The sequence below is a fragment of the Tachyglossus aculeatus genome, unplaced genomic scaffold, assembly GCF_015852505.1.
Source record: "Tachyglossus aculeatus isolate mTacAcu1 unplaced genomic scaffold, mTacAcu1.pri scaffold_1_arrow_ctg1, whole genome shotgun sequence".
NCBI lineage: Eukaryota > Metazoa > Chordata > Mammalia > Monotremata > Tachyglossidae > Tachyglossus > Tachyglossus aculeatus.
The window spans coordinates 3,304,830-3,376,918 of NW_024044915.1; the positions used below are offsets into that span (position 1 = coordinate 3,304,830).

Genomic DNA, 72,089 nt, shown 5'->3' on the forward strand with positions numbered 1-72,089 from the left:
TTTCAGGCCACAGGAATGACATTCTGGGTTTCAGGGATTTTGAGCTGACCCTGAGCCCTGGGAAATATCCACAGGTTGTGTTTCTACAGTCGTTCTGGGGATGGACCTTTGACTGCCCACTTGTAGAAGAACAGGAAAGATTGCCAGTGCCAGGGCTCTGTAATGAAAATGGTACTTTGGAGAGCCGGCCCATGGCCTTCTGGGACATGAATCTGTCTTTTCAGAGTTACAGTGTGTGCAGTGCTGTGTATGCAATAGCTCATGCCCTCCACCAGTAATTCTTGGCCAGGAAGGAGATGGAGATGCTGGGGGATGGATAAAGTCAATTTCCTCATCCATGGCAGGTAATGCTTCCCTTCTTCCCTGACTTCCAGCTCCCTAAGGAGGCTACTGTCAGCCAGTAGCCATTGGCAATATGAACCCATGTACTCTAGGTCTTGAGTGTCTTTTACTTAGGTCCTGGCTGGTCTGGCCATCACTGGGTCAGAGGATCATTTACTGAGGTGCCATAGATGTTTAGAGATACTAAAATCCACCTCTTTACAGGAATCAGTTCCTGAACACACCAGGTAACACCTACCTTGTCTTTAAAGATCTACAGCTGGTCTGTCCAGTCCCCTCAGCTCCTTTGGCTCAGGTTATCACGGGAACATCAAGGTGTGAGCAGATGGTGATGGGCTGGAATCCAATCACTGGTGTTAATCTCTCCCTCCAGCTCAACTCGCTCTTATAGAACACTCGATTCCACACCAAGGCTGCTGACTAGGTCGATTTGGATGGCCTCCACAGGGTAATGAGTAGAATTGAAATCTTGAATGTTCATATTTTACAGAATGGCACCAGAGCCCATGTCAGAGTGGGACAATTTGTCCCCCTGGCTTCAGATGGAAAATATTTCAACATCAGGAAGGCACAGATAACGTGGGACCAGCTATTTTCTTAGTTTATGTAGTAGTAGTCCTAGTAGTAGTAATATGATTAGCAGTAGTAGGAATAGTAATAGTAGTACTATTGATAGTGGGAAGAAGAGGAGGTGGCTGTGGGGAGGCAGGAAGGAGTATTTATTGAGGATCCACTTGGTGCAATGCACTGTATTAGAAAATTGGGAAGTACAGAAGCATGAAGAGACAGGTTTTCTGCCCACAAGGAACTTAGAGTCTATCAAGGAGGTAAAGATCAATTCCATTGTCTGTCGGGACACAAAAAGGAAATGATTCTTTCCTGGCAGCATCCCTGGGCTTTGGTTCCCACTGATGGTTGCACACAAACAGAAATAACCAACTCCAGCAGAAAAAACAACAACAACAAGAATCAGTTTGTTGAATGTTGTATATTGAATGTTAATGGTTTTGCAGACTCAGATTCTCTTTATCATTGCATTTGCTTTTTCACTCTATTATTAGCCTTCTTCTGAAGATGAAAGTTACCATGATAACTCAGTCTACATATGTACTCATGCCTCAGTCACCTAGAGGATAGAGGTCGGGGTGTTTTTGTGGTAGCACAATATCTGTCAACAAATAAGAAAGGGCAAGGTGATTGAGTGTTTTATAGCCTATGGTAAGGAATTTATGTTTGATGCATAGGTGGATAGGTAACCACTGGAGGTTCTTGATTTGGGGAAACATGGGCTGAAGGTGTTTGTATAAAAATGATCCGGGCAGCAGAATGAAGTATGGACTGGAGTGGGGAGCGATAGGAGCCAGAAGGGTCAGGAAGGAGGCTGGTAGTGTAATCAAGGTGGGATAGGATAAGTGTTTGGATTAACATGATAGCAGTATGGATAGAGAGGAAAGAGCAGATTTTAGCGATGTTGTGAAGGTTGAACTGAACAGAGTTAGTGATAGATTGAATAGGTATGCTGAATGAGAGTGATGAGCCAAGGATAACCCCAGGGTATGGGTTTGTGACACAGGAAAGATGGTGGTGCTGTCTAGAGTGATAGGAAAGTTAAGGGGGAGCACAGGGTTTGGGTGGAAGATAAGGAGATCTGTTTTGTGCATGTTAAGTTTGAAATGACAATGAGACATCCACGTAGTGATATCTTAAATGCAGGAGCAACTGAAAGACTACAGATAGGGAGAGAGATGAGGGCTGTAGATGTAAATTGGGGAATCATCTGCATAGAGGTGGTAGTTGAAGTCAGAAGTCATGGGAATGAATGAATTATCCAAGGGAGTGGGTGTAGATGGAGAATAGAAGGGGATTCAGAACTGAGTTTTGAGTGGCCCTCACAGTTAGCGGTTGGGATGCAGAGGAGGAGCCTGCAAAAGAGACTGAGAGTGAGCAGGCAGAGCGATAGGAAGAGGACCAGGAGAGTTGAGTGTCAGTGAAGCCAAGGTTGGATAATGGTTCCAGGAGATGGGGGTAATCGACACTGTGGAAGGCAGACAAGAGGTCAGGTAGGATTAGGATACAGTAGAAGCCATTGGATTTGGGAAGAAGGAGATCATTTATGAACTTTGAGAGGCTGATTTCTGAGTAGCAGAGGGAACAGAAGCCAGACTGGAAGGGGTCAAGTAGGGAATTGGAGAAGAGGAATTTGAGACAGTGGGGAATTGGAGAAGAGGAATTTGAGACAGTGGGTATAGATAACTAACTTGAGGTGTTTGGAGAGGAATTGTAGGTGGGAGATGGAGTGATAACTGGAGGGAACTGTGGGAAAAAGGAAGGGTTTATTCAGGATAAGGGCGACATGAGTATGTTCGAAATCAGTAGGGAAGAAAGCATTGGAGCACAAATAGTTGAAGGTGGCTGTTAGGGAGAGAAGATGGGAGAGGGAAAATGCTTTGATAAGGTGTGAAGAGTTAGGGTCTGATGTGCAGGTAGATGGAATGGATTTTAAGAGAGGGCAGGAAATCTCTAGAGATACTGCTGGGAAAGATAGGACTGTGACTATAGGATAGGATTTGAGAAGCAACTTCGCTTAGTGGGAAGAGCATGGGTTTGAGAGTCAGAGTTCATGGGTTCTAATCCCAACGCTGCTACATGTCAGCTTTGTGACTTTGGGCAAGTCACTTCACTTCCCTGTGCCTTAGTTACCTCATCTGTAAAACGGGGATTAAGACTGTGAGCCCCACCTGATTACCTTATATCTACACCAGAGTTTAGAACAGTATTTGGCACATACTAAGTGCTTAACAAATACCATTATCATCATTTTTATTATTATAGGAGTGTTGAAGAAGGAGCAGGGGAAGGGAGAGAGTGAAAAGGAGCAGGGGAGATTTTAGGTAGATCATGCCTGATAGTTTCAATTTTCTCAATAAAGTAGGTAGCCAGGTCATTAGGGGCAAGAGATATGGAGGTGGGGGGGGGGGCAAGCGTCTGGAGAAGAGAATTAAATATCTGAAACAACTGGTAAGGGGTATGGGGATGGGCATCAATAAGGATGGACTAAGAATTTTGATGGACAGAGAACAGTGCAGACTTAAAGCACTCAAGGAGAAACTTGAAGTGAACAAAATTGGCCTGTTACCTAGATTTCTGCCAGCGGCGCTCTGTGGCTCGTGCACAGGAGTGAAGGAGGCAGACTGTGCAAGTGATTCAGGTCTGTGGGTTAGTGGTATAAGATCAGCGAAGGAATAGGGCAGCATGTGCGTGCAGTAGAGCGGGTGGTTGTGGGTGCCAATTTGGTCATCAAGGGAAGATAGTTTGAGTATTCATTCATTCATTCGTGCAATCGTAGTTATTGAGAGCTTACTATGTGCACAGCACTGTACTAAGCCCTTGGAAAGTACAGTTCGGCAACAGATAGAGACAATCCCTACCCAACAATGGGCATACATTCTAGAAGAGGGGGAGACAGCCAACAAAACCAAACTAGTAGAAAGGCATCAATAGCATCAAAATAAATACATACTTGAGGAAGTTGGATGGGTCAAAATATCGGCGGTTTCTGTCGGGGAATAGGACAGGTTTGTCGGGAGGAGGGGTGTAGGAGAGAAGGCAGGTGAGGACGTTGTGGTCAGATAGGAGGATTTCCGAGTTGGTGGTGACAGAGATTGTACAGAGGCTGGAAATGATGAGATGAAGTGTGTGTCCAAGTTTGTGTGTGTGTGTGTGTGTGCGTGCGCACGCGCGTGTGCCTGTGTGTGCGTGTGTGTGTGTGCATGTGTGTATGTGTGTGTGTGTGTGTGTTCTGTTGGTTCCATCTTTACAGCATCGTTAGAAGCCACCATTTCCTCTACATCCAAAATGATATCTTGTTAATCCAAGCACTTATCCTATCCCACCTTGATTACTGTACCAGTCTCCTTGCTGATCTCCCTGCCTCCTGTCTTTTCCCACTCCAGACCATATTTCACTCTGTTGCCCGGATCATTTTTATACAAATACCCTCAGTCCATATCTCCCCACTCCTCAAGAACCTCCAGTGGTTCTCAATCCCATCTATCTCACTGCAGACCATTCAACCACATCCTTCCTCTAGCCTAGAATGCTCTCCCTCCTCAAATCCAACAGACAATTACTCTCCACCTGTTCAGAGTCTTATTGAAAGCACATCTCCTCCATGAGGACTTCCCTAATTAAGCCCTCCTTTCCTCTTCTCTCACTCTCTTCTGTTTCCCCCGACTTGCCCCCTTTATTCATCCCCCCACAGCCCTACAACATATATGTACATATTTTTAATGTAATTAACATACTTTCATTAATGTCTGTCTCCCCCTCTAGACTGTAATCTCATTGTGTGCAGGGAATGAATCTGTTCATTGTTGCATTTTGCTCTCCCTAGAGCTAAATAGCATACAGTAAGTGCTCAATAAATACAACTGAATCAATTAAGGAATGAATGAATGGTGAGTGGGTGATCTGGGGTGGAGCACAAGATCAGTGGACCTGAGGAGTGATAGACAGTGGCCAGAGGAAGGGTCATCATGAACATCTATTTGGGTAGTGAAGTCCCTAAAGACCAATACAAGGATGGAAAAAGAGGGAAGGAATGTGAGGAATGGATCAAAATGGGTCAAAAAGTTGGAGTTGGGGTCTCATGGGGTGGAGACTACTGTGGCTAGTATCTGGAGTAGGTGTTACTATCAAGTACCATCTAATGGGAGAGATAGACATTTAAATAAATTACAGAGTGAGGAAGGAAAAATGTAAGAAGATGTACCTACCATATTTGAAGAAGAGCCTGTTTCTGCACTGTAGGAGACAGAATGATAACTGTTACCCAAATAGATTTACAGATAAAAGTGTAGAACCATTCAAAGATATCCCTGAAAGACAAGCACAACCATGGTCTCGGCCTACCCTGAAGTGATAGGCATGGAGGCAGGAGAATCCAGTTAATTTGATATTTTGGGGGATGAATGAGTGACAGTATTTGATTTGGGTTGGTTCTGTTCTCTTCCTACTCTGTGTACCCCATCTCCTCCTACCTGGTAAAGTTTCATGCCTTTCAATGTCCATCCCAGGAACTGTACACCTGGGCTGGGAGGGGGAGTTATTGAATGATATGCAAGATTTTCATTCTGACCCAGGAGGCCCAAGGGTTGTGGAAAATGATGAAAGAATGATCTCATATCTGTCCATGATTGGAATTGACTGTCTCGTGCCTCTTTGTAAGGAGTGTAGTATTGCCCTGAGATCACCATAGGCTTTCTTCTCTTCCCACATTCCCCTGAGTCTTACAAAGGAAAGCTGAATCCCTCTTTCCTGTCCTTGATGAGATCCTTTGCACCCTGTGCGGTGAGAGCTGTGGGCCGGTATTCAGGAAAATATCTCGGGAAGAAAAAGCTGTCTGCTGCTATGACTGTGTCTCCTATTCTTAAGGAGAGATCACCAATCATGCAGGTAGTTGTCTGCAGCGACGGGTTTTCCTGGTGAAAGAGCAGTGGCAAAATCAAAGCTTTCTGGGAGGCCTTTCTGAGAACAAGAAAGCAATTGGGAATAGGAGTTAACACTTTAGGAGGCCTAGAATGTGAAATACTTCCACAATCAACTAAGCACTGTGTCCTCAATCGCCATCAGTTCCCCCGCCCTGCTGCCCGGGTTACACATGTCTTTCAACTCCATTGCTTTCTCCTTACCAGTATTTCTTTTGGTGTCTGTAGTCCCAGCTGGACTGGAAACTACTTGAGGGAAGGGGCCATGTCTAGTGATTCAATTGTATTTTCCCAAGTGCTTGGTAGAGAGTTTAGCACAGAGTAAGCATTCAGTGAATACCGCTCTTTGATTGATTGGCTGATTATTTGCTTGATAATGGCATGATGACTGATCAGAAACTTTCACCCTTGTCACATAAAGCAGCCATCCTGTGCATCCAACTTGGGATTCAGTGTCTGACAGAGGCATCAGGATGTTTGGAGGTTGTGTGTGCATTAGTTGCCCTCCTGGACACCCATCCTCCTATTCGCCCTCTTGTCATGATGGTTGTTGGATTGTGGGGCAAAATTTCTGGTTCTACCTGGTCCACTCATTGCAATTTGGGAAACTTCAAACTCCTCTTTCAGCCTTTGATTCTCTAGATTAAGCAGAACCCATCATTCAGATTGTCCTCTTCATGAAGCTCCTCCCCCAACCTGATCATCCTTGTTGCCCCTCCCTTTTCCCCTTTCCACCTCTGTTATGAACTTCTCACATTCAGCAACTGAAACTACCCACCTTATCCTAGGCATGGTGTGAAATCTCATTTATTCCGTTCAGATGTGGATCAATGTATACAGTGTCCTGAAGATCAATATCTGAATTATCGAAGAGATCAGTGTAACCTAAAAATAGTGACCTTCCTGTCCTATGACAAACCTTTGGGAATGGCTCTGGTGTTCATAGCTCTTGGTTTATCATTCCTAACTGCTCTGGATTTGGGGATATTTATACACCACCGGGACACACTCATAGTGAAAGCTAATAACTGCACTCTCAGTCCCACCCTCCTCATAGCCCTGCTTCTGTGCTTCCTGACCTCCTTGACCTTCATTGGCGGTCCTGGCCTGGTGACTTGTGTCTTGCGACAAATAATCATTTGAGTTGTCTTTTCTGTGGCTATTTCTTCTGTGTTGGCAAAGACCATCACTGTGGTCTTGGCCTTCAGGGCCACCATGCCAGGAAGCAGAATGATGATGATGGCATTTGTTAAGCACTTACTATGTGCCAGGCACTGTTCTAAGCGCTGGGGTAGATACAAGGTAATCAGGTTTTCCCACGTGGGACTCACCTTCTTAGTCCCCATTTTACAGATGAGGTAACTGAGGCACAGAGCAGTTAAGTGATTTGCCCAAAGTCACATGGCTCATCAGCAGAATGAGGACTTGGCTGGGACTCCAGGGCACCCAGTTCCATCGTCCTCATCTGCTCCCTCGTTCACGTGGGTATCCTGGCTGGGAACCTCCCCTCTGTTCCCAGACGTGGACATGGTATCTGAGCCTGGTCTCATCAGTGTCCAGTAAAATGAGGGCTCAACATTTCCCTTGTACTGTGTCCTTTGCTATATGGGGTTCCTGGCTCTCGTCAGCCTTATTGTGGAGTTCCTGGCCAGGAGGCAACCCGACAGCTTCAACGAGGCCAGGTTCTTCACGTTCAGCATGCTGGTGTTCTGAAGCGTCTGGGTCCCCTTCCTGCACACCTATCTGATTACCAAGGGCAAGACCATGGTGGTAGCTGAGATCTCCATCCTAGCTTCCAGTGCTAGGCTTCTGGGCTGTACCTTTGGACCCAAGGTCTACATCATTCTGCTGAGGCCGGACAGGAACACCAAATGACAGCTACTGGAGTGACGGGAGAATCATGAAATGGGATAATAGAAGTTGAGATCACCAGGGCCATTTTCAGGGGATAATGTACCCTGAGATGAGAGTCCAAATATTGGAAACTTCCCACAGACACGTGATGCAATATACCTCACCCCAGGATGCTCTTTCATCATATTGTGATTTCCAGCATCAGCTCCCAGATCTATAATGTGCCACCCTTCCCTTCATCTCTCAACCTCTCTTTCATAGATGGTCATGACGGCCTGAGTTAAGCTGAGCCAAGCGCCAATTTCTGTCCCCAGGAGAAGGTCGAAGATAGCAGCTCCGAAAGGCAGAGGGAGATCTGCCCTCTTTCTCCAGGAGAATCCTCGATGAGTCGGATTGGGAACAGCAATTCTGAATCAGGCCCTACCCTTTGCCTCTGATCCTGTCCTTTCAGGCTCTGCCCTTTTCCCATTTCTTTACTCAGTAACAATAAAAATGATTCTGGTTCAAATCTCCTTCCCCTACATTTACTGAAAGCAGTGGGGAAGAAGCCATTGGAGAGCAAACCGCTCAAGATGGCAGTCAGGAAGGGAAAAATGTAGGGGAAAGTGTTTCAATAAGGTGCAAAGGATGGGGTGGGAGGCGTAGGTAGAGGGATGGATTTTGAGAGAAAGCAGGACATCTCTTTACATACTGCTGGGAAGGAAGGAAGAGTTGAAGAAGGGACAAGAACTGGAGAGGAGCAGGGGAGATTTTAGGGAGATCACTGCCGATAGTTTCAATTTTCTCAATAAAGAAAGAAGCCAGGTCATTAAGGGCAAGGCATGTGGGAGGTGAGGGAGCAGGAACAACTGGTGAGGAAAATGAGTATGGGTGTCAATAAAGATAGAGAAATAATTTTGCAAGGCAGAGGAGAGGGCAGAGTTAAAGCATGAACTGGATCCAGGGCAAAAATTCAGGCAAATGATCCAGGCAGCAGAGTGAAGTATGGAATGGAATAGGGATAGGCAAGAGTCAGGAAGGGCAGCAATTAGGCCGGCATAGGAATTAAGGTGGGATAGGATTACTGCGGGAATCACCACAGATACCTGTGGTAGAAGTTTGGGTGGAGATGAAAGGGAGGATTTTACCGATGCTGTGAAGGTTGAGTAACGGGATTTAGTGACTAATCGAAGATGTGCGTTGAATGAGAGAGATGAGTCGAGGACAATATCAAGGTTATGGGTTAGAGAGACAGGAAGGATGGTGGTGTTGTCTACAAGTGATGGGAAAATCAGGGGAGGACAGCTTTTGAGCGGGAAGATGAAGAGTTCTGTTTTGGACAGGATACGTGTGAAGCGCTGTGGGGACATCCAAGTAGAGATGTCCTGGAGGCAAGTGGAAATGTGAGACTACAGAGAAGGAGAGAGATTGGGGCTGGAGATGTAGACTTGGGGATCATCTGGATAGCCGTGGAAGTTGAAGGTTTGGGAGAAAATGATTCACCCAAGGGAGTGGGTGTAGATGGAAAATAGAAGGGGACACAGAATTGAACCTTGAAGAATGCCCACCAGTTAGGGAGTGGGAGGTAGAGGAGGAGCCTAAGATAGAGACTGAGAAGGAGTGACCAGGGAGATACGAGGAGAACCAGTAGAGGACAGTGTCAGTAAAGACAAGGTTGGATAATATTTCCAGGCAAAGCAGGTGCTTGACAGTGTCAAAGGTGGATGCGAGGTCGAGGAGGAATAAGGATGAAATAGAGGCTGTGGGATATAGCAAGAAGGAGATCGTTTGTGACATTTGAGAGAGTAGTTTCTTGGGTGTGAATGGGACAGAAGCCAGATATAGGGGTTCAAAGAAAGATTTGGAGAAGAAGAACTTGAGAGAAAAGATGTAGACAACTCACTCTAGGAGTTTGGAGAGGAATGGTAGGCGGCAGATGGGGTTACAATGGGAGAGCATCGTGGGGCCAAGGGAGGGTTTTTTGGGATAGGAAATACATGAGCATGTTTGAAAGCAGTGTGGAAAAAGTCATTGGAAAGCTACCAATTGAAGATCGCGGTCAGGGAGGGAAGAAGGAGGTGGTAAGTGCGTTGATAATTGCAAAGGAATGGAGTTGGATGTGTAGTTGGAGGGCGTTGAATTTGAGAGAATTCAGGCGACCTCTTCTTGAGATACTTCTGGGAGATATGGGAGTGTTGAAGAAGGGGCAGGAGGAAGGGGGGAATGGAGAGGAGCAGGTAAGATTTTAGGGAGATCACACCTGATAGTCTAAATTTTCTCGGTGAAGAAAGAGGCCAGGTCACTGGGGACAAGAGATGGGGGAGGAGGAGGTACATGGGTTTTAAAAAAGAAGAATGAATCAGTCAATAATTCCAACAATCCATGGTATTTATTGAGAACTTGAGGTGTAGAGGCCTGGACTAAACCCCTGGAGATTACAATAGAATAGAATTGTTAGATCTGCTCCCTGACCACAAGGGGTTTACTGTGTAGAAGGGGAGACAAACCGTAAAATAAATTATACATAGTGGAGGCAACAGAGGATAAGGATATGGACTTTTTTGATGGCATTTATTAAGCACTTACTATGTGGCAAGCACTGTTCTAAGCACTGGGGAGGCTACAAGATGATCTGGTTGTCCCACGGGGGGCTCACAGTCTTCATCCTCATTTAACAAATGAGGTAACTGAGGCCCAGAGAAGTGGAATGACTTGTCCAAAGACACACAGCCGCTTAGTGGAGGAGCGGGGATTAGAACCCATTACCTCTGACTCCAAAGCCCGCGCTCCTTCCACTGAGTAACGCTGCTTCTCCTAAAGAAATCTTCTCCTAAAGATTTAAGAGCAGAAGAGCTTCGGGTGAGATGAATATCTAAGGGCTTAAGGAGTGAAGACCCAAGTGAATAGCTGATGTAGAAAGTAGGGTGAATAAGAAAGGGAAATGGGGTTGATGCTTCCTTCCTCCCTGAGAGTTCTGTCACACTGGGAAGTGTCTCCACCTTCCCACTCTGAGACGTTGATCCCCATTGTTCCCTCCCCCATCTGCTTCCCCAGGTTTGATTGAACTACAGCCCACTGTGGTCTCCCACACAACCAGTAGGTGATGGCAGATGACTCTGTGGGAGTCCCACCTGGAGGAGGAAAGAGTCCAGTAGTCCATGGGACATACACTCCAATGATCCATAGGAGCACCCAGGCCTGACCTCTGATTCCGATTGGCCAGTGAATCTCTTCGGGATATCTCTGACAGGATTTCTCTCTCCTTAGGTCCTGCCATTGTAAGAAAATTGGGGTAGAGAAAAATGTTAAGCAATAAACACAGCAGCCCTGAACTAATGTCCCAGGGCTCATTTCCTCTTCAACCACTCCCGGATGTTCCTGTCAGGCTGCGTCAGGATGACATAGCATTTTGGGATGAAGATGCAGCCAAGAAGACCCGCACTGGAGGCCAGAATGGAGAAGATCTCTGTGGTCACTGTGGCCTTCCCCTTGGTGCCCTGGTATGCCGGGAGGAAGGAGGCCCAGATGCTGCAGAACACCAGAATGCCAAACGTGATGAACCTGGCTTCATTGAAGCTGTCGGGCAGCCTCCTGGCCAGGAAAGCCACAGTGAAGCTCACCAGGGCCAGAAAGCCCAGGTAGCCCAGGACACAGTAGAAGGCAATCACAGAGCCCTCGTTACACTCTATGATAATGAGTCTGGGCTCAGAGCGTGTGTTCATCTCCGGGAATGGGGGAGCGGTGCCCAACCAGATCACACAGATGGTCACCTGGACCAGGGAACAGGACAGGACTATTGAGATGGAGGCTCTGGGCCCCGCCCACTTTCTGACTCTGCTACCCAAGCTCGTGGCCCTGAAGGCCATAATCACGGTGACAGTCTTGGCCAAAATGGAGGAGATGGATACAGTGAACACGACGCCAAAAGCCGTTTGGCGGAGGAGGCAGGAGGCTGTGGTGGGTAGGCCAATGAAGGTCAGTGCACAGAAGAAGCAAAGTTTGAGGGAGATGAGGAGGGTGTAGCTGAGATTGAGGTTATTGGCTCGGACTATGGGGGTGTCTCGGTGCTTAATGAAGACCCCGAAAACCAGGGCTGTGAGGAGACAGAAGGAGAGGGTCATGCAGACCAGGATCAGCCCCAACTGTTCTTTGGGGGACAAGAAAGTCACCACTTTGTGAAGGCAGCCATCTCTCATAATGTTTAAATACTGATCTTCAGGACACTTCACACATTGCTCTGCGTCTGAATGGAAAGAATCATTCAATCAATCAATCAGTCAGTCAATCAGCACTTACTGTGTGCAGAATGCTGTACTAAGTGCTTGGAGGAGTACATGCAACAGATTGGGTAGACACGTTCCTTGCCCAGAAGGAGTTCACAGTATAAAAAGAGAGACAGACTGTAATATAAATAAATTAACAAATGATGGATATGCATGTAAGTGAGCTGGGGCTGCGTGTTGGGTGAATATCGAGTACCTTAAAGGAGGGAGGAAAGTGTCTCCTCCCTCTACAGCACATATTTACCTCCACCTAGGTCAGGGTCACAGCCCAGGCTGGGATTTTTGCCTCCTCATTAAACCTGACCCATCTGGTCTAACACTCTCTCCCAAGCACCCCCGCCCAGTGCCGAGTTTGTGCTTTCCATCCTTGCAGTCACCCCAGCCCATGGGCAAGGAAGCTGCTGAATAAAACTCCTGGACAGCCATGGCTGCAGTCAGGCATGTCCATCTCTGGCCTACCCCTTGGACTTTCCCATCAACTGACTCTGGGTCCCCATGCCCTCATCTATCACCATTTGCCTAGTGCCCCGCAGACTCTGGGTCATGTGAGGATCTGGGTCTCTGCACATATCTACCTGTCTGGTTGGAAATCTCTCCCTCTGGGCACCTGACACAAAAATAGCAGCAGGCAGCCGCCCCTTGCTGGGCGCGCTTCCTGAATCCTGGTCCACAGCTCCTTCTGCACTGCGAATGTGGAGCCTGAATTTTCAAGAAAGAGGATAGTGACAGTGAGAGTGGAGCTCGACAGTTCTATGCCTACCTGGGTGATCCTGGAGCCTTCAACCCCGAGGCATCCCCACCACCTCCCATAAAGGTCTGAGCCCCAACAAAGGATGAGCTACAAGTGCCCCCGTCGTGCACCTCCCCCGTTTTCCTTCTCCCTGCTAAGAGTCAAGGGTTTCAGCGGGTCGGGGCACCAGGTCCCACTTCTGATTCATTCATTCATTCATTCATTCAATCAATCAATCGTACTTATTGAGTGCTTACTGTGTGCAGAGCATTGTACTAAGCGCTTGTGAAATACAAGTTTGCAACATATAGAAATGGCCCCTACCCAACAACGGGCTCGCAGTCTAGAAGGGGGAGACAGACAATAAAACAAAACATGTGGACAGGTGTCAAGTCGTCAGAACAAATACAATTAAAGCTAAATGCACATCATTAACAAAATAAGTAGAATAGTAAATTTGGACAAATAAAATAAATAGATTCATTAAGCTATACAAACATATATGCAGGTGTTGTGGGCTGGAGAAGGAGGTAGGGCGGGAGGAATGGGGAGGAGGAGAGGAAAAAGGAGGATCAGCCTGGGAAGGCTTCTTGGAGGAGGTGAGCTCTCAGTAGCGCTTTGAAGGGAGAAAGAGAGCTAGCTTGGCGGATGTCTGGAGCGAGGGCATTGCAGACCAGGGGGAGGACATGGGCCCGGGGTCGACGGCAGGACAGGTGAGAACGAGGTATCGTGAGGGGGTTAGTGGCAGAGGAGTGGAGTGTGCAGGCTGGGCTGTGGAAGGAAAAAAGGGATGTGAAGTAGGAGGGGCGAGGTGATGGAGAGCCTTAAAGCCGAGAATGAGGAGTTTTTGCTTGATGCGTAGGTTGACAGGAAGCCACTGGAGATTTTTGAGGAGGGGAGTTACATGCCCAGAGCTTTTCTGCACATAGATGATTTGGGCAGCAGTGTGAAGTATAGACTGAAGTGGGGTGAGGTAGGAGGATGGGAGATCACAGAGGGGGCAGATGAAGTAATCCAGTAGGGATAAGATGAGAGATTGAACCAGCAAGGTAGAGATTTGGATGGAAAGGAACGGGAAGATCTTGGCGATGTTGCAGAGGTGAGACCGGCAGGTTTTGGTGATGGATTGGCTGTGCGGGGTGAACGAGAGTGTGGAGTCGAGGATGAGACCAAAATTGCGGGCTTATGAGACAGGAAGGTTGGTAGTGCCGTCTACAGTGAGGTGAAAGTCAGGGAGAGGACAGCGTTTGGGAGGGAAGATAAGGAGTTCAGTCTTGGATATATTGAGTTTTAGATGGTGGGCAGACATCCGGATGGGGATCTCCTGAAAGCAGGAGGAGACACGAGCCTGAAGGGAGAGAGAGAGAGAGAGCTGGGGCAGAGATGAAGCCGTGGGATAGAATAAGTTCACCAAGGGAGTGAGTGTAGATACAGAACAGAAGAGGACCAAGAACTGGCCCTTGAGGAACCCCTAGAGTAAGGGGATGGGAGGGGGAGGAGGAGCCCACAAAGGAGACTGAGAATGAATGGCCAGAGAGATAATAGGAGAACTAGGAGAGGACAGAGTCTGTGAAGCCAAGGTTGGATAGCATGTTTAGAAGAAGGGGGTGGTCCACAGTGTCGAAAGCAGCTGAGAGGTCGAGGAGGATTAGGATAGAGTAGGAGCCATTGGATTTGGCAATGAGGAGGTCATTTGTGACTTTTGAGAGGGCAGTATCAGTGGAATGTAGTGGGCAGAAGCCAGATTGGAAGAGGTCAAGAAGAGAGTTGGCATTGAGGAATTCGAGGCAGGGGTGTAGACGACTCTTTCTAGGAGTTTGGAAAGGAATGGTAAGAGGGAGATAGGGAGATAACTAGAAGGGGATGCTGGGTCAAGAGAGGGTTTTTTTAGGATTGGAAATACGTGGTCATGTTTGAAGGCAGAGGGGAAGGAGTGAGTGGAGAGTGAGCAGCAGTTGCAGATGGAAGTTAAGAACGGGAGGAGGGAAGGGGCGAGAGATTTCATAAGATGAGAGGGAATGGGGTCTGAAGCACAGGTGGATAGAGTAGCACTTGAGAGGAGGGAGGAGATCTCATCTGAAGATACTGCTGGGAAGGATGGGAGAGGAGCGGAGAGGGTTGAGAGCGGGGGATTGGAGAATGGTGAGGAGTGACTATGTGAAGCTCAGACCTGATGGAGTTAATTTTAATAATGAAGTAGGAGGCCAGATCGCTGGGGGTGAGGGATGGAGGAAGGGGAGGAACAGGGGGCCTGAGAAGGGAGTTAAATGTACGGAAGAGCTGACAAGGATGATGGGCGTGGGTGTCAATAAGGGAGGAGAAATGGATTTGCCTGGCAGAAGAGGAGGAAGAGTTAAGGCAGGAAAGGATAAACTTGAAGTGAACAAGGTTGGCTTGGTGTTCAGACTTTCGCCAGCGGCGTTCAGCAGCTCGAGCATAAGAGCAAAGGAGGTGGACAGTGGCAGGGATCCAAAGTTGTGGGTTAGTGGTAAGAGAACGGCGAACGGAAAGGGGAGCGAGCAAGTTGAGTTGAGTAGAGAGGGTAGAGTTGATAGAAGTCATCTGGTCATCAAGATTCTGATCTGTGGTGGGGGTCCACCTGTGCGGACCCCGTGGTCAAGAGTGATGCTCAGGCATCCCTTCCTTCTCCCACCTTGGCTGACTGCAGAGAGGTGTCTTCAACTCTCGAACCTTGAATTCATAACTGCATCAAGAAAGATGTGTCTGAGAAACTGTGCTGGGAAGGTCCAAGGTTCTGAATAGATGAATGTGAAAACATTTTCATTTTTCTGTGGCCCATCTTGGGACTGACCTTGCAGTCCCTGAGTTCTCCCTGGGAAAATAGCTCTCTGCCTCCCACTGTGTCCACATCCCTTCCTGCGCTTTGAGATCCCCAGTTTGCCAAACTGTGTTGTCATGACCACCAATACGCGGTCTCACTGTAAAATTGTGGGGATCACATTCCCCAGGTGACACTGTGGCCAGGGTGACTGATCCATCACCAGCTTCAGCCCAAGCAGGTGATCAGAGAGAATCCATGCCAGGTCAGGGCTCTCTCCACATGAACCTCACACAGAATAAAACAATCCCTACTGAGTTAGGCCTAAGAGATGGCCGAGCAGAGCCACCTGTAACTGTCACAGCACCGCTGGGATAACCGAGCCCCAGCTCCCATCAGGATCTATCCACAGCAGGATGCAGGGATCTAAACGGCAGCCAAGCTCCATCAGCCTCCCCCTTGCTGGATTATGTCACTTTATATCCAGGACCCCCTGGCACTGAGGGCAGGGAGCAATCTTGGCATTAGGCTGGCATCATATGGCATTATATGACAGGTAGAGGAGGAAGCACACCACCTTGGCTAATAATTGAACCCCTTCACCTAGGGATTGGGAAAATTGATAGGATCTCCTAGTCATCCCTGTTTCAGTCCTTGATTTAGTGCTTAATTGCCCCAGATGTGTCTGTGTGCAGTTCATTCATTCATTCAATCATATTTATTGAGCATTTACTGTGTGCAGAGCACTGTACTAAGCGCTTGGGAAGTACACGTCAGCAACATATAGAGATGGTCCTTACCCAAGAACAGCCTCACAGTCTAGAAAGGGGAGACAAACAACAAACCAAAACATGTAAACAGGTGTCAAAAGTGTCAGAATAAATAGAATTATAACTATATGCAGATCATTAACAACAAAATGAATAGAGTAGTAAATATGTGCAAGTAAAATAAAGTCATATATCTGTACAAATATATACAAGTGCTGTGGGGAGGGGAAGAAGGTAGGGTGGGGGGATGGAGAGGAGGAGAGGAAAAGGGGGGATTAGCCTGGGAAGGCCTCCTGGAGGAGGTGAGCTCTCAGTAGGACTTTGAAGGGAGGAAAAAAGCTAGTTTGGCTGATGTGTGGAGGAAGGTCATTCCAGGGGAAGGATGTTGGCTGGGGGTCGATGGCAGGACAGGCGAGAACGAGGCACAGTGAAGAGGTTAGCGGCAGAGGAGCGGAGGGTTCAGGCTGGGCTGTGGAAGAAGAGAAGGGAGGTGAGGTAGTAGGGGACGAGGTGGTAGAGAGCCTTGAAGCCGAGAGTGAGGAGCTTTTGTTTGTTTTGTAGGTTGATAGGCAACCACTGGAGATTTTTGAGGAGGGGACGGATATGCCCGAGTTAACCCGGGCAGCAGACAGAAGCATAGACTGAAGTGAGGAGAGACAGGAGGATAGGAGGTCAGCGAGGAGGCTGATGCAGTGATCCAATCGGGATAGGATGAGAGATTGAACCAGCAAGGTGGCAGTTTGGATGGAGAGGAAAGGGTGGATCTTGGCGATGTTGTGGAGGTGAGACAGACAGGGTTTGGTGATGGATTGGATGTGTGGGGTGAATGAGAGAGTGGAGTCGAGGATGACACCAAGGTTGCGGGCTTGTGAGATGGGAAGACTGGTAGTGCCTTCTACAGTGATGGGAAAGTCAGGGAGAGAACAAGATTTGTGAGGGAAGATAAGGAGTTCAGTTCTGGACATATTGAGTTTTAGAAGGTGGGCAGACATCTAGATGAAGATGTCCTGAACGCAGAAGGAGAAACTAGCCTGGAGGGAGGGAGAGAGAGCAGGGGCAGAGATGTAGATTTGGGTGTCATCAGTGTAGAGATGATCGTTGAAGCCGTGGAAGCGATTGAGTTCACCAAGGGAGTGAGTGTAGACCGAGAACAGAAGGGTAACTTGAACTGAACCTTGAGGCACCCCAACAGTAACAGGATAGGAGGGGGAGGAGGAATCCACAAAAGAGCCTGAGAATGAACGGCCGGAGAGATAAGAGGAGAACTAAGAGATAACGGAGTCTGTGAAGCCAAGGTTGGATAGCTTGTTGAGGAGAAGGGGGTGGTCCAGTGTCGAAGGAAGCTGAGAGGTCGTGAAGGATTAGGATAGAGTAGGAGCCATTGGATTTGGCAAGAAGGAGGTCATTGGTGATCTCTGAGAGGGCGGTTTCGGTGGAGTATAGGGTATCGAAGCAAGATTGGAGGGGCTCTAGGAGGGAGTTGGAGCTGAGTTCCCTCTACATCTCATAGTTTCAGATCATGCACCCCTTGAGGACCAAACTCAGTGTCTCATTGCAATATAAGTACTTTTTCCCAGCACTGGGTATTCAACCATTCATTTAATCGTATTTATTGAGCACTAACTGTGTGTAGAACTTTAAACTGAGCACTTGGAAACGTACAATATAACAATGAACAGACACATTCCCTGACCACAGCGAGTTTACAGTCTACAGGCTAGTTCCAGTGCTGCGCACCCAGTAAGTGCTCCATCAATACAATCACAACTAGAAGCCTGGGACTACAACTTCAGGACATCCGGGCATTCCCATTGGCTGCTTACCTGAGAGGCTCCCGCAGGCCACATGATCATTGCCTCATCGATGATGACGTCTTGGTTGGGGGGTGCCTGGGGGTCCACCCCCCCGACTTTCACCAACTCACCATTTCCATTGGGAAAAATCACAAAGTTCAGAAGGTCAAATTTTGCAGCAGATCTGCAGTTCTCATCCAGAATCACCAGTTCCCCAGCAGGGTTGTCAAACTGACCCTTTCTCAGAAACTCATGGAGCTGAAAATGGATAAAAGGAAATTCTAGAGACTTCTGACCCCGTGGGAGGTGAGATCAGCTGCAGTGGGGCTTTGGGGGGTCAGTTTGTTTGTTTGCATCACAATTAGAACCCATGACATTCGGACTCCCAGGCCCAGGCTCTATCCACTGCGCTATGCTGCTTCTCCAAGTGGCTTAACTTCCATGGGTCATTCAATACCTTTCTTCCTCCCCGTTGAACTGTGGGCCCCATTTGGGACAAGGCCTGCGTCTGACTTGACTGTCCCTTATCTATCCCAGTGTTTAACACAGTGCTGGCGCCTAGTAAGCACTTAGCAAATACCATCACAAATATTACTATCATTATTATCATGACTTCCCAGGAAAACTGCCACAGGGAGGCAAAAGGGGAGACCTGGAATCTGGGAGCAATCGTCCCACTGGGAGGGAATTTCTTCTTCCCCACCTTTGGCGCTGCTGACTGCTCTGCTTTTCTAGATCCCCCACTCTTCCCCCGGCCTCAATCATTCAGCCCAGGAATCGGGAAAGTCTCTCTCTCTCTCTCTGTGTCTGTCTGTGTGTCTTTCTGTGTGTCTGCCATTCTGTGTGTCTGTGTGTCTGTCTGTCTGTCTGTCTGTCTGTCTGTCTGTCTGTCTGTCTCTCTCTCTCTCTCTCTCTCTCTCTCTCTCTCTCTTTCTCTCTATTTCCCGGCATGAAATGGAGGGCATGGAAGGGAACCCAGGGGCGGCAAACCTCCTCATGGGAATATTTTCCATCTCATCCATGCATAGACAAATAGGAGGGAAGGGAGGGATATGTCTGCCTAACAGTGGAGAGAAGCCTCTGCCTAGGTCCAGCGACAATGCCGACCTCTTTCATTCAGCAGTTTGTGGCAATCAGTAATTGGGAACTCTGCGCAGGAGAGAGGAGGGCAGATGGCGATGATCACGATGATGAGGATGGTGACCCATGAAGCTGTATTCTGTGACCACCTCCCCAGCCTCGGTATCCCCAGTGGGATAATGTTAGTTATTCCAATTGATATGAGTTGTCCTTCAGGTTTGAAGAAGGCAGCACTGATGATCCAATCTGGGGAGCACAGTGCCATCCAAAAATGCTGTCCCTTGTCATGCTGTTACGTTTAAAGCTTTCAGTGTCTAGCACTGTGTTCTCTTCAACCTGCAAACAATCAACCACTTCTTAAGTAAGTATTGGGATCGATAATATTTGTGATTTACCAATTCTTCATTATGGGCAGGGAACATGTCTACCACCTCTGTTGTATGGTAAACATCCAAGCACTTAATACAGTGTGTGGCACACAATAAGCACTCATTAAGTACCACTGAAGGATTGACTGATTTATATCTTCCTTTTTTGCCAGAATGTGTGAGTCTGGGACAGCTGATACCCCAGTGACTATGATTTAAACAGACCAATTTCCACTGGTTGAACTTTAGTTACAGTTTAACCAGATGCCCAGGAAGGACCTCTTGCATTAATCAATCAATCAATCAATCAATCAATCGTATTTATTGAGCGCTTACTGCATGCAGATCACTGTACTAAGGTCTTGGGAAGTACAAGTTGGCAACATGTAAAGACAGTCCCTACCCAACAGTGGGCTCACAGTCTAGAAGGGGGAGACAGAGAATAAAACCAAAACTGCATTAGTGCAGTGTTCCTCCTCTCTTACCCTCAATTGTATTTCAGTGAATTAATTTCTAGGACTCGGTCTCTGTACCCAGTCCTGTATATACTAGACTATAACGGATGAGCCTTCTCACGAAGGTGTAAGTTTCGACCAGGCCCTATACCTGCACTTCAGCAGGACCTTCCTCTTGTGACCTCTAGACTAAAAACTCCTTGTGGACAAGAAATATGTCTACCAACTTTGTTGTAATGTACTCCCCTGAATGATTAGGACTACTGTCTGCACACAGTAAGCTCTCAATACACACCAATGATTAACTGACTGATTTTGCAGCCCCCTGGTCCAGCGGGGGAACATTACCTGCCACAGATGAGGAACCAGACAATCCTTGTTTCCCCGAGATTCCAGCTCTGAGCAGGACAGGAGAAACTCCTGGAGTCCCTGTGTGACAGCATACATGGCATTGTACACACTGTAACTCAGGGCAGACATCGTCAGGGAAAAATGGTGCACAGGCAACAACTCCAAGGAAGCGTTTTCTGAGCATTTTCTTCCACCCAGTTCAGGAAATGAAAAGGAACAGTCAAAGGCAGACTTCCAGAACTCCTTCAAGACAATGATTTCTGGATATTTTTCTGGTCTAACTGTCCGTAAAAAATCCCTGAAATGGGGAACTTCTTTAACAAGGTTTGCCATTGTGAAAGTTCCATGAAAGTTGTAGTTTGTTACTTTCTTAATGCTCAAAGTCCCAGTGAAAGGTGGTGATCAAAACCATCTTGGACAGTCCAGATCTCTCTATCACATATCTCAGAAGGCTTAGGGGCTCTGCATCACCATAGGCAGCCATCACTGTGGCTGATGTAGCCGTGACCCTATAGTAGGCTTTCCAGGCTAAATAGATGTGGAAGTTCTCACTGGGGATCTTTATGGTAAAGGCTACACAGACACCATTCCTGACCATCTCCCCAGTCACATCTGAGAGGAATCTCTCTCCTATCATATCATCTGACACCACCAGCCCAACCCAGGTCCAGCCAAAGTGTACCATTAAACGGACCATCCCCCGAGGTAGAGAGGAGATCCTGGGGGCCACCTGATAGAGAGATGGAAATTGGGTCTTGTCGCTTAGGACCGGATTGAATGGGCCATAGGTGATCTGGGTAGAGAACAAAAGAGCTGATTGGGATGGGTGAGGATATTGGTAAATCCATCAGAAGTGTTTACTTAACTCCTTCTTTGGGAAGAGCACTGATCTTCCCAGAAGGAGTTAAGCAAACTCTTATCCTTCCCAGACTGAGCCCCCTTTTTCCTCTCCTTCTCCCCAACCTCCCTGCCCTACCTCCTTCCCCTCCCCACAGCATTTGTATATATTTGTACAGATTTATTACTCTATTTATTTTACTTGTACTTATTTTCTATTCTATGGATTTTGTGAATGATGTTAATATCACTTTGACACGTGTCTACATGCTTTGTTTTGTTGTCTGTCTCCCCCTTCTAGACTGTGAGCCTGTTGTTGGGTTGGGACTGTCTCTATATGTTGCCGACTTGTACTTCCCAAGCGCTTAGTACAGTGTTGTCTACACAGTAAGCACTTAAATACAATTGAATCAATGATCATATCATTTGGGAAATGATTAAAAGGGCAAAAAACACAATACCTATCTTCAAAGAGATTTTCACCAATCAGTCATATTTATTGAGCAATTACTTCATGCAGAGCACTGTACTCAGTTCCTGAAAGAGTACAATATAACAGGGATGGCAAGCATGTTCTGTACCCACAGTGGGCTAACAGACTAGATCAAGAGATGGATGTTAAATTATATTATGGATATGTACATAAGTATTTTGGGGATGAGGGCTGGGGTGAACCAAAGGTGCAGAGCCAACCAGAAAGGCTAGGGAGTAGGGGAAATGAGGGTCTGATCAGGGAAGGTTTCTTCGAAGAGTCGTGACATTAGAAAGTTTATGTGGATAAGGAAAGTGATCATTTTTCAGACAGGAAGGAGGAGAGAGTTATGGGCCAGAGGCAGGACATAAGCAAGAGGCCAGCAGCAAGATAGATGAGATCAATGAACAACGATTAGGTTGGCATTAGAGGATGGACGGTATGGTCTCGGTTGTAGTAGGAAATCAGCAAGGAAGTAGAGGCAGTAGGTGCAGACAACTCACTTATAGAGTTTGGAAAGGAATGTTAGGAGGAGATGAAGCTATAACCAGAGGGAGATGAAGGGTAAAGGGGGGTTATTTTCAGGAGAGGGAATATATGAGCACGTTTACGAGCAGTAGGTAAGAAGCCATTGGATAATGAACAGGTGAAGATGGTGGTCAACAAGGAAAAAAAGGAGAGGTCATGTGCTGCAACAAGATCCAAAGAAAAAGAGTCAGAAGAACAGGTAGAAGGGGTAGATTTTGAGAGGAAGCAGGCGATCACCTCGTGGGACACTTCAGGGAAAGATGAGAGGTTCAAAAAAGGAGTGGGAGAGAGTGGGACTGGACAGGAACAGGGAGGATTTTAGGGCGATTATGCTTAATTATTTCAATTTTATCCACAAAGTACATAGCCAGGAGAGGGAATAAAGATCGTTGGGATTTGAGGAGGGACTTAAATGTCTGAAACACCTGGCAAAGACAATGGGCATAGGGGCCAATCAATATGGAGCAGGATGGCTGTCTGGCAGGGGAAAGGGCAAGATAGAGCGGGAAAAGATGCATTTGACATAAACTAGGTCGGCCTGATATATGGATTTCTGCCAGCACCGTTCCATGGCATGTCCACAGGACCAAGGAAGAGTGCTACGGAGGTAATCCAGTGCTTTGGGTTAGTGGTAAGATAATGGTGAAGAGATCGAGGAGCAAGTGAGTTGAGACCAGTAGAGAGGAGGTGTTGAAGGTGTCAATTTGTGCAACAGCGTAGGTAGTTTGGGTATGGAGACCAAGTGGGACACTATGACTTGAGAATATTGGTGTGGATTAATAGATTGACCGTCTCTATGGGGGAACACCTCAGATGACGAAGTTGGGTTGGGAGGATAGAAGTCAGATGAGGAGCTTTCAGTTGAATACATTGTGGTCTAGTGGAAAGAGCACGAGGCTGGAAGACAGAATCCCTGGGTTCTAATGCCAGCCCAAGTCTCCTTGGCAAGTCACTTCACTTCTCTGGGCCTTGGTTCTCACTGGGTATTCAAAAAACATATTCTCCCTACTACTACTACTACGAGCTTCATGTGGGACCTAATCATCATTAACATCTACAGCACTTAGTACAAGGTTTCGCCTATAGTAAGGACCTAAAAATAGCACAATTGTTAGTAATTTTCATCATAAAGAAATTTCAGAGTTGGTGACAGTAGAGTTGGTGAGGGTCAATAGCGAGGATGAGATCGAGTGTGTCCAAGCTGTTAAGTGGGTAAGATGGGATGGAGCAGGAGGTCAAGGAGTGAAGGAGTGAGAGGGAACCGTCAGCAGAAGGGTTATCGGGAACATACACATGGATATTGAAATCCCCAAGGATAAAGGGAAGCTTTCTCATGATGGAACAGGGTTTTCATAGACTGCATTTGGCTAACAGGAGAGATTAAAGCATAATTATCTACAGATAAGCAGTTCGATGAGGAGACTGATATAAGAGCATTCCTAGAAAATCTCATGCCAGGAATGAGGGTCTTTGTAACAGGGAGAAGAGTGGTGTTACCAGTCCTGATATGAAACTTAGGCAGAGGAATGGATACGGGAGGGAAACTGAATAATTCAGTTTCATTCTTATGAAACTGAGGCTTCAGAGAGACATCCCTGTGCAGATCCGTGGAAGTCAAGTGGAAATGTTAGATTGACAGAGGATGTGGGAACTTAATGCTATGAGACTGATTGGAGAGTTACTGCTTGGCCTGGGTAGCTGAAGCCATGGGAGTGGAGAAGCTCTCCAAAAGTAGTGAGTGCAAAGTGAGCAGAAAAGGGGAGAAAGAACAGAGTTTTCACTCTGCTTCCCGCATTATCTTTGTACAGAAATGCTGTGGCCATGTCACTCTCCTACTCAAAAATCTCCAGTGGTTGCCTGTCAATCTACGAAGCAAGCAAAAACTCCTCACTCTCGGCTTCAAGGCTCTCCATCGCCTCGCCCCCTCCTATCTCACCTCTCTTCTCTCCTTCTACAGCCCAGACCGCACCCTCCGCTCCTCTGCCTCTCAGCTCCTCACTGTGCCTCGCTCTTACCTGTCCCACCGTCGCCCCCCAGCCCACGTTATCTCCCTGGCCTGGAATGTCCTCCCTCCCCACATTCGCCAAGCTAGCTCCCTTCCTCCCTTCAAGGCCCTACTGAGAGCTCATCTCCTCCAGGAGGCATTCCCAGACTGAGCCCCCTCTCCCCCTCCTCCACCTCGCCATCCCCCCTGCCTTACCTCCTTCCCCTCCCCACAGCACCTGTATATATGTATATATGTTTGTACGTATTTATTACTCTATTTATTTATTTATTTTATTTACACATATTTATTCTATTAATTTTATTTTGTTAATATGTTTTGTTTTGTTCTCTGTCTCCCCTTTCTAGACTGTGAGCCCACTGTTGGGTAGGTACTATCTCTATATGTTGCCGACTTGTACTTCCCAAGCGCTTGATACAGTGCTCTGCACACAGTAAGTACTCAATAAGTACGATTGAATGAATGAATGAATGAATTATTTGAAGAGGAGCAGAAATGGTCTCCCAGGCCCAGGATCCTTCCACTAGGCTAGGTTGCTCCATACTGTTCTTGAGATAGTCTGCTCCAGTTTCTTTGAATGTATTCTGGGTACGGGATTTAAACGAAGATGGTAATTATTTGAGCTTGAGCAATGTGAATCTATCTTAGACTATGAGCCCTACTTTGGATAGGGACTGTGACTGATCTGATTATCTTGAATCTACCTCAGTGCTTAGCACAATGCTAAGGTAACTAGTTCTTTGATATGGGCAGCAAGGGTCACTACTTTTTCTGTTCAATTGTGATCTCTCACACACTTAGTACAGTGTTCTGGGCATACTAAATGCTCAATCAACTACATTGATTGGTTAACAAATGTAAAGTTTTAAATTATATTTATCATGTCTAAGAGGATGGGCTCTGAACTAGCACATTTCCTAGAGCTGTTATCCTTTGAAGGGGAAGGCAAGCTGAATCATACCTGTTCCAGGCAGTTTTCCCTAATTAATCTCTCATCTCCGCACTTACTGATGCTTCCAAACTTCTGGGCTGCCTATGCATTTCAGTCCTCATGCCCTAAGCACTTATTCTCCTATAACATCCCTCTAGCCTTCATGTACATATTTTTAAACTGAGTTGTTTCTTCCTAACTGTAATTGATTCCAGTGTCTGTTTTATAAAAATCTTGAGGACAGGGATGACATAACGCTTACTACAGAACTCTGCAAGGAGTGAGTGCTCAATAAATGTTATTGTTTGATTGATGTTTTCTTGGTTTAGTCTGTGTTTTAGCTTTGTGAAACATCTTAGGTTTTGTGTAGAATTGCTTGGAACCCAGTCAATTCACAAGCAGCATTCCTTTGTGGACAGCGTACGGGCTTGGGAATCAGAAAGACGTGGGTTCTAATCACGGATTTGTCACTTAGTAATAACATTAATAATAATAACTTTGGTACTTTGTAGGGCTTGTGGTGTGCAGTGCACTCAACTGGGAGCTGGGGGAGATACAGGTTAACCAGGTTAGACACAGTCCTTGTCCTACATGGGGCTCACACTCTTAATCCCCATTTTGGAGGTGAAGTTCTTGAGACTCAGAGAAGTTGGGTGGCTTGCCCAAGGTCACACAGTGGACACGTGGTAGAGAAGCAGCGTGGGTCAGTGGAAAGAGCACGGGCTTTGGAGTCAGAGGTCAAGGGTTCAAATCCTGCCTCTGCCACTTGTCAGCTGTGTGATTTTGGGCAAGTCACTTAACTTCTCTGTGCCTCAGTTCCCTCATCTGTAAAATGGGGATTAAGACTGTGAGCCCCACGTGGGACAACCTGATCACCTTGTATCCCCCCAGCGCTTAGAACAGTACTTTGCACATAGTAAGCACTTAACAAATACCACCATTTTTATCATTATGTTGTGGGGCCTGGATTAGAACGCAGGTACTTCTGACTCCCAAGCCCTTGATATATCTACTAGGCCATGTTGCTTCTCTCCAGCCTCCCTCCACTGCACCCCTCCAGCCCATCCTCCACCCCACAGTACTTATCTACATATCTTTAAAGTAAATGATATAAATCAGTTATTTGTATTAGTGCCTGTCTCTGTCTCCAGAGTGTATGCTCTTTGTGGACAAGGAAGCTGCATGTCAATTCTGTTATATTGTACTCCCCGAAATGCTTACGACTGTGCTGTACACACAGTTCGTGCTCAATAAATACCACTGATTGTTGCCATTATGAAAATATAATTGATAGAGCACCTGCTGCTGGAGAAATTCTTGGACACCAAGGAGAAGGACAGGGTAGGAAAAAGAGCCCAACTTTATCCCCTTTTCAGCTCCCTGCCTGTGGTCTACCAAGACCAGAGAGATACAGTAGAGGAGAGCAGCTGTGGACGAGCCCTGTGTCAGATGTTACTCATTTTTTATAGTATTTGTTAAAGGTTTACTATGTGTCAAGCACTGTTCTGAGAACTGGCATATATATGAGTTAATCAGGGTCAGATATAGTCCCTGGCCTACATGGGGCTTACAGTCTAAGATGGAGGGAGGAGGATCTATCCTTACATTAGAAATGAGAAAATTAAAACACAGAGAAATGAGGTGACTTGCCCAAGATCACACAACAGACAAGTGGTAGAGCCAGGATTAGAAAACAGGTCCTCAATTCCCTGGATTGTGCCCTTTTCTGTGATGCCCCTATTTCCTAGAGGCATCACTGGTGAACCCAACTCATTTCTGTAGTAATTGACTATATGGCCCTTTTCCACTTCAGTAGGGTTTTGGACTCTGTGGTGTAGCATGGTGGGCTCCGTGAAGAGTAGACCAGTGGGCTGGAATCTGCTCAAATCTGGGGCAGTGGATGGGGAAGAGAATGACAGGGATCAAGGTCTCTGGTATGTAAAGGTAGAGACCTTTCCTAGTGGCACAGAACTCTTAAAAAAGAGAAAGGAGGCATCAACCCTCATTTCCCTTATCTATTTATCCTACTTTCTGCATCAACTATGCACTTGAGTCTGCATTCCTATGGTCCTTTGATATTCACCCCACACAAAGCCCCTGTGCACTTAAGTCCATATCCTTATCCTCTTCAACCTCCCCTTTGTGTAATTTATTTTAATGTCTCTCTCCCCTTCTACAAAGTAAACTCCTTGTGTTTAGAGATAGTATCTATCAATTCTTTTGTACTGTAATGACCAACATGTTTAGTGCAGGGCTCGGAACACCTCAAGTGTTCAATAAATACCATGGGCTGTTGGAAATATGGACCTATCCATCTTTTTTTCAACCTCTTTCTCCCTGTCTCCCCCATTTCTTATCCCTAACGACCTGGCCTCCTTCTTTATTGAGAAAATTAAAACCAACAGACGTGATCTCCTTTAATCACCCTTGCTCTTCTTCATTCCATCTGTTCTTCTGATCCTTCATCAAATCTCCCAACTTTCCCAGCTATATCTGCCGTCTATCAAAATTCACCCTCTCCGTTTGCACACCCAAAGCCATTCTTTCACAATTTATCAATGCATTTTCCTCTACTCTTCTTCCCTCCCTGACCACCATTCTCAACCGTTTGCTAGCCAATGGCTTTCCCCCGACTGCTTTCAAGCATGCTTATGCATTCCCTATCCTAAAAAATATCCCTTGACCCTCGACTCCCTCCAGTTATCATCTCATTTCCCTCCTACCATTCCTTTCCAAATTCCTTGAGTGTGTTATCCACACCTGTTGTCTCAAGTTCCTCTTCTCCAAATCTCTCCTTGACCACCTTCAATCTGGCTTCCATCCAGTTCATGACACAGAAACCATCCCTTCAGAAGTCACAAATGATGTCCTTCTTGCCAAATCCAACAGCCTCCAATCCATCCTAATCCTCCTTGACCACTCAGCTGCCTTCAACACTGCCGACCACCACCTTCTCCTGGAAACATTATCCAATCTAGACTTCATCGACACTGTCCTTGACTAATTATCCTCCTGTCTCTTTGAACACTGACTCTCAGTTTCTTTCATAGATTCCTCCTTTGTCTCCCATTCCCTAACACTGAGAGTCCCTCAAGGTTCAGTTCTGAGTCTGCTTCTATTCTCCATCTATGCCCACTCCCTTGGAGAACTCATTTTCTTCCAAGGCTTCAACTACCACCTACTACCTAGGTGAATGATTCCCAAATCTACATTTCCAGCTCTGAACTCTCTCCCTCTCTGCAGCCTCACATTTCCTTTTGCCTTCAGAACATCTCTACTTGACGATCTCTGCCACCATCTCAAACTTAACATGTCCACAATAGAACTCCTCACCTTCTCACCCAAACCCTATCCTCTCCTGATTTCACTATCACTTATAGACAACAGCATCATCTTTCCTGTATAACAAGCCCTTAGCCTGGGCATTATCCTTGACTTATATCTCTCATTCAACTCACAGGTTCAATAAATCACTTAATCTTGTGATCATTATCACAATGATCAATAAATGAATGATCAATAAATCATTCAGTCAGTAGGTCATATTGATTGAGCACTTTCTGTGTGCAGAGCACTGTACTAAAAACTTGGGAGAGTACAATATAATAGTATAACTGACACATTTGGTGACCACAACAGGGAGCTAACAGTCTAGAGGGGGACACAGAGATTAACATAAAAAAGTGAAATTGCTGATTATGTACATAACTGCAGTGGGGCTGGGATGAGGGGATGACTCAAGAGAGCTACTCAGGGAGATGTGGAAGGACGTGTGAGAACTGAAAATGGTCAGGGAAGGCCTCTGGGAGGAGATGTGCCTTCAGTAAGGATTTGGAGGAAGGGAGAGTAATTGTTGGATGTGAAGAGGGAGGGCATCCCAAGCCAGGAGCTGGACATGGGCAAGAGGTCGCTGGCAAGACAGTTGAGATCTACATACAAGGAGAAGGTTGGCATTACAGGAGTAAAGGGTGCAGGGTGGGTTATAGGAAAAGAGGAGTGAGGTGAAGTAGGAGGGAACAAGGTGATTGAGTGGATTAAAGTCGATGGTAAGGGGTTTCTTTTTTATGCGGAGGTGGATGGGCAACCACTGGAAATTCTTGAGGAGTGGGGAAACATGTCCTGAGCATTTCTGTAGAAAAATGAACCAGGCAGCAGAGTGAAATGTGGATTGGAGTGAGGAGAAACAGGAAGCTGGGAGGTCAGCAAGGAGGCTGATAGCGTTATCTAAGCAGAATATACAAGTGTTTGAATTAATTTGGTAGCAATTTGGATGGAGAGGAAAGGGTGGATTTTAGCACTGTCATGATTGTACAAACAACAAGATTTAGTAATGGGAATGTGCAACCAACAAGATTTAGTGATGAATTGAATATATAGCCTGACAGAGCAGAAAGTCAAAGATAACACCAAGATTGAGGTTCAACCTTCACAGAATTGCTAAAATCCTCCCTTTTCTCTTTGCCTTCCTGATCCCTTGCCCCTCAGGTCCTGGTCACCTACTTTATTGAGAAAATTGAGTTTATCAGATATGATCTCCCTAACAACTCCTCTGCTTCTCGCCTGGTCCTGGTGCTTCTTGAACTTTCTCACCCTTCCAAGCAGAATGTAAAGAGGAGATCTCTTGTATTCTCTCAAAATCCACCCCCTCCACCTGTGCATCTGACCCCATCCCTTTGCACCATATCAAAACATTTGCTGCCACTTTCTTCTCTCCCTGACTCATCTTCAACTATGCTCTCCAATGGCTTCTCCCCTACTGATTTCAAGTACACTCATGCCTCCCTTATCCTTCTTCTCTTGATCCCACGGCTCCATCCAAGGCTTAGCAATTAATCAATCAACCAGTCAATCAAATTTATTGAACACTTACTGTGTGCAGAGCAGTGATCTGAGCACTTGGGAGAAATGCAATACTTCAGAATTGGTAGACACATTCCCTGCTCAATGAGCTTACAGTCTTCGGGGGAGATACACATTAATATACATAAATGAATAAATTGTGGATATAGACATAGGTGCTGTCATAAGTGCTGACATTTCCTTCTGCCTTCAGGATATCTCCATTCAACCTTAACAGATCCAAAACAGAACTCCTTAACTTTCCACCCAAACCCTGTCCTTCCTTGACTTTCCCATTACTATAGACACCAGCACTATTCCTGTCTCACATGCTGTTAAGCTTAGTGTTATACTTGACTCCTCTTTCTCATTCAACCCACATTGTCAACCTTCACGATACTGCTAAAATCTGGCTTTTCCTTTCTATCAAATCTGCTAGCAAGATAATCCTATCCTTCCTTAATTACTCTATCAGCTTTCTTGCTCACCTCCCTGCCTTGTGGCTTCCCCAACTCCAGACTATACTGCCTGGATCATTTTTCTACACAAACGAGAACACCCAGTGGTTGCTAATCCACCTCTGCATCAAACAGAAACATCTTTCTATTGTCTTTGAAGCCCTCAATCAGATTATCCCCTCTTACCATACTTAACTGATTTCCTACAATAGCCCAACCCTCACACTTCACTCCTGTGGTGTCATCTTGCTTGCTGTAGCTCAGTACCATCTCTCTTACCACCTACCCATGGCTCAAGCCCTCCCATTGACTTGGAGCTCCATAAACAACAGACCACCACACTCCCCAAATCTTCTCCAAGGGGCCTACCCAAATTACATCCTCTTTTCCCCTACTCCCTCTCACTCCAAATCACCTACGCATTTCAGTTAATACCGTTTAAGAAGTTTATATTTACTCCAACCTCCCCCGCTCTGCACGTATGTACATTTCCATAATATATTTATTTGAATTAACGGCTGTCTTCTCATCTAGACTGTGAGCTCATGTGGCCTGGGAATGTGTCTACCAAATCTGTTTTATTGTATACTCTCAAGTGCTTCATATGGTACTCTGCAAACAGCAAGTGCTCAATAAATGCCATTGATTGATTGCTTGTTTTATTGAAAATCTCAGTCCTTCCCTCCCATTTCCCATCCTGTCCTCTCTGTTCTCTGTTCTTCAGGCCTCATTCATTTTCCTCCAGATTTTCCCCTATGCCTCATCCACCAGGACTCTCCCTCGGAGAACTCATTTTCTCCCGTGGCTTCAACTCCCGCCTCCGTGTGAATGATTCCCTAATCTAAAACTCCAGCCCTGATCTCTCTCCCTCTCTGTTCCCTCGCATTTCCTTTTGCCTTCAGAACGTCTCTATTTGAATGTCCCCTCCTACACCTCAAACTTAAGATGTCAAGGGAGGATTTTGGTGTTTGACCAAAGAGGGGTTGCCTACATCTACCCTGTTCTGGTAGTGGTACCAGCTTCCTGTCCTGAAGGATCAGTAATGGAGCCACTCTGGGTGGTCGGGCTCTTCCTCATGAGTGACCAATCTGGACTTTCAATCCACTAGCCTCAGGAAGCAGCACTGACATTCATGCAGATCCATTCATTCATTCAATCATATTTATTTAGCACTTACTGTGCTTTCCCTGTACTAAGCTCTAGGAAAGTACAATTTGGCAACAGATAGAGACAATCTCTACCCAACAAACGGCTCACAGTCTAGAAGGGGGAGACAGACAACAAAACAAAACAAGTAGACAGGCGTCAAAACCATCGAAGTATTAATGGTACTAGACTATCAAAAAGAGTTTCAAATCCTGTTAAACCTCCTAAAAGTCCCTTTTATAATCGTTTTAGCTCACAGGCAGTACTAAGGAATAAACACAGCTTGAAAATGCATCACCACCAAAATGAACATGAAAGGTAGGATGAATACTGTTTTACCAAAATTGTGAAAATATACATATGTTAAGTTGGAGCTGGTTTTATCCCTATTCATTTACAACCAAGGCCAAGAAAAAATGGAAACACTTAAAAGGTCACTGAAAATTCAAGCAAGCAGACGGTATTACTTCACCACACTGCACGCCCATTGTCTAAGTAAAATAAGACTTCCCTTTAAGCTAATGAGGTGCCTTAGGGGAAGGAGTTGGGCCAGGTCTACTTTCTCTAGATTTTAAGGGTGGAGTTAAATGGGTTAGCGATTGCCTTTAGAGGTTGACAACAGAAAGCAACTGTTAAACCAATTTTTTTGTGGTATTTATTAAGGGTTTACAGTGTGCCCGGCACTGTGCTATATGAGCAGTGGTAGACACAGATAATCAAGTTGGACACCGTCCCTGTCCACCATAGGGCCCACGGTCTAAATCTCCCTTCTACAAATGAGGTGACTGAGTCACAGAGAAGGTTAAGGGACTTTCCCAGAGTCACACAGAAGACAAGTGGTAGAGTAGTCAGGATTAGAACTCAGGTCCTCCAACTCACAGGCCTGTATTCTTATCACTGTGCAACACTGCTTTCCAAAACTGATTTTTTTTATTTAAAAAACAAAAAAACTAAAAACCTGAATTATGTTAAAATTCAAATATGCCCCCTACCCAGCTAAAAGCCCCTTCATCCCACACCTGGTCCTACCAGCTAAGAACTGAACTCCAAAGCCCAGACTTCGACAACCGTGACCTCACCCGGATTCCTCCTTTGTCTCCCCGATTTGCCCCCGGGGAGGTTGTCACGTTGCCTACCCAAAGCGTCCTCTGGCTGACCAAGTGGGCAGTGGGCAGAGGGCAGCACTAGAGGCGGGGCCTGCTGCTCTTCCTCTCAGCCCTCTGCCCTCGGCTGCTTCCCACCCTCCATAGCCTCCCAACACTCTCCCCTCACCCTCTCCTTTCTGCCCCCAGCCCCCCAACTCCCCCCTCTTCGCCCTCCCCCCAGTATCTGCCCACACCCCCCTCTCTCTCAGCCCCTGTCAACCACTCAGGCCCCAGACACTGCCGGACACGGTCACTCTCCGTCCTCTCCCCCTCTCCCCATGCAATTCCACCGACTCTCCATCACCTGCCCACCCATGCCCGCCCCCTCTGACACCCCCGATCACCCACACCCAGACCCTACCAAGCCCCTTCCTCTGCCTTTTCCCAAGATCCTGCCATCCACCTGGATCCCAGACCCTGCTGACTCCCTTTCTCTGCTGCTACCCCAGACTCTGCTGACTCCCTACCCCCCGTCCTCTGCCACTCCCCCAGTCCCCAGTCCCAGCCCACCCCTCTCCTCTGCCGCCCCCACCAGCCCCCAGCCCCAGCCGCTCCCCCTGCCTTGCAGACCCTGTTTCATGCTGAATCCATGCTGCCTGGGACTCTCATTCTGTCTCCTAAGACTCCAGCTGGGGAACAGAGGAGCCCCAGCCCGGCTCACCAGCCTTGAGCCAGAGGCAGGAGAGGAGATGGAGGCTCAACCCCTCCTCCTCCAGGGCCATGAGCCCAGAGGCTGAGCTGGGCTAGACGGGAACTCTCCTGGAGCCCACCTACAGGGAGGAGGACGTGAGGAGCAGGTTTTGACCCTTGTTTTTGTCCCACCTCCCCATTAGACTTTGAGCTAGGGAGCCCCTCTCCCTCCAGTTCTGTGCATCTGCTCAGCTCAGGAACTTTCCACTGTCCCCACTAGATCCTGCCCTGAATGGAAAATTGCCCAAGAACCTTGGAGTCATATGCCCAGAGCAGCTGCTCCACTGCACTGGGGATCATCCTGTCCTAGCCTGGAATTTTCTCCATGACAACCAGGGAGGTGACAGTAGCAATCTCTTCAGAAGTCCAGCTTGGAGGAGGCAAGAGCCAAGGAGGCCATGGGAAAAACACCTCAGTGATCCATGAGACCAGCCAGTCCTGACTCTGATTCAGGTTGGCCATTGAATCCCTGCTGGGTGTCCCTGACAGGATTTTTTTAAAGGCATTTATTAAGCGCTTACTGTGTGCAAAGCACTGTTCTAAGCACTGGGAAGGTTACAAGGTGATCAGGGTGTCCCATGGGGGGCTCACAATCTTAATCCCCATTTTACAGATGAGGTAACTGAGGCACAGAGAAGTTAAGTGCCTTGCCCAAAGTCACACAGCTGACAATTGGTGGAGCCAGGATTTGAACCCATGACCTCTGACTCCAAAGCCCATGCTCTTTCCACTGAGCCATGCTGCTTCTCTTTTCTGTTTTCTGTTTTCTTTAGCCCTGCTACTGTAGTAATATTGGGGTTGAGGAAAAATGTTAGGAAACAGACTTGAACTAGTGTCCTGGGGGTCATTTCCTCTTCAACTATTCCCGGGTGCTCCTGGTGGGCTGCGGCAGGATCATGTAGCATCTGGGGATGGAGATGCAGCTGATACAGTAGCTGGGATGGAGAAGATCTCTGTGGCCACCATTGCTTTCTGCTTGGTGCTCTGGTACAAGGAGAGGAAGGAGGCCCAGATGCTGCAGAACACCAGCAGGACAAACATGATGAAATTAGCCTTGTCGAAGCTGTCCAGGAGCCTCCTGCCCAGGAAACCCAAGGTGAAACTCACCAAGGCCAGACTGCCCAGGCAGCCCTGGACCCAGTAGAATGCAGTCACAGAGCCCTTGTTACACTCAACGATGATGAGTCCTAGCTCAGAGTGAATGTCCACATCTGGAAAGCAGGGAACAGTACCCACAAAGATTGAGTAAATTATCGCCTAGATCAGGGACCAGACCAGATCTTTAAATGGGGCTAAAAAATTCTTCCAGAATTGCATCTTTCTGGCTACCCCAGTTTCCCGAGTAGTAGTCCTCGCTGGGAATCCCAGTCTGAGAAAAGTGGTTTCAGGCCTGGAGGAGCTCTGGAGGACACTACAGAAAGACAGACTCTCATCATCTTTGTCCCCAAAGCCAGGCCAACTCCCTGTCCCCTTGCCCCTCCAATCAATCAATGCTATCTTCCGAATGCATCCTTTTTGCAGTACAGTGTTCTAGGCCCTTGGGAGTGAACAATACAGTTGGTAGACATTCTTCCTGCCCACAGGAAACTCACAGTCTAGTGGGGGAATCAGACAAGAAAATCAGTTACAGACAGGAGAGGCAACAGAGTACAAGGATATGTACATTAGGGCTCTGGTGTGGAGTGACTATCAAAGTGCTGGACAGAATGCACGCTAGTACATAAGAGATGCAGAAGGGAGAACTAGAGTGGGGAGGTGAGTGGTTAGTCAATGAAGGTTTCCTGCAGGTGATATGATTTTGGTAGAGCCTTGTAGATGGATTGAGTTTTTGACTCTGATATGAAGGAAGAGAGAATTTCCTTGCCAGAGAAAGGATGTGAGCAAAGGGTCAACCGCAAATAAGATGGAGTACAGTGAATAGGTTCCTGTGAGAGGAGCAAAGTTGTACGGACTGGGTTGCAGTGGGATATGAAAAGGGATAAGCAGGATGAGCGAGGGAGATAGCTGATTAAATGCTTTAAAGCTGATGTCCAGGAGTTCCTGTTTGGTGTGGAGAAGAATGGGAGACCCCTGGAGTTTCTCTGTTGACGGCACTACCATCCTTCCCGTCTCACAAGCCCGCAACCTTGGTGTCATCCTCGACTCCGCTCTCTCATTCACCCCTCACATCCAAGCCGTCACCAAAACCTGCCGGTCTCAGCTCCGCAACATTGCCAAGATCCGCCCTTTCCTCTCCATCCAAACTGCTACCCTGCTCATTCAAGCTCTCATCCTATCCCGTCTGGACTACTGCACCAGCCTTCTCTCTGATCTCCCATCCTCGTGTCTCTCTCCACTTCAATCCATACTTCATGCTGCTGCCCGGATTATCTTTGTCCAGAAACGCTCTGGGCATATTACTCCCCTCCTCAAAAATCTCCAGTGGCTACCAATCAACCTGCGCATCAGGCAGAAACTCCTCACCCTGGGCTTCAAGGCTCTCCATCACCTCGCCCCCTCCTACCTCACCTCCCTTCTCTCCTTCTACTGCCCAGCCCGCAACCTCCACTCCTCCACCGCTAATCTCCTCACTGTACCTCGTTCTCACCTCTCCCGCCGTCGACCCCCGGCCCACGTCATCTCCCGGGCCTGGAATGCCCTCCCTCTGCCCATCCGCCAAGCTAGCTCTCTTCCTCCCTTCAAGGCCCTGCTGAGAGCTCACCTCCTCCAGGAGGCCTTCCCAGACTGAGCCCCTTCCTTCCTCTCCCCCTCGTCCCGCTCTCCATCCCCCCATCTTACCTCCTTCCCTTCCCCACAGCACCTGTATATATGTTTGTACATATTAATTACTCTATTTATTTATTTATTTTACTTGTACATAGCTATTCTATTTATTTTATTTTGTTAGTATGTTTGGTTTTGTTCCCTGTCTCCCCCTTTTAGACTGTGAGCCCACTGTTGGGTAGGGACTGTCTCTATATGCTGCCAATTTGTACTTCCCAAGCGCTTAGTACAGTGCTCTGCACATAGTAAGCGCTCAATAAATACGATCGATGATGATGATGATCTTGTCTACGTCGCTCCTGACCCCTCACCCACATCCTGTCACTGGCCCAGAATTCTGTACTCCTTCATATTTGTCAGATGATCACTCTCTCCACCTTCAAAGCCTTTCTAAAACCACATCCCTTCCAAGGAGCCTTCCCCGAATAAGCCTTCCTGTCCCCTACACCCTCTGCCTTTTGCAACTCCCTTCTGATTAGCTCTGTACCCTTCATTCATCCCACCCTCCCAACAGCACTTATATAAATAGCCATAATTTATTTCAGTGTCTGTCTCTTCCTATGTTAACTCACTGTGGGCAGGAAACATGCTTACTAGCCCTGTTTTATTTTACTCTTCCAGTGATCTTCACACAGTAAATCCTCAATAAATTGTACTAATTGACTAAAACCTCTTTTAGGGTAGGTATTGCTGCTTTTTGCCTTTATTTTATCTTTTCCCTGGTGGTATGAACAGGGTGCTTTCCATAGCAGGAGCTAAGGAAATACTTTTGATGGATTTGCTGCATTCTCACACCTCCCACTTAGTTCTATTGTTCTGTATCCAGATAACCTATGGCCCATTTGACCCGATCCTGAGTGACAAGGTACAGTTTCCATGTCTCTATCAGGTGTTCCCCAGGATCTCCTCTCTGCCTCGAGGGATGGTCCGGTTAATGGTGCATTTCAGCTGGACCTCGGTGGGGTTCGTGGTGTCAGGTGATATGAGAGGAGAGAGATTCCTCTTGCGTGTGACCAGGGAGATGGTCAGGAACATTGTTTGTGCAGCTTTTACCAAGAAGATCCCTAGTGGAAAGTTCAACTTATATTCAGCCTGGGGAATCTGCTCCAGTGTCATGGCTACATCAGCTTCAGTAATGGCTGCCTATGTGGATGCAGAGTCCCTGAACTTTATGAGATTTGTCATAGAGATTTTTGGACTGTCCAAGATAGTATTGGTCACCATCTTTCACTGGGACGTTACTTTGAGCACGATGTATGAAACAAACAGATATGATTTTCATGGGACTTTGACTCTGGTGAACCTTGCTAAAGAGGTTCCTGGTTTCAGAGATTTTTTACAGACAGTTAAACCAGCAAAATATCCAGAAGCCAATATCTTGAAGGAATTCTGGGAGTCTGTCTTTGACTGTTCCTTTTCATTGCCTGAACTGTGTGGAAGAAAATGCTCAGAAAATGCTTCTTTGGAGATGCTGCCTATGCACATTTTTTCTCTGACAATATCTGCCCTGAGTTACAGTTTGTACAATGCCATATACGCCATGGCCCAGGGGCTCCAGGACTTTTTCCTATCCAGCTCAGACCTGGAATCTCTGGAAAATGGGGACTACCTGGTACCTCATCCATTGCAGGTAATATTCTCCCACTGCCATAGAGAGCAGCATAATCTATCAATTGACCAGTGGTGTTTATAAAGAGCTTACTTTGTTCATAGCATAGTCCTGAGCATTTAGGAGAGTACATTACAACAAAGTTGGTCTAAACATTCCCCGTGCACAAGGAGCTTTCAGTCTAGAGATCACAAGAGGAAGGCCCTTCCGAAGTTAAGAAGTTTAGGGCCTTGTCGAAACTTACTCCTTCAGAGAAACCTCATCCTTTAACCTCTGACATATACAGGACTGGGTTCAGAGACCAAGTCCTAGAAATCCATGCACTGAAATAAAATCGCAGGTAGGAGAATGGAGAAACACTGCCTTAATGCAAGAAATCCCTCCTGGGCATCTGGTTAAACTGTAGCTAAGGGTTGGACAATAAAAATTGGTTTCTTTTAATTATAATCAGTGGTGTTTCAACTGGCCCAGCCAGACACATCCTTGCAAAAACGGAAGGTCTAAATCAATCAATCAATTAAACACTGAATGCTTTCTGTGTGCTGAGCACTGTATTAAGTTCTTGGGCATGTACAGCATAACAGAGTTGGTAGATACATTATCTGTCTATTTATATAACTACAAGTCTATTTATTTTGTATTGATGCAATTGATGCCAGTCTACTTGTTTCGGTTTGTTTTGTCGTCTGTCTCCCCCTTCTACACTGTGAGCCCGTTGTTGGGTAGGGATTGCCTCTATTTGTTGCTGAATTTTACTTTCCAAGCGTTAGTACAGTGTTCTGCACACAATAATCAATCAATCAATCAGTCAATCAATCGTATTTACTGAGCGATTACTGTGTGCAGAGCACTGTACTAAGCGCTTGGGAAGTACAAGCTGACAACATATAGAGACAGTCCCTACCCAACAGTGGGCTCACAGTCTAGAAGGGGGAGACAGAGAACAAAACCAACCATACTAACAAAATAAAATAAATAGAATAGATAGGTACAAGTAAAATATATAAATAAATAAATAGAGTAATAAATATGTACAAACATATATACATATATACAGGTGCTGTGGGGAAGGGAAGGAGGTAAGATGCAGGGGGTGGAGAGGGGGAGGGGGAGAGGAAGGAAGGGGCTCAGTCTGGGAAGGCCTCCTGGAGGAGATGAGCTCACAATAGGGCCTTGAAGGGAGGAAGAGAGCTATCTTGGCGGATGGGCAGAGGGAGGGCATTCCAGGCCCGGGAGAGGACGTGGTCCGGGGGTCGATGGCGGGGCAGGAGGGCTGAGTAGGTGCGAATGAGGTTGTCGTTAATGTAACTTGGTGATAACAAGGGCCTTTTTCCCGGGGTGGGTGGGGGGGATAGTCAGTCAGGACCGGACCGGGAAGGGGGATTGGGGGGCACTATAAGGAAGGTCGCTTAAGTGGGAGGGGGGTGGAAGCAGGGGGCGTCTATGGAGGCGCTCGGAGGAGAGGAGCCTTCCGGGAGCATCGGGGGCCACGCGGTGTGATGGTGGGTGGGCGGACCTCTCGGGAACGGAGTCCCGGGCGTCTATGGGGGCGATCTGAGGAGAGGATCATTCCGGGAGCAGGGGAGGCCACGGTGTGATGGCGGGTAGGCGGGCCTCTCGGGAACGGAGTCCCGGGCGTCTATGGCGGCGCGCTCTGAGGAGAGGATCCTTCCTCTGAGGAGGAAGGATCTGAAGTAGAGGCGGTAATGGGGCGAGTGTGGGCGTCCCCGGGGCTCCGTGCGGTAGCGGGCCGGGGCCGGGGCCCTGGCGGGTCGCGGGGGAGGGGCCCGCTACAGGCCACAAAAACGCACCAGCCGCTCTTGCATCGCCGACGGCCCCCGCCCGTGGCCCCGCCCCCTCCTCTAAATACAATGCAATTGTATTTATTGTATTTATTGTAAGTGTTCAATAAATACAATTGATTGAATAAATAACTTGAATAAAGAACTTGAATAGAGAACTTCAAATTCACAAATATTATTGATGCAAATACTGATTTAGGGTGTGGTTTATCCATTTCGGGGAAAAGAAAACACAGTTCTAGGAGCTGTGAACGTTAAACTTAAGAACATGACACGGGAGAGCCTTTTTGGCTGGGACCATGCATCTGAGATTGGACTTTTCAGCCACCCATGCGCTCAGATGGTGACTATCACCATGAGTACTGCTTTCTTCAAATTTATATCCATTAGAATAACCAATGCTGTCCCATTGGAGATGGTGGGGTTTAGGGGGTGGTCACAGAGCACAGCTTCATATGTCTCCATCCTCATCATCTCAGTCATCACCCCTGCCCTTGTCTCTCCTGTGCACTGCTCCCTGCTCCCAATCTCCACAAACTAACTGCAGAGCAGGGTAACTTGTACTGGGGTGGGGCAGTCCCTTATTGTTAGACAACAATGCCCTTCCCCTTCCTCCTCTTGTCTATGTATGGATGAGATGGAGAATATTCTCATGAGGAGGTCAGTTATCCTTGGGTTACCTTCTTTGTTCTCCCTTTCATGACAAGAGAGAGGGAGAGGGAGAGACAAAGACTACCCTGACTCCTGGAATGGGTGGCTGAGGTGGGAGGGAGGAAGAGGGATCTGGAGAAGCAGAGCCATCAGCAGGGGCAAAGGTGGGAGAGCAGAAATCACCTCCCTTTGGGATGACCGCTCCCGGCTCCTGGTCTCCTTTTTTGACAACAAGTTTCACTTTCCTTTGGAAGTCATGATGATAATGATAGTTGCTAAATTCTTACTCGGTGCCAAGCACTTTATTAAACATGAATGTTGATACAAGATAATGAAGACAGAAACAGTTCTGTCCCACATGGGACCCACAGTTCAAGTGGTAGGGAGAAGAGGTATTGAATCCTCATTTTACAGATGAGACAGTTGAGATGTAGGAAGTTAAGTGACTTGCCCTAGGTCACACAGCAGGCAAGTGGCAGAGCCAGGATTAGAATCCAGGCCTTACAACTCCCAGGCCCTAGTGCTTTCCACTAAGTCATGCTGACTTTCAGTTGTCACATAAGGGAAATTTGGCCATCCAATCCCAACCTCTGAATCACTGACCCAACTGTCGGGATGGACAGGTGGAAAGAGTGTGGGCTTGAGAGTCCGAGGACCTAGGTTCTAATCCCAACTCTACCAATTGCTGTTCCAATTGTTAGTTGTGTGATCTTGGACAAGTCACTTAACTTCTCTGTCCCTCAGTTTCCTCAGCTATAAAACGGGGATTCAATTCCTGTTCTGCCTCCCACTTAAGACTGTGAACCCCATGCCAGACAGGGACTGTGTCTGACCTAAATGACTTGCACCTACCCCAGCACTTGGAAAAATGTTTTACACATAGTAAGTGCTTAACAAGTTCTATCATTCATTCATTCATTCAATCAGATTTATTGAGTGCTTACTGTGTGCCGAGTACTGTACTAATCACTGCACCATCAAACAACCAACTGAACACATCAATCTCCATTGCAGCTAATCTCACCTTACCTGGAGTCAGGAGTCTCCAGAGCTTCCTTTTATCCATTTCAGCTCCATGAGTTTCTGAGCAAAGTCCAGTTTGACAGCCCTGCGGAGGAACCAGTGATTCTGAATGAGAACCACAGATATACTGGAAAATTTGGGATTCTGAATTTTGTGATCTTTTCCAGTGGAATTTGTGAGTTGGTGAAAGTCGGGGAGGTGGACCCCCAGGCACCCCCTGGCCAAGATGTTTTCATTAATGAAGCAATAGTCATGTGGCCCGGGGGATCCTCTCAGGTAAACAGCCAATGGGAATTCCCAGCTTTCCTGGGGCAGTAGTCCCAGACTTCTAGTAATGATTGTATTGAGGGAGTGCTTACTGTGTGCACCGCACCGTAACTAGTGCTTGGAAAGAATACTTAGGTGGTAAAGAAACACTGACCTTGATCCTCAAGGGGAGAATGATCTGAGACTAAAAGGGGTAGAGGGGACTGTAGTCAGACACATCAGGGGCAATTAAACACTCAAACTAGGCCCAGGTGGAGGTGCTTGGGTGTCCTATTAATTCTACCAATCCCGAGGTGAAGGGGAGGAGCTACAACTCAAAATGGTATCGGTCCTCTCTCCCATGTCATATGATGCCATCTGATGCCAGCCTAGTGCCCTCCCTCCAGATTGCTCCCTGACAATAATAATAATAATAATAACAATAATGGTATTTCCCAAGTGCTTACTTTGTTCCAGGAACTATACTAAGCACTGTGGTGGATACAGGTAAATGGGGTTGGACAAAGTCCCTATCCCATGTCCCTATCCACAGTCTCAATCCCCATTTCACAAATGAGGGAACTGAGATAGAGATAAATTAAGTGACTTGCCTAAGATCACACAGCAGACAAGTGACAGAGATGGGATTAGAACCTATAACCTTCAGACTCCCAGGCCTGTACTTTATTCACTACACCATACTGCTTCTCCGTGGCATGGGGTTCTGGGGATGCAACGTAGCAGTCCGGTGAGTGCCACTGATGTTGAAGAGCCTCAGCTGAGCCTTAAATCCATTCAGCCTGACATGAAGAGATCACCAAGAGAGCTGGGTCCCAGATGTACTGGAGGGGAGATGGTAATTGCTGGTGTCTTTGGCCCATCTCTTGGACTGGGTTAGGTAGGGATTGGCTCTTTCAGAGGGGGATTCATGTAGAGAGAGAGGCCTGAACTGTCATGGCTTCCCTCTAGTCATCTCCAAGGGCTAGAGTTGGTTATGGGTGTGTTACCCTGCCAAAGGGTCACCTAGGAATGTGATCCCCACATGGACACGGTGAGATCACATACTAGTGATCACAGCAACCAAGCTTGTTGAACTGGGAATCTCACAGCAATTTCCCCAGTGAGGACTCCAGGAGTGGAATGGCAGCCCCAAGACGGCCAAAGATAAATGAAAATATTTTAGTATTCATCTATTCAGAACCTTGAACCTTCCTGGCATGGTTTCTCAGACACAACTTTCCGGATACAGTCAAGAATTTAAGGTTTATGCTGTCGGGTTGGGGCGGAGGGTGGGGTGTGGCGGTGGAGGTCGGGGAAAGAAATCTTCCTGCAGTGAGCAAGGGTGGGAGGAGGAAGGGATGCCTGGAAATTATTCTTGACCCTGGGGTAGGCTCATGGTGACCTTCTCTATGGATTATAAATGGGACTTGGTCCCCCTGGTGCCCTGCAGCCCCAGACTCTGAGCAGGGAGGAGGAAAAGCAGGGAGGTGGAGAAGAGGGTAGCTGTAGCCCTGCCCTTGTTGGAGTTCAAACTTGTAGGGAGGTTGTGGGGAAGCCTCTGGGTGTGAGGGTCCCAGGATCACTTAAGTGGATATGGGGCTGTGGAACTCCACTCTTAGTGTCACTGTCCCCTGTCATGAGAATTCAGGCTCCACGTTCACGGTGCAGCAGGAACTGTGGAGTCGGATTCAGAAACACCTTGCCCAGAAAGGGGTGGCCATTTACAGTTATTTTTGTGTCCGGTGCCCAGCGGGGGAGATTTCCAACCAGAAAGGTAGGTGTGTGGAGAGACCCAGCTCTTTGCATGACCACAGTCTGCCCCCAAACCAGTTTCACTGTCCCACAGCCTGTGGACACGAACCAGATAGTGAGAGACCTGGGGCATGGGGAGGCAGAGACAGGCAGCAGTAAAGCCTGGAGGCAGACAAGAGATAGCTATGCCTGATGACAGACACAGATGTCCAGGAGTCTTTCCTCAGCAGTTCCCTGCCCATGGACTGGTGTGAGTGCAGGGCAAGAGCAAGGGATTGAAAACACACACTAGGCACTGGGCGGGGGGGTTGGGGGATAGGGGTAGGAGAGAGTGCTCAGACCAGACAGGTCGGGTTTGCTGTAGGGGCAAAAATCCCAACTTGGGCTGTGACCCTGACCTGGGGGAGGGAAATATCAATCAATCAATCAATCAATCAATTGTACTTATTGAGCGCTTACTGTGTGCAGTGCACTGTACTAAGCGCTTGGGAAGTTCAAGTTGGCAACATATAGAGACAGTCCCTACACAACAGTGGGCTCACAGTCTAAAAGGGGGAGACAGAGAACAAAACCAAACATACTAACAAAATAAAATAAATAGAATAGATATGTACAAGTAAAATAAATAAATAGAGTAATAAATATGTACAAACATATATACATATATATATAGGTGCTGTGGGGAAGGGAAGGAGGTAAGATGGGGGGATGGAGAGGGAGAAGGGGGGGAGAGGAAAGAAGGGGCTCAGTCTGGGAAGGCCTCCTGGAGGAGGTGAGCTCTCAGTACGGCCTTGAAGGGAGGAAGAGAGCTTGTTTGGCGGATGGGCAGAGGGAGGGCATTCCAGGCCCGGGGGATGACGTGGGCCGGGGGTTGATGGCGGGACAGGTGAGAATGAAGTACGGTGAGGAGATTGGCGGCAGAGGAGCAGAGGGTGCGGTGTGGGCTGTAGAAGGAGAGAAAGGAGGTGAGGTAGGAGGGGGGCGAGGTGATAGAGAGCCTTGAAGCCCAGGGTGAGGAGTTTCTGCCTGATGCGCAGATTGATTGGTAGCCACTGGAGATTTTTGAGAATGTGCTATAAGGGGTAGTAAATCTCTGTTCTTCTTTTCCTCCTGCTGTATACACTTGATATTCACCCCACCCTCAACCCCAGAGCACTTATGTGCCTATCCATTATTTATTAATTTGTATATATTACAGTCTGTGTTCCCTTTTATACTGTGAACTTCTGGGCAAGTAACGTGTCTACCCACGCTGTTGCACTGTACTCCTGCGAGCACTTAGTACAGCATTCTGCACACACTGAACACTCAATGAGTACTATGGATTGATTGAATGACTGAATGATTCTTTCCTTTCGGACGCAGAGCACTGTGTGAAGTGTCCTGATGATCAAACATGGAGAGAGATGGCTGCCTCCACAAAATGGTGACTTTCCTGTCCCACAAGGAAACTTTGGGACTGATTCTGGTCTGCACGTCTCTCTCTTTCTCTCTCCTCACAGCCCTGGTTTTCGGGATCTTCATTAAGCACCGAGAGACCCCCATAGTCCGAGCCAATAACAACAATTTCAGCTACAGCCTTCTCCTCTCCCTCATGCTCTGCTTTCTCTGTGCTCTGACCTTCATTGGCCAACCCACATCAGCCTCCTGCCTCTTTTGACAAATGGCCTTTGGGGTTGTGTTCACCGTGGACATCTCCTCCATCTTGGCAAAATCCTTCACCGTAGTTCTGGCCTTCAGGACCACGAGCTTGGGGAGCAGGGTCAGGAGGTGGGTGGGGCCCAGAACCTCGACCTCAACAGTCCTGTCCCGTTCTCTGGTTCAGGTGAACACCTGCATGATCTAGTTCGGCACCGCTCCCTCCTTCCTGGAGGTGGACACGCACTCCGAGCCCAGACTCATCATTGTTGCGTGTAACGAGGGCTCCGGGACTGCGTTCTACTGCCCTCTGGGCTACCTGGGCGTTCTGGCCCTGGTGAGCTTCACTGTGGCTTTCCTGGCCAGGAGGCTGCCCGACAGCTTCAAAGAGGCCAGGTTCATCACATTCGGCATGCTGGTGTTCTGTAGCGTCTGGGGCTCGTTCCTCCCCGCATAGCACAGCACCAAGGGGAAGGCCACGGTAGACGCGGAGATCTTCTCCATCCTGGCCTCTGGTGCCGGGCTTCTCGGCTGCATCTTCGTTCCCAAGTGCTACGTGATACTGCTGCGGCCTGACAGGAACCCTCGGGAGTGTTTGAGGAGGAAATCACCTCCAGTACATTAGTTCAAGGCTGTTATTGTTATCTCCCAACATTTTTCCCAACCCTGATTTTATTGCAATGGCAGGACGAAAGAAGAGAGAAATCCTGTCAGGGACATCCAGCAAGGATTTGGTGGCCAACCTGAGTCAGAGGTCAGGACTGGATGCTCCGTGGATCACTGGGGTGTTTGTCCACTGGCCTTCTGGGCTCTAACCTCCCCGAGGCTGGATTCTTATGAGAAGGCTGACATCACCTGCCTGGTTGTACTGGAGACCACTGCATATTGGGATCAAATAGTCCCTAGTGCAGTGCATAGCTGCTCTGGAGACACAACTCCAAGGGTCTTGGACAATTGTCCTTGCAGGACAGGTTCTGGTGGGAATGGTGGAGAAATTCACAGAAGCTCCTGGGATGCCAGATTTTTGGAGCTGGTGGGGTGGAGGTGGGGGGTCGAGGGCAAGGCACTCCCTAACTCCCTTCTCCTGGAAATGTTATCCAACCTTGGCTTCCCTGATTCTGTCCTCTCTTGGTTCTCCTCTTATCTCTCTAGCTGTTCATTCTCAGGCTTCTTAATGGGTTCATCCTCTGCATCCCACCCCCGAACTGTGGGGGTTGTTCAAGGTTCAGTTCTGGGTCCCCTTCTATTCTCCAACTATACCCACTCCCTTGGAGAACGCAGTCACTCCTATGGCTTCAACTACCACCTCTATGAGGGTGGTACCCAAATCTTCATCTCCAGCCATGATCTCTCTCCCTCTCTGCAGTCATATTTCCTTTTGCCTTCAAGACATCTCTAGCTGGATGTCCACCCATCACCTCAAGCTTAAAATGTCCAAAACAGAAGTCCTTATCTTCCCACCCATATTCTGTCCTTCCCCTGACTTTCTTATCACTGTAGATGGCACCACCATCCTTCCTGTCTCACAAGCCCATTACCTTGGCATTTCCTTGACTCTTCTTTTTCTTCATCCCGCAGATTCAATCCAACACTAAATCCTGTTGTTCCCACCTTCACAACATTTCTAAAATCCATCCTTTCTTCTCCATCCAAATTGTTACCACAGTAATTAAATCATTCATCCTATCCTGCCTGTATTACTGCAACAGCTTCCTTGCTGACCTCCGAGTCTCTTGTCTCGCTCTTCTCCAGTTCATACTTACTCTACTGGCCAGATCATTTTTCTACCAAAACGTTCTGGCCGTGTCACCCACTCCTCAAAAACCTCCAGTGGTTGCCGAAACACCTCCACATCAAACAAAATCTCTTCACTATTTTCTTTAGAGCATTCCACCACCTTGCACCCTCATATCTCACCTCGTTACTCTCTTTCTACAATCCAGGCCACACACTTCACTGCTCTAATACTAACCTCCTCACCGTGTCTCAGTTTCACCTATCTTACCACCAACCCCTCACCCACATCCTGCCTCTGGCCTGGACCACCTTCCCACTTCAAACCCGAGGGGTAATTACTCTCCCCTCCTTCAAAGCCTTATTGAGGGCACATCTCCTCCAAGAGGCTTTCCCTGACTAAGCCCTCCTTTCCTCTTACCCCACTCCCTTCTGCTTTACCCTAACTTCCTCCCTTTGCTCTTTCCCCCTCCCGGCCTCAGAGTAATTAAATACAGATCTGTAATTTATTTATTTATGTAAATGTCTTTCTACCCTTCTAGACTTGTAGCTTTTTGTGGGCAGGGAATGTGTCTGTTTAATGTTGAACTGTACTCTCCCAAGTGCTTCGTACAGTGCTTTGCACACAGTAAGCATTCAATAAATATGACTGAATGAATGAATGATCCTTGGGGAAAATGCTCTTTTTTGTGTGCGGTATTTGTTAAGCACTTACTGTAAGCCAAGCATTGTACTAGGTGGTAGGGTACTAGCTGACAGGAACACCCGGGAGTGGTTGAAGAGGAAATAATCTTAGGTACATTAGTTCAAGGCTGTTGTTGTTATCACCCATCGTTTTTCTCAATCCTGATTTTATGGCAATGGCAGGACAAAAGGAGAGGGAAATCCTGTCAGAAACATTCAGTGTAGAGTGTAGGATTTGTACTGATTTACTGTGTGACTTTGGGCAAGTCATTAACTTCTCTGTGCCTCATTTACCTCATCTGTAAAATGGGGTTAAGACTGCGATCCCCACGTGGGATAACATAATAATAATAAAAATAATGATGGCATTTGTTAAGCGCTTACTATGTGCAAAGCACTGTTCTAAGCGCTGGTGGGGGATACTAGGTGATCAGATTGTCCCACGTGGGGCTCACAGTCTTAATCCCCTTTTCACAGATGAGGTAACTGAGTCCCAGAGAAGTGAAGTGACTTGCCTAAAGTCACACAGCTGACAAGTGGCAGAACTGGGATTAGAACCCAAGACCTCTGGCTCCCAAGCCCATGGTCTTTCCACTGAGCCACTCTGCTTCTCGGTCACATGATTCTCTTGTATCCTCCCCAGTGCTTAGAACAGTGTTTGGCACATAGTAAGAGCTTAACAAATACGATAAGTATTATTTTTACTATTATTATTATCATTTTCCACCAACATTGCCCTCATCTTGGGAAGCACCTGACAGTCTCCCATCTGAATACTCCAGCCTTTCCCCGACTACTCCAATAAGCTCAGGGTGGTTGGTTCTGTCCCATCGGTTCCTGGGGTACTGTCCATAGCCATCACAAGGAACTGGGGGCCATCGTGGGCCACCCCGCGAGCACTCTGCGGGTGGTCTCAGTCACTACTTCCCTTAGGGGATCCCGAGTTACTATTAAGTCCTCCTAGGAAGACCAGACTCTATATATAGGGGTCTCCAGTCATTAATTCATTCATTCAATCATATTATTGAGTGATTACTGTGTGCAAAGCACTGTACTAAGTGATTGGGAAGTACAAGTCGGCAACATCTAGGGATGGTCCCTACCACAACGGGCTCACAGCCTAGAAGGGGGAGACAGACAACAAAATAAAACAAGTAGACAGGTGTCAAAACCTTCAGAATAAGTATAATTATAGCTATATGTACATCATTAATAAAATGAATACGGAAGTAAATATGTACAAGTAAAATGAATAGAGAAATAAATATGTACAAATATATACAAGTGCTGTGGGGAAGGGAAGATACTGTGTATGTATATACTACATGGGGAGGGGAAAGGGGTAAGGCAAAAGGAGGGATGGGGGCGATGGGGAGGGGAAGAGGAGAGGAAAAAGGGGATTCAGTCTGGGACGGTCTCCTAGAGGAGGTTCTGGGTGAACCTGAGTCATGGCTCTGACCATGGACCCCCATAGGGTTTTCCATAGTTCCCAGTGGGAAGGCAAAGAAAAGGAGGGTGATGGCGATCTCCGTTCTCTTTCCCTGGCTGAATCTTGGTCACCTTCTGCTCGGCATTTAAGGCTTTCTGATCTCTGCATACTCCCTGAAGCCATTCACTATCCCAGCGAATGACAGTCCACATATTTTCTTTCATGAACTCCCTACACTTTTCTGAGAGGGGCTCCATTTCCATCCAATAACTGAAGTCATTTAGTAAAAGGACACAATTTAGTGACAAATGAGGGTAGGACAGAACTGGAGGATAAAGTCCACAGTGTGAGAGGAATCTCCCAGAGTGAGAGCGAGAAGAGAGATGGTGAGCTCTAGAGGAGATATCCTGCCTTCTCTCAAAATCTACCCCCTCCACCCGTGCATCCGACCCTATCCCTTCACACCTTCTCAAAACACTTTTCCTCTCCCTTCTTCCCTCCCTTACTGCCCTCTTCAACGGTTCTATCTCCAATAACGTCTTTCCCCCTGCTTTCAAATATGTCCATGACTCCCGTATCCTAAAAAGCATCCTCCCTTGACCAGGATCAGGATTAAGCCTGGAAAAGGGAATGTAGGTTGCTTTCAGCTCCTTCCAGTTATCACCCAACTCCCTCTTACCATTCCACTACAAAATTCATGAGTGCATTGTCTACACCCATTGTCTCAAGTTCCTAGCCTTCAACTGTCTTCTTGACCCCCCTCCAATCTGGCTTCTGTCCCCTCCACTCCACAGAAACCTCCCGCTCAAAGGTCACCAATATTCTCCTTCTTGCCAAATCCAATTGCCTCTACTCCATCCTAATCCACCTCTCAGGTTCCATTGACACTTTCGACCATCCCCTTCTCCTGGAAGCATTATCCACCTGTGGCTTCGCTGACACTGTCCTCTCCTGGTTTTCCTCCTATCTCTCTAGCTACTCATTCTCAGGCTCTTTCACGGGCTCCTCCTCTGCCTCCTTCCCCTCTAACTGTGGAGGTCCCTCGGGGTTCAGTTCTGTGTCCCCTCTATTCTCCATCTACACCCACTACCTTGAATAATTCATTCTTTCACATGGCTCCATCTACCCCAGCAGCATGGCATGCCATGTTCACGGGCATTACGTAGTGGATAGAGAATGGACCTGGGAGTCAGAAGGGCAAGGGCTCCGCCTCCTGTCAGCTATGTGACATTGGGCAAATCACTTTCCTTCTCTGTGACTTAGTTATCTCATCTGTAAAATATAAATTGAGATTGTGAGTCCCTTTTGCAACAGGGACTTTGTCCAACCCAATTTGCTTGTATCTATCCCAGGGCTTAGTACAATGACTGGCATATAGTAAGCACTTAACAAATATTATTATCATTACCAACTCTATGAAGATGATTTCCAAATGTAAATCTCCAGCCTTGATCCCTCTCCCTCTCTGTAGTTTTGTATTTCCTCCTACTTTCAAGACATCTCTATTTGGATGCCCTACCATCACCTTAGACTTAACCTGTCCAAAATAGAACTCCTTATCGTCCCACCGAACCTAGTCCTCCCCCAATTGTACTATTACTGTAGTCAGCACCATCATCCTTCCTACCTCACAAGCCCGTAACCTTGTTGTTATCCTTGAATGATCTCTCTCATGCAACCCACACATTCAACATCATCACTAAATCCTGTCATTTTAACCTTCATGACATAGCTAAAATCTCTCATTTCCTCTCCATCCAAACAGCTACCATGTTAATAAAAGCATGTATCTTATCCCTTCTTGATAACTGTATCAGACTCCTAACTGACCTTTCTTTCTTCTGTCTCTCCCCACTCTGGTCCATACTTCACTTTGCTGCCCAGATCATTGTCTGATAAAAATGTTCAGTCCATATTTCTCCATTCTTCAAGAGCCTCCAGTGGTTGTCCCTCCATCTCTGCATCAAACAGAAGATCCTTTACCTTGGGCTTTAATGTGCTCAATCACTTTGCCCCCTCTTACCTGCTCTTCTCCTACAACCCTGCCTGTACACTTCGCTCCATTAATGCCAATGTACTTATTCTACCTTGATCTGATGTACCCACTTGTCCACATCTTGCCTCTGTCCTGAAATGTCCTCCCTCTTCATATCCGAAAATTGCTCTCTCCCGTTTGAAGGCCCTACTGAAGACACATCTCCTCCAAGAAGCCCCCCCGTCTAAGCCTTCTTTTTCTTTTTCCTCTACTCTCTCTGCATCGCCCTGACTTGCTCCCTTCATTCATCCTCCTACCCAGCCAAAAGGTACTTATGTACAGATCTGTAACCTGTTTATTTATATTAATGTCCATCTCCCCCTCTAGACTGTAAGCTCATTGTGGGCAGGGAGTGTTTTTTATATTGATATATTTAATTCTCCCAAGTGCTTAATGTGGTGTTCTGCACATAGTAAGCACTCAGTAAATACAAATAATTGATATGCACATAGTTTTCTCAATAAACCCATTGATTGAAAGCCTTTAGGAGAAATAAAGAAGATAAATATGGAACTCTTCACACATCTTTATGGGATCCTTGCACAGAAGACATATCTAATATTCTCTAGATCTTTCCAATTTTACTATATGTGCTGCCCAAATGAGCAATCTTTTAGTAGCTAGCATGCAAGTTTTTAAAGTTCACCTTATTTACACCTATTCAGATGACTGTTTTCTTTTCAAGTGTCCATACATGTTCTTGTGCTTTCTGGAAAATAATCCTTTCTCTAGATATCTCCCTATTTTGAGAATCTAACATCATCAAATAGAGTCAAAATTTCTTCTGGTGCATGAAGCCGCAGAGGCTGCTGGAATGTCTGCTTTGCGGTGATGATTAACATATGCTTATTTGCTCCAAGACTCAAAGCCATTGGATGAGACAGGGCCAGTGGATGTGACAGGGGAGCAATGGGAAGGACCCAAAGTCACGACCTCTCCACCAATAGAATTCGGTCCCTTGACCCTGCAGCATGTTTCTGAGAGAGGAGGAGCAGGGTTTGGGCTGAGGGGGCAGACAGCAGGAATGTTGAGTGTTCGGGAACTTATCGGGTTTCCTCCAGCTCCCAGCTCCCAATGTATGGTCCTGAAGGGCAGGCTCAGGGCTGGCAAGGTTGGGCCTCAGTCACTTAGGGGCAGCTTGGGCTCAGGGCCAGTGGGGATGGGCGATAGCCACTCAGGGAAAGCCCCAGGCAGTTGTTCCAGTGCAGTCTGGTAGCTGGAGAAACTCAGGGAGTGGCAGGGTAGGGAGTGGCAGCAGACCTATGGAATGGGAGAGTGAGAGGTTAGTCAGGAAGGACTCCTTGGAGGAAGGCTAGGATGTCACATAACCAGAGACTAAAGAATTACTTGACAATCACAAGCTGAAAAGGTACCTAATTCTTTAACTGATGTAAATTTTCTTCCTTGATCATGTTTACCAGTAAAGAGATATTAAAAAGGCCTCAGTGCATGTCTCTATAGCATAATCCCTTAGGACATTTGGCAATTAAGCCTAAATTATGTGGTTTGAGCTTAACTAGAAAATGGATTTTCTATGGCACTAATTCTCATAAAGCCCAGTTCTGTTTTAGCACCCAAATCCACACTGTCACAAGAATGTCTTTCTATAGGTCTGTGTATGCTTCCATTTACATGGCATAAGAAACACCTTCCTCTGGACAGGACTATGATTCATTCATTCAGTCGTATTTATCAAGCTCTTACTGTGTGAAGAGCCCTGAACTAAGCGCTTGGGAAAGTAAAGTACAACAACAAATATTGACATTCCCTGCCCACAACGAGCTTGCAGTCTAGAGCAGAGGAGACAGACATGAATACAAACAAATAGAATGATAGATATGTACATAGTGCTTTGGTGCTGGGGGGGGGGGAGAACAAAGGGAGCAAGTCAGGCACAACACAAAAGGGAGTAAGAGCTGAGGAAAAGTGATGCTTCGTCTGGGAAGGCCTAACAGAGGAGTTGGGCCTTCAATAAGGCTTTCAAGCTGGGGAGAGTGGTTGTCTGTCAGATAAGAGGAGGGAGGGCATTCCAGGCCAGAGGCAGGCCGTGGGCTAGGGGTTGATGATAAGAAAGGTGACATGGTGGCACAGTGAGAAGCTTAACACTAGAGGAACAAAATGTGCTTGCTGGGTTGTAGAGGAGAGAAGTGAGGTGAGGTAGGAGAGGGCTAGGGGATGGAGTGTCTTAAAGCCAAAGGAGAGGAGTTTGTGTTTGATATGGAGATGGATGGGAAATCACTAGAGTTTTTTGAGGAGCTGGGTGATGCATTCAGAATGTTTTTGTAGAAATATGATATGGGCAGCAGAGTGAAGTATGGACTGGAGAGGGGAGAGACAGTAGGCTGGGAGGTCAGCAAGGAAGTTTATGCAGTAATACAGGTTAAATAGGGTGAGTGAATGTATTAACGTGGTAATGATATGGATGGAGAGGAAAGGGCAGATTTTAGCGATGTTGTGAAGGTGAAGACAACAGGATTTGGTGATGGATTGAATCTGTAGGTTGAATGAGAGAAAGGAGTCAAGAACAATGCCAAGCTTATGGGCTTGTGAGACAGAAAGTATGGTGGTGCCACCTACAGTGAAGGGGAAGTCACGGGGAGGACAGGGTTTGGATGGGAAAATAAGGACCTCTATTTTGGACTTGTTATGTTTGAGGTGATGAGCAGACATCCAAGTAGAGATATCTTGAAGGCAGGAGGAGATGTGAGACTGGAGAGAGAGAGAGAGATATCAGGGCTGGAGATGTAGATTTGGGTGTCATCTGCATAAGTGGTGGTTGAAGCCATGGGAGTGAATGAGTTCTCCAAGGGCATAAGTTTAGATGGAGAATAAAAGGGGACCAAGAACTTATTCTTGAGGGACCCCAACAAAGCAGTGGGTCTTAGTGGAAAGAGCACGGGCTTAGGAGTCAGAGGTCCTGGGTGCTAATCCCACACCACCACTTGTCTGCTATGTGACCTTGGGCAAGCCACTTAACTTCTCTGTGCCTCCGTTATCTCAACTGTCAAAATGGGGGTTAAGACAGTGAGCCCCACGTGGACAACCTGATTACCTTGTACCTACCTTAGCTCTTAGTACCGTGCTTGGCACATAGTGAGCGCTTAAATACTATAATTGCTATTCAGCACTTAGAACAGTACTTCGCACATAGGAAGTGCTTAACAAATATCATTATTGGCTAGGGGGTGGGAGGCAGAGGAAGAGCCCATTAAGGAGACTGAAAATGAACGGCAAGAGAGATAAGAGGAGTATTAGGATAGGACAGTCAGTGAAGCCAATGTTGGATAACATTTCCATGAGAAAGGGGTGATCAACCATCTCAAAGGCAGCTGAGAGGTGAAGGAGGATTAGGATAGAGTAAAAGTCAATGGACTTGGCAAGAAGGAAATCATCAGTGACCTTTGAGAAGACGGTTCCTGCGGAGTTAAGGGGATGGACGTTAGATTGGAAGGAGTCCAAGAGAGAATTGAAGGAAAGGAATTTGATATAGAAGGTACAGAAAACTTGCTCAAGGATTTTGGAGAGGAATGGTAGGAGGGAAATGGGACATTAACTAGAGGGAGCCTTAGAGTCAAGGAAAGTATTTTTTAGGTAGGGGAGACGTGCATTTTTGACATCAGTGGAGAAGATGTCATTGGAGATCAAACAGATCAAGATGGTTATTAGGGACGGAAGAAGGGAGGGAGCGAGAGGTTTGAAAAGGTGCAAAGGAATGGGGTCCGATGCTAATGTGGAGGAATTGGCTTCTGAAAGGAGGCAGGAAATCTCCTCCAGAGAAACTTCTGGAAAAGATGGGAGAGTTGAAGAGGGGGCCGCAAGGAGGAGGGACTGAGGAGGAACAGGGGTGATTTTAGGGAGCCTGTGCTAATGAAGGGTGGTGGGATCACTTAGTCTCTCTCCTGAAGAGTTCTGGCCAGCATCCCAACTCTCACCAACTCAGTTCCTACAGCAATAAGATGGAAATTAAATACAGGTTCTCCCTCCCACTTAAACTGTGAGCCTCAATGCGATAAGGACTGTGTCCAAACCATTCATCTTGTATTTACAACAGCACTTAATACAGTTCTTGTTACATAGTAAGCCTTTAACAAATATCAGAATTATTACTATCATATGCCTGAAACATCAAGTGTAAAGATTGTTAATGCTACGTGTTTGGCATTAGCTGATTTCTTAGTTCCCCACTTGAGCCATATACTCAATCCATATCTTGTCTTGTCTTGTCTTATGCCGTTGAGCCATCCCCAACCCATAGCAACACAATGGATATATCTCTCCCAGAACTCCCCACCTCCATCTGCAATCATTCTGGTAGTGTATCTATAGAGATTTCCTGGTAAAAATCTGGAAGTGGTTTAACATTGCCTCCTTCCATGCTTGAGTCTCCACCCTCGACTCTCTCCCATACTGCTGCTGCCCAGAACAGGTGAGTTTTGACTTCTATCAGATTGCCTTGCACATGCGAGCCACTGCCCAAGCTAGGAATCGAATGGATATGCCTCTTCTTCACTCTCCCTCATGCGGTCGAGACTGGTAGAGTACAGGAAACTCTCCAGGTGCGACGCTGTGAGGGGCATAAATAAGCTACCCCATCCTAATTCCTCGTTGATATTATAGCTATGTTTGATAGTTGTGAACCACTTTCCCATGTGCTGCATACAATAGGCACATTTTATGTGTTGCTTAGTCTCTTTGTCCTATTGCCATTTTGATGTTTTCATGTTTTATTGCTCCTAATTTGTCTGTTTTCAGTTCTCCCTGACCTTCTAGATTCATTATCTCTCCAGTCGTTCATTCTCAGTCTCTCTTGCAGGCTCCTCCTCCCCCTCCCAGCCCCTTACTGTGGGGGTTCCTCAACGTTCAGTTCTTGGTCCCCTTCTGTTCTCGGTCTACACTCACTCCCTTGGTGACCTCATTCGCTCCCACGGCTTCAACTATCATCTCTACGCTGATGACACCCAGATCTACATCTCTGCCCCTGCTCTCTCCCCCTCTCTCCAGGCTCGCATCTCCTCCTGCCTTCAGGACATCTCCATCTGGATGTCTGCCCGCCACCTAAAACTCAACATGTCCAAGACTGAACTCCTTGTCTTCCCTCCCAAACCCTGCCTTCTCCCTGACTTTCCCATCTCTGTTGACAGCACTACCATGCTTCCCGTCTCACAAGCCCACAACCTTGGTGTCATCCTCGACTCGGCTCTCTCGTTCACCCCTCACAATCAAGCCTTCACCAAAACCTGCCGGTCTCAGATCCACAACATTGCCAAGATCCGCCCTTTCCTCTCCATCCAAACCGCTACCCTTCTCGTTCAAGCTCTCATCCTATCCTGTCTGGACTACTGTATCATCCTCCTCTCCGATCTCCCATCCTCTTGTCTCTCCCCACTTCAATCCACACTTCACACCGCTGCCCGGATTGTCTTTGTCCAGAAACGCTCTGAGCATGTTACTCTTCTCCTCAAAAATCTCCAGTGGCTACCAATCAATCTCTGCATCAGGCAGAAACTCCTCACCCTCGGTTTCAAGGCTCTCCATCACCTCGCCCCCTCCTACCTCACCTCCCTTCTCTCCTTCTACAGCCCAGCCCGCACCCTCCACTCCTGTGCCACTAATCTCCTCACCGTGCCTCATTCTCGCCTGTCCCACCGTCGACCCCCGGCCCACGTTATCCCCCTGGCCTGGAATGCTCTCCCTCCGCACAACCGCCAAGCTAGCTCTCTTCCTCCCTTCAAGGCACTACTGAGAGCTCACCTCCTCCAGGAGGCCTTCCCAGACTGAGCCCCCTCCTTACTCTCCCCCTCCTACCCCTCTCCATCTCCCCTGCCTTACCTCCTTCCCTTCCCCACAACACCTGTATTTATGTATATATATTTGTACATATTTATTACTCTATTTATTTATGTATTTTACTTGTACATATCGATTCTATTTATTTTATTTTGTTAATATGTTTGGTTTTGTTCTCTGTCTCCCCCTTCTAGACTGTGAGCCCACTGTTGGGTAGGGGCCGTTTCTATATGTTGCCAACTTGTACTTCCCAAGCGCTTAGTACAGTGCTCTGCACACTATAAGCGCTCAATAAATACGATTGATTAATTGATTGATTAATAGATCATGAGACCTTCCATGGACAAGGTCCATGTCTAATTCTCACCTGTATATTGTTTCCCAACACTTAGTGCAGAGTTCTACACAAAGTATGTGTTTAATCAATACTATTACTACACTACTATTACAATTACTATTACTACTATAACTACTACTAATACAACTACTACTGCAATTACCACTACTACTACTGCTACCTTTTCCTGTAAACGTGGTCCAGCCTTGATTTGTCTGACACTGTCCTTTATGGTTCTCCTCCTACTTCTCAGGCTGATTCTTCTGGGTTACTTTCTACTGCTCTTCCTCTGCCTTCCACCCTCTTAACCGAGGGGATCCCACAAGGCTCAGTCCTAGGTCACACAAGCCTCACTATCTCAACATGGATGACTCCAAATCTACCTTTCCATCCTTGACCTTTCCCCTTTTCTGCAATCTCACATTTCTTCTGGTAATCAATATATTTCTACTTGAATGTCCTGCCAATACCTGCAACTCAACACGAATAAGAATGAATTCAACTTTCCACTGAAATCCTCTCCTGTCCCAGACTTTCTTATCACCACTGACTACCGAGGATTGCCTTCCTCCTGGTCTCACAAACCTGAAATTTCAGTATTATCTATAACTATTTTCTCTCCTTCAACCCTCATATCCACCCACCTCTCTGATCATCTATCCTTTCATTCATTCATTCAATCATGTTTATTGAGTACTTACTGTGTGCAAAACACTGTACTAAGTGCTTTGGAGAGTACAACTTAATGATAAGCAGGCACATTCCCTACCCACAATGAGCTTACAGTCTAGAGGGGAAGACAGACATTAATATAAGTAAATTACTGATATGTACCTAAGTATTGTGGGGCTGGGAATGGGGATGAATAACAAAGTCAGGATGACACAGAAGGAAGTGGGAGAAGAGGAAAGGAGGGCTTAATCAGGGAAGGCCTCTTGGAGGAGATTTGCCTTCAGTAAGGCTTAGATTTGGGAGAGTAACTGTCTGTCATATTTGTGGAGGGAGGTAATTTCAGGCCGGAGGTAGGGTGTGGGCGAGGGGTCAGTGGCGAGATATTACCACATCTATGAAGCAGCGTGGCTTAGTGGAAAGAGGCCGGACTTGGGAGTCACAGGTCGTGGGTTCTAATCCCGGCTCTTCCACTTGTCAGCTGTGTGACCTTGGGCAAGTCACTTCACTTCTCTGTGCCTCAGAGACCTCATCTGTAAAATGGGGATGAAGACTGTGAGCCCCCCATGGGACAACCTGATCACCTTGTATCCTCCCCAGGGCTTAGAGCAGTGCTTTGCACATAGTAAGCGCTTAGCAAATACCAAAATTATTATTATTATGAAGATGGTACCCAAATCTATATCCCCACCCCTGATCTCTCTGTAGTCTCATATTTCCTCTTGCCTTCAGGACATATTTAATTGGATGTCATCTCATCACCTCAAACTTAACATATCCAAAACAGAACTCTTTATCTTCCCACCAAACCGCCCCCGTCCTCCCCCTGACTTTCCCAACACTGTAGATGGCTCCACCATACTTTTTGATCCACAAGCCCACCACCTTGGTGTTATCCTTGACTCCTGTCTTTCATTCAACATACATATTCATCCCATTACTAAATCCTGTTGGTTCGGTCTGCAAAACATTGCAAAATCCACCCTTCCCTCTCCATCCAAACTGCTACCATATTAATCAAAGCTCTTATCCTACCCCACCTAGATTACTGTATCAGTCTCCTTGATGACCTCCCTGTCTCCTGTCTCTCCTCACTCCAGTCCATATTTCACTCTGCTGCCCAGATAGTTCAGACCACTTCCCCACTCTTCACACGAACCTCCAGTTGCTGCCCATCCACATCCACATCAAATAGAATCTTCTTACCATTGGTTTACCACTCAATCACGTTGTCTCCTCCTACCTCACCTTGCTACTCACCTACTACAACCCAGCCTGCACAACTTTGCTCCTCAAATGCTAGTGTTCTCACTGTACCTTGATCTCATGTATCTCGCTGCCAACTTCTCACTCATGCCTTGCCTCTGGCCCAGAACGCCTTCCCTCCTGATATCTGACCTACAATCACTCTCTCACCTTTCAAAGCCTTACTGAAGTTACATCTCCTCCAAGAGGCCGTCCCTGACTAAGCCCTTCTTTCCTCTTCTCCCTCTTCCTCTGTGTAGCCCTGACGTGCTCCCTTAATTCATCCTGCCTCCCCTCCCCACAACACCTATTTACATTTCTGTAATATATGTGTTTATATTAATATCTTTCTCCTCCTCTAGCCTGTAAGCTCTTTCTTTGTCGGCAGGGAATGTGTCTGTTTACTGTTATACTCTCCCAGGCAGTTAGTACAGTGCTCCTCAGAGAGTAAGTGCTTAATAAATACTATTGAATAAATGAAAGAATAAATAAAACCCTTTCTCTGCTAATAAGATTTCAGGGCTTTCAGTAGAAACTCTATAGCTCCTAACCACAGCTTTAGGGTTGGAGACATGGTTGCTTATCCTTGAAGAGTGTTCTCCCAGAGATCCCATCTTCCCATTTCCCGGACCTCAGGTACAAAGACCCCTCGATTTTAGTTTGGCTCACCTCTTGTCAGGGGTTTCAGAAAAGAATCAGTTTTAATCTTGACACGTAAAAGACACTATGAGCATAGAATGGTTCTCAGATTGCTCCTGGGTGCTGATTGATGGGGAGGAGAGAGGCAGAGAGAGATGCCTGCTGAGCACACACCTTCCAGTGTTTCAAGGGACAACAACATGACCTAGTGGATAGAGCACAGGCCTGGGAGTCAGAGGACCTGAGTTCTAATCCCGACTCTGCCACTTGTCTGCCAGATTCGAGTTCCGATTGCGACCTACTTCCAGCATGGCCATTGAGAGTCGCACAGAGTTAGAGAGCAAGTCACTTCACTTCTCTGGGCCTCAGTTATTTCAACTGAAAATTGAGAATTAAAACTGTGAGCTCCACATGGGATCTGGACTGTGTCCAACCTGATTAGCTTTTATCTACCCCCAGAGCTTAGTACAGTGCCTGTTACATAGTAACCACTTATCAAATATGATAAAGACCAACAACTGAAAGACTCAGCACTCTCTTCTTCTGTATCGTTCATGTTTCCTGGGGCAGGAGGGTTGCAGTGATAAAGGCACAGCAGAAACCAGTTACTGATTTCTTCCTACCACCTACTGGGACTTTACTGCCACAGTCATAATCCTACCTCCCATTGGAGTTGGGTGAGCTAGGTGGCCAAGGGGAGCAGGACCACAGAGGTGCCTCGAGGCTACAGTGGCACTGTAGAGGTTGAAGCAAACTAGGAACACCATAATAACAGTTGTGCTCTGCTCTTTCAGTTTGTACTCATTTCCCCTCCATATCTCTCCTCCATTCTTCCCTTTTATTCTCCAAACTCACCATCCAAACCTCCCAGGTTCTTTATTTCACCATGGTTGTTACATAAAAGAAACTGATGACCATTGCTTCTCAAATCAGTGGGACTCACTCTAGTGGTGTTGGAAGTAAGTTGGAATCAGTTGGACTTGAATCTCATAAAAGCCAAAGCCCAAGAGTGGGCATTATCAGAAGATGTAGATGCAATGTGAGGATAATAGCAATGGAGAGGCAGTGCCCCTTTTAACATAGGTCTCGGGAGGGGAGTGGCTGTACTGCCCAACCCCTATCCCAGCCCTCGCTGTCTGCTATATTTTTGGTCACTAGCAACCGTAGGTAAAGCCCTGAGTTGCTTCCTGAAATCTTTTTCCATGCTTGGCTGGTCATGCCCCTCTCCCAGAAAACCTGCTAACTCACCCCTGCAGCTGTTATCACTGTCAGCCCATCCTATCTCCACCATCAGGATCTTCAGGGCTTCATCTGCCTTCAAAGAGCAGGAAAGCATGGCAAAAGCATCCTCCTAGTGTGGTGGTGAAGCATAATGAAATGTTTTTGTTAAACTAAAACCTTAATCATGGCCTCAGGCAGGGCCAACCTAGGATAAATTGAGCATATTCAAGTTGTTCTCTTTGTCCTAATTTCAGTGCCCAGTGGCTTGTGACCTTTGTTTTAACATCAATTTTTCCCGAGAATCTGAGCATAAATGGACCTGACCACAGGCTGTTCTCACACCTTTTTTTTTTCCTGCAGGAATGCATTTCAATCCCAGGGAGGAGAAATGGAAAGCTTCCCACCGGATGTTGGGAAGACTGGGAGGACATGGAGGACAGGGGTGTAAACCCATCCTGTAGACTGTAAGCTCCTTATGGGCAAGGATCATGTCTCCAGATGGGATAGGGACTCTGTCCCACCTGATTTTCTTGAATCTACCCCAGAGCTTAGTACACTGTCTGGCACATGATAAGCACTTCACAAATATCACAATTATTATTGTTATATTATTATTATTATTATCGTTATTATTATCTTCCTCAACATTCATTTCCAAATTCCTCCAATGAGTTGTTTAAACGCATTGCTTCCACTTTCTCTCCTAAAATTCTCTCCTTGACCCCCTGAAATCTGGGTTCCCTTCACTCCATGGAAACTGCTCTCTCTAAGGCCACTAATGACTTCCTTCTTACCATATCCAATGGTCTCTACTTTATTCCAATCTTCCCTAGCTTCTCAGTTGCCTTTGATGCTATGTACCAATTAATCAACCAATCCATGGTATTCATTGAGCTTTTACTGCGTGCAGAGCACAATACTCAGCCCTTGGAATAGTATAATACAATCAAGTTGGAAGACATGATAATGGAGTAAACATTAAATAATCTACAGTCTGGACAAATGCTAAGGAATGTATCCATGTAAAATAATCCGAGCTACAGTTAAGGTGTGGTTGGCTCTAAATTCTCACATTGCAACTTGTTAATGAGATTGCTGTATCTTCACTGGCTGTGGAAATCAAAGAGTCCAAGCAAATATTGGGAATCATCAGGAAGAAGATGGACAATAAATCAAAAGGCAGAGTTTGCCATTATAACACTACACTCATTCCCTTGGTGACCTCATTCGCTCCCACGGCTTCAACTATCATCTCTACGCTGATGACACCCAGATCTACATCTCTGCCCCTGCTCTCTCCCCCTCTCTCCAGGCTCTCATCTCCTCCTGCCTTCAGGACATCTCCATCTGGATGTCTGCCCGCCACCTAAAAGTCAACATGTCCAAGACTGAACTCCTTGTCTTCCCTCCCAAACCCTGCCCTCTCCCTGACTTTCCCATCTCTGTTGACGGCACTACCATCGTTCCCGTCTCACAAGCCCACAACCTTGGTGTCATCCTCGACTCCGCTCTCTCATTCACCCCTCACATCCAAGCCGTCACCAAAACCTGTCGGTCTCAGCTCCGCAACATTGCTAAGATCTGCCCTTTCCTCTCCATGCATACCACTACCCTGCTCATTCAAGCTCTCATCCTATCCCGTCTGGACTACTGCATCAGCCTTCTCTCTGATCGCCCAACCTCGTGTCTCTCCCCACTTCAATCCATACTTCATGCTGCTGCCCGGATTGTCTTTGTCCAGAAACGCTCTGGGCATGTTACTTCCCTCCTCAAAAATCTCCAGTGGCTACCAATCAATCTGCACATCAGGCAGAAACTCCTCACCCTGGGCTTCAAGGCTCTCAATCACCTCGCCCCCTCCTACCTCACCTCCCTTCTCTACTTCTCGCACCCTCCACTCCTCTGCTGCTAATCTCCTCACTGTACATCGTTCTCGCCTGCTCCACCATCGACCCCCAGCCCACGTCATCTCCCGGGCCTGGAATGCCCTCCCTCTGCCCATCCGCCAAACAAGCTCTCTTCCTCCCTTCAAGGCCCTACTGAGAGCTCACCTCCTCCAGGAGGCCTTCCCAGACTGAGCCCCTTCCTTCCTCTCCCCCTCGTTCCCCTCTCCATCCCCCCATCTTACCTCCTTCCCTCCCCCACAGCACCTGTATAGATGTATATATGTTTGTACATATTTATTACTCTATTTATTTATTTTCCTTGTACATATCTATTCTATTTATTTTATTTTGTTAGTATGTTTGGTTTTATTCTCTGTCTCCCTCTTTTAGACTGTGAGCCCACTATTGGGTAGGGACTGTCTCTATATGTTGCCAACTTGTACTTCCAAGCTCTTAGCACAGTGCTCTGCACACGGTAAGCGCTCAATAAATACGATTGATGATGATGATGATGATGATGAACATTCTATGATCCTGGAGAATTTCTGATCTCTATTTTAGGAAGCCTATAATTGTTCATACAACCCAGCCTGTCCATTTGGCACCTTTAACACCAACTTATTCACTGTACCTCGATCTCGTCTATCTCACCACTGAACCCTTGTTCACATCCTCCCTTTGGCCTGACACTCTCTTCTCCTTCATATCCATAAGCGCAATAATAATAATAATAATAATAATAATAATAATAATAATAATAATGGTATTTGTTAAATGCTTACTCTGTGCCAAGCACTGTTTAAAGCGCTGGGGTAGATACAAGGTAATCAGGTTGTCCCACGTGGAGCTCACAGTCTTAATCCCCATTTTACAGATGACATAACTGAGGCACAGAGAAGTTAAGTGACTTGGCCAAGGTCCCACAGCAGACAGGTGGCAGTGCTAGGATTAGAACCCATGACCTCTGACTCCCAAGCCCATGCTCTTTCCACTAAGCCACTCTGCTTCTCTACTAATACTCACCCCAGCACCACAGCACTTATACCCGTATTCTTATTCTCTACTGTTTCCCCGTCCCATAATTTCCTTTAATGTCTGTATTCACCTATCAACCCACTAATGGTATTTACTGAGTACTTACCGTGTGCAGAGCACTGTATTAAGCACTTCGGAATATATAATAAAACGGGATTACACATTCCCTGCTCATAAGGAGGGGGAGAAAGAGATTACTAGATTGTAAGGTTCTTTTGGTCAGGAATTGTGTCTATCAGCTATAATTCTCACGTGTTTAGTACAGTGCTCTGTGAATGGTAAGTGCTCAATAAATGCTACTGATTGATTGATACTATTGTTATTACTCTTACAAATCTTCATATGGCTATAAAGATATAGACATATATCTAAACTTCTTTACTGTAACCTCTCAGAGTGTTCCTGTTGTGATTTTCTTGTTGAAATCAATCAGTGGTATTTTCGAGAATTTACTCTGTGCAGAGCACTAGACTAAATGATTGGGAGAATACAGTACAGTTAGCAGACACTTTCCCTCCCCACAAAGAGTTTAAAGTCTTATATTTACCTCAGCACTCACCAGCAATTCTTGGGATATACTAAACACTTAGCAAATAGCACAGTTCTTTTTGTCTCATCGGTCCTGGACACAGGTTGGGGTGATAGGAGGGTCTGGGTTACTGTAGAGGGCTGTCAGGATCATCCCTCCTCCCCTTGGCTCTCCAGATGGCTGCACCATCCCCTCAGATGACGGCCAGGTTATTTCCTGGGGGATTCCCTGTGGAAGGACAGGACCGGGGCTCTGCTGAGACAGTTGACTGTCCAGATATCTTGGAAGGCCAGAATCGTGTAGAACTGGCCCTCACAACTGCCCAGTCCCACGTGGTTCCCACTCTGCGACTCCTTCTTAGAACAACAACGGACTAATCATCATTCCTTTTCCAGAATTGATAAAAACCTTGGGAATTTGAACCTCATTTCATGCCAGGAATTAAGACCACCTGAATATCTCAGAAGAAGCAGCGTGGCCTAATGGAAACAGTCCGGGCCTGGGAGTCGGATGAGCTGGGTTCTCATCGCAAGTCTTCTACTGGTCATGCCCAGAACGTTTCTGGACAAAGACAATCCGGGCAGCAGCATGAAGCATGGATTGAAGTGGGGAGAGACACGAGGATGGGAGATCAGAGAGGAGGCTGATGCAGTAGTCCAGACGGGGTAGGATGAGAGCTTGAAAGAGCAGGATAGCGGTATGGATGGAGAGGAAAGGGCGGATCTTGGCAACGTTGCAGAGCTGAGACCGACAGGTTTTGGTGACGGCTTGGATATGAGGGGTGAATGAGAGAGCGAGAGTAACAAATATGTACAGATATATACAAGTGCTGTGGGGATGGGAAGGGGGTAGGGCAGAGGTAGGGAAGGCTGAGGAGGAGGAGAGGAAAAGGGGGGCTCAGTCTGGGAAGGCCTTGCGGAGGAGGTGAGCACTCAGTAGGGCTTTGAAGGGAGGAAGAGAGCTAGTTTAGCAGATACGTGGGGGGAGGGCATTCCAGGACAGTGGACGGATGTGGGTCAGGGGTCGATGGCAGGACAGGCAAGAATGAGGCACATTGAGGAGATTAGCTGCAGAGGAGCAGACGGTGCAGGCTGGGCTGTAGAGGGAGAGAAGGGAGGTGAGGTAAGAGGGGGCAAGGTGATAGAGAGCCTTGAAGCCGAGAGTGAGTAGTTTTTGCTTGATTCGAAGGTTAACAGGCAACTAGTGGAGATTTTTGAGGAGGGGAGTGAAATGCCCAGAGAGTTTCTGCACAAAGATAATCTGGGCAGCAGAGTGAAGTATACACTGAAGTGGGGAGTGACAGGAGGATGGGAGATCAGAAAGGAGGCCTATGTAATAATCCAGTCAGGGTAGGATGAGAGATTGATCCAGCAAGGTAGTGGTTTGGATGGTGAGGACAGGGCGGATCTTGGCGATGTTGTGGAGCTGAGACCGGCAGGTTTTGCTGAAGGATTGGATATGTGGAGTGAATGAAAGTGCGGAGTCAAGGATAACACCAAGGTTGCGGGCTTGTGAAACTCGAAGGATGGTAGTGCTGTCTAGAGTGACAGGAAAGTCAGGGAGAAGACAGGGTTTGGGAAGGAAGATAAGGAGCTCAGTATTGGACATATTGAGTTTTAGATGGCAGGCATTCATTCATTCAATCGCATTTATTGAGCACTTACTGTGTGCAGAGCACTGTACTAAGCGCTTGGGAAATACAAATTGACAACATACAGAGACGGTCCGTACCCAACAACGGGCTCACAGTCTAGAAGGGGGAGACAGAAACAAAACAAATCATATTAACAAAATAAAATAAATAGAATAATAAATATGTACAAGTAAAATAGAGTAATAAATATGTACAAACATGTATACAGGTGCTGTGGGGAGGGGAAGGAGGAGGAGGGGAAGAGGAAGGAGGGGGCTCAGTCTGGGAAGGCTTCCTGGAGGAGGTGAGTTGTCAGTTGGGCTTTGAAGGGAGGAAGAGAGCTAGCTTGGCAGACGTGCGGAGGGAAGGCATTCCAGGCCAGGGGGAGGACGTGGGCGGGGGGTCGACGGTGGGACAGGCGAGAACGAGGCACAGTGAGGATGTTAGCGGCAGAGGAGCGGAGGGTGTGGGCTGGGCTGTAGAATGAAAGAAGGGAGGTGAGGTAGGAGGGGGCAAGGTGATGGAGAGCGTTGAAGAGGAGAGTGAGGAGTTTTTGCCTGATTGGGAGGGGGTGGGGATAAATCGGGGGGATGGAGAGACCTGCAGACATGCAGATGGAGATTTCCTGAAGGCAGAGGAGATACGCCTTCTCCTGGAGAGAGGGAGAGAGAACAGGGGGACAGAGAGCCATGCAGACATGCAGATGGAGTTGTTCTGAAGGCAGGAGGAGATACGCCTTCTCCTGGAGGGAGGGAGAGAGAACAGGGGTGGAGATGTAGATTTGGGTGTCATCAGTTTAGAGATGCTAGTAGAAGCCGTGAACGCTTACTGTGTGCAGAGCACTGTTTTAAGCACTTGGAGAGTACAATTCAGCAACAAACAGAGAGAATCCCTGCCCACACCAAGCTCACAGACTAGAAACGAATGAATTACCTACATTGCCTAATATTTCTTCAACATTAATAGTGTTTCTTGAGCGCTGTCTGTGTGCAGGGCACTGTACGAAGCACTCGGGAGAGTACAATAGAACAGAATTAGTGGAAACGTTCCCTGCCCACAGCGAGTTTACAGTCTAGTGGAGGAGATGGACATTAATATAAATATATGTTATGAAAATGAATACATGTTCCCCTCCTTATTTTAAGTGTGCTCTGCAGGTAAGCTTCTCTTCAACCCAACCAAAAATGACTGAGGGAAATAGAGGTGGATAGATTATGTCATTCATAGATTAAAAGGCAGTCCAATAGGCAATCGATCAATCAATGGTATTTATTGAGCATTTATTGGGTGCAGAACACTGTACTAAGCCTTGGGGGAAGTACAGTAGAACAGAATTGGAAGACTCGTTCCCTGTCCACAGAGATCTTCGAGGCTAGTCTAGTCTCAGCTTCATTGTCCGAGAAGCAGCGTGGCTCAGTGGAAAGAGCACGGGCTTTGGAGTCAGAGGTCATGGGTTCAAATCCCGGCTCTGCCAATTGTCAGCTGTGTGACTTTGGGCAAGTCACTTAACTTCTCTGTGCCTTAGTTCCCTCATCTGTAAAATGGGTATTAAGACTGTGAGCCCCACGTGGGACAACCTGATCACCTTGTATCCCCCCAGCGCTTAGAACAGTACTTTGCACATAGTAAGTGCTTAACAAGTACCATCATCATTATTATTATTATTGTCCTTTGTCCTTCTCTTGGGATCCTGGCAGCTTGGTCTCAACTGTTTTCAACTAGATGTTTGCAGTTCATGCCTCCTAACTTCTAACCCCTAAGTGTCCTCTTCAGGCAGTCAATATCTTTTCCACCCATATCCCACGCCTGGACTCTCATCTCAAACCCATCCTTCCGGTTCCATCTTCTCTGCATTCCTGGCTTTTTATCTGGCCCCTCTTTACAACCCGGACTTGCATTCTATATCTTCCATCCTGGTCTGGGATTGGGAAGCAACGTGGCCTAGAGGAATGTCTGGGAGTCAGGGGACCTGGGTTCTAATCCCAGCTCCACCACCTACACTTTTTTGGGTTATATTTGTTAAGAGGTTACTAGGTGCCAGGTACTATAATAACTGCTGGGGTAGATACAAGCGAATAAGGTTGGACACAGTCCAGGTTCCACATGAGGGTCACAGTCTTAATCCCTATTTTACAGATGAGGTAACTGAGGCAGAGAGAAATGAAGTGACTTGCCTAAAGTCACACAGCTGATAAGTGACAGAGCCGGTATTACAACCCAGGTGCTCTGAGGTTCGTGATCTTTACACTATGCCACGCTGCTTCTCACACACGTACATATCCTTATATTCTGCTAATTTTCCTATCTGTAATTCATTTTAATGTCTCTTCTTTACACTAGATTTTAAGTTTCTTGAGGGCAGGCATTGTGGTTACCCACTAGAGAAGCAAAGTGGCTTAATGGGAAGAGATTGAGACTGTGTGCCTCATGTTGGACAATCTGATTACTTTGTATCTGCCCCAGAGCTTAGAACAATGCTTGACACATAGTAAGCGCTTAAAAAATGCCATCATCATTCATTCAATCGCATTTATTGAGCACTTACTGCGCAGAACACTGTCATCACTCTGTTGTATTGGACTCTCCAAAGCCCTTAGCACAGCACTCTGCACACAGTCAGTTGTATGTTGCATGTGGGCACAGATCCTGTCTATCAACTCAATTGTACTGTGCTCTCCCAAGTTCTCAGTACTGTGCTCTGCACCCAATAAATGTTCCATAACTACAGTGGATGGACTGATCGATTGACTTTGACTCACCAGGGCAGTCTGGGGTTGGGGATGCTGAGTTCCACCTCCTCGTCTCCTCATGTGGGTTTGTGGCCATGACAGGAAAGAGTGTGGAATAAACCAGTGCTCCGGGCTCCTCAGAGACAGCAGTCACTGTTCTAGGCGGGATGGGGGGGGAGGATGTTTCCCCGGGAGGACCAGCCCCAGGCTCACCCTGAGAGACTCGTTACCTTGGAAGACTAAGGAGTCCCAGAGGTGATATTATCCCCGAGGTTCAGCAGGGCTCAGACTGTACCACTAATGTTACCTCCCTCACCACGAGATTGCCCATGGTCACAAATTCATTCAATTGTTTTCATTTAGGGCTTGCTGTGAGTAAAACATTGTAGTAAGCTTTTGGGAGCATACGGCACAACAGTAAACAGATGGATTCACTGCTCACAACGAATTTATAATGTACAGCAATTCCAATAATGAACAAAACTCTGTCCGACTGACTAGTTTATGTGATCCTCCTCTGAGCTCTCACTCTCCTCACCTTCGCAGTCTTATGCAAATCTCCTGCAAGAGGCCTTTCCTGACTAAGCCCTCATTTTCTCTTCTCCCACTCCCTTCTGTGTCACTCTTATACTTGGTTTTGCACCCTTTTTCACTCCTTCCTCAGCCCCAAGGCACTTATGTCCATATCCATAATTTATTTATTTATATCAACGTCTGTCTCTCCCACTAGATTGTAAGCTCACTGTGGGCAGGGAATGTGTCTACCAACTTTGCTGTATTATACTCTCCCAAGGGCTCAGTGCAGTGCTCTCCACACATTAAGTGTTCAGTAAATGCGATTGATTGACTCAGTCATTCATTCAATCGGATTTATTGAGTGCTCATGTGTGCAGAGCACTGTACTAAGTGCTTGATTGGCCATGCATCTGGTTTTGCTCTGGACAGTCTGTTTTCTGGCTGTTCTGTCTCCTGCTCTGGGCTCAGGATCCATGAGTGGCCCGTGACCACCCTCACAGTTTCTCTGCCCCCTTGTCTAACAGCACCAACACCCAGCATCCAGTTGGGTGCCATGGTTATTGCTTTTCCTAGTCTTCTCTTACAGTTCTAGATCCCCTTACAGTCCTCCTTTCCTCTTCTCCCACTCTCTTCTGCTCTGCACATAGTAAGCACTCAGTTAATATGATTAACTGACTGACTGATTGATTATTCAATGCCACCTCATTTTCATGCCATCTCAGTCTTGATCGAGGACTGATCTTGGTCCGGTCCCAGTTAACGCTAATGCTATGGGTGAGCCTAATGGAAAGAGCACGGGGTTGGGAGTCAGAGGAGGACCTGTGTTCTAATCCCTGCCCCACCATGTACCTGCTGTATGACCTTGGGCAAGTCACTTCACTTCCCTGGGCCTCAGTTACCTCATCTATGCAATGGAGATTATGACTGTGAGCCCCGTGTGGGACAGGGACTGGGTATAGCCCGATTGTCCCGTATCTACCCCACCGCTTAGTACAGTACCCGGCACATACTGGGAACATATGTACTGATTCTTCTACATTGTACTCTCCCAAGAGTTCAGTTCAGGTCTCTGTACACAGTAAACACTCGATTGATTGATTGATAATAATCACTTTACAAAGGCTACAAACAATTAGCCAATCTCCACGGCCACCACTCCATGTAGACAGCTGGCATTATGGTCCATTCGGGCATGGTGGTCCTGGATCTTGCAGTCCAGATGAACAGGCTGTTAATCTTTCTCCGTGGGAGACTCCATGGTCACCAGTAGTTCCTATTGACCGGCCCCAAGGGGTGGGGACCCAGCATCCCCCAGGTTAGAAGGGCCTCTGACCTCAGGGAGAAGAAGGTTCTACTGCCATTTTAGAGGCATCTCCTCACTATCATTCTCCTCATGGGAGATAAGGGGGTAGAGAAACTGTGAGGGTGGTCAAGGGGTCACTCATGGATCTTGAGCCCAGAGCAGGAGACAGAACAGCCAGAAAACAGACTGTCCAGAACAAAACCAGATGCATGGTCAATCAAGCACTTAGTACAGTGCTCTGCACACATAAGCACTCAATAAATCCGATTGAATGAATGACTGAGTAAATCAATCGTATTTACTGAAAACTTAATGTGTGGAGAGCATTGCATTTCATGTCTCGGTTCCTCAGGCTGTACATGAAGGGGTTCAAAGCGGGGGGAACCACCGCGTGAAACACGGACACCAGCAGGTTCTGGAATGAGGGCGAGTCAGACAGAGGTTTGAGATAGACAAAGGCATTTTTTGGCTACAAATAAAGTGACGACAGCGAGGTGGGGTAGGCAGGTGGAGAAGGCGTTGACCTGGGCCTCGGCAGCTGACATCCTCAGCACGGCCAAAAGATGTGCACGTTCGAGAAGACGATGAAAATGAAGGAGATGAAAGTGAAGCTAAATGCAGTAGCCACGCTGACATTAGCCAAGCCGGGATTAGAACCAATGTCCTTTGACTCCCAAGTCCATGCTCTTTCCACTAAGCCATGCTTGACTGACATGTCTTAAGTGACCACTGTCTTTGTGTGTCCACTAGATCACACCTGATGTTACAAAGTGTATCATGAGGATACGCGGGGAAAAGTTCTATCTATTTAATCGTTGTGTTTATCACCAGATGCTCTAGAGTGTTGTCCTATACCGGATGGTCTGGTTTCCCAATATGTGTCCTGGATTTTTAATTTTAATATTAGTGCTGAAAACCTAAGCTGGTGCATTTTCTAGGATATGATAGAGTAATACAATTACTCTAGGATTAGGGGCATCTGGATCTTCTCAATTGACCCCCTACAGCCAGGGAGAAATTATCCTAGGAAATATCCACTTAGAATAGCCTAACAACACTGATCAATGGTATTTGGGTGTTTACTGTGTGCAAAGAACTGTACTAAGACCTTAGGAGAGTCCAATAGAACAAGGTGATATAACCCCTTCCCTCAAGAATCTTACAATCTAGTAGTGGAATTATTATCATTATTTATTATTAAGGGCCATTCAGTCTGCACTTATGTACATTTCAATCAATCATCAATCAGTCATACTTATTGAGTGTTTACTGTATACAGAGCACTGTATTAAGCGCTGAGTAACAGAGTTGGTAGACACATTCCCTACCCAAAAGGAGTTTAGTTAGAGTCCAGAGGGGGAGACAGACATTGGTATAAACACACAAATTACATCTATATATGTAAGTGCTGTGGGGCTGAGGGAGGGCGATTAAAGAGTGCAAATCCAAGTGTATTATAACCACAGATTTATTAGACTATAGTACATTATATTGCATCATATTATATAATAAATTACAATTCATTAATTATATCCAGAATTGATTTATTTATGTTTATCTCTTTCTCCCCTCTCTAGACTATAAGCACACTATATGCAAGGAACACATCTACCAACTCCGTTATACTGTAGAACATTACTTGGAACATAGTCAGTTCTTACCAAATGCCATAATGATTATTATCATTACTCGCCAAAATGTTTAGTAGGCACACATTAAAAGCTCCATAAATCAATCGATTGATCAATGATAGGTGGTGAGTGCAGTGTGCTAGACTCACCTGCTTTTGCTGGGTAAATTCTGTAAGGCTCTGACCTCCATTTGAACAGGTGGCTGGTCAAAGAAGGAAAACCCGTACGTGTGTCTGGTTGTT

The 72,089-nt window shown here is 46.8% G+C and overlaps 1 protein-coding gene, 1 non-coding gene and 1 pseudogene across 2 annotated transcripts; 1 reads left to right on the forward strand and 2 right to left on the reverse strand.

Moving 5' to 3' along the window:
- Positions 1–11,008: 11,008 nt before the first annotated feature.
- LOC119923456 (vomeronasal type-2 receptor 26-like) lies at positions 11,009–30,610 on the reverse strand. The gene is given in 6 exon segments (XM_038742831.1): positions 11,009–11,904; positions 12,520–12,643; positions 18,047–18,274; positions 20,268–20,649; positions 20,651–21,063; positions 30,548–30,610. Coding segments are annotated over 6 exon segments (2,106 nt in total).
- Positions 30,611–36,856: 6,246 nt separating this feature from the next.
- Positions 36,857–45,430, forward strand: LOC119923457 (annotated as a pseudogene).
- A 5,758-nt stretch (positions 45,431–51,188) lies between these two features.
- Positions 51,189–51,296, reverse strand: LOC119923576. The gene has a single exon (XR_005448887.1). It is a non-coding gene; the product is annotated as a U6 spliceosomal RNA (small nuclear RNA).
- Positions 51,297–72,089: the final 20,793 nt, after the last annotated feature.